The sequence below is a fragment of the Pseudophryne corroboree genome (assembly GCF_028390025.1).
Source record: "Pseudophryne corroboree isolate aPseCor3 chromosome 3 unlocalized genomic scaffold, aPseCor3.hap2 SUPER_3_unloc_68, whole genome shotgun sequence".
NCBI classification, from domain to species: domain Eukaryota; kingdom Metazoa; phylum Chordata; class Amphibia; order Anura; family Myobatrachidae; genus Pseudophryne; species Pseudophryne corroboree.
The window spans coordinates 483927-556015 of NW_026967561.1; the positions used below are offsets into that span (position 1 = coordinate 483927).

Here is a 72089-nt window from a genome sequence, read left to right on the forward strand (position 1 = left end):
AATAAAACATAACTTTTAATGAAGGCTTTATAATATTGTGTCTCAGACTATCATTGTGTCCACCCTCCTGAGAACACTCACAATAACAAATGTAATATTATAATAAGACTTATATATATCTCTCTCTTGTACTGGTAACTAACCATGAAGTATAATGGAGATGGAGTCACTCGCCAAGTCCTATGTCAGCACCAATGTAAAACAATGGATGGGGAACATATTGTATGAATTGGAGATTCTAGATGAACAATAACATCAGTCATATGAGCTGATGGATCAGAGAAATGTATCCTACTGTTACTCCTGGAAGCATTGGTAAGGTAGCATTCCTTTATGTGTGTGCTCATACGCTGGTAAGCCTGTACATTTACTCACCCTTATATAACGTATATTGCTACAGCAGAGTAGGTGTGGAACAAGGTACTTTACATGCAATACACCACATAATACCCTGTAATCATCATCTGCTAGGTTATAATTCATTTTTACAAACACCCCCCCCCCCATCATCAGTGTCTTACCTCTATACTCTCAATAGTAATAAGGATGATGTGTGTACGGTAAGTATGATACAGAGAATTACATATCAGGATCTATACAGCTGCCGCCATACTTCTGCTTCTCATATGTGTGCTACTGGCAGCAGTGAACATCTGAGTGAGAGTCCGGGGAAAACAGCAGAGTCTGAGAAAGAGATTGGATCTGCCTTTGCAGGGATGTACCACACCTGGCACCCCTGTTAGTATATAAAATAATAAATAAAAGGGGCGTGATCTATCCAGACGTGCTTTCTGGAGCACTCCTCACTAAGTGGCTTCTTATCTACCCTACCTGATAGCTCTCAGCCGCCACTGGGACCAAGACCCAATCTATTAAGTCCCCCACTCCTTCTGTCCAAAATCCGTTTGCGCCGCTCACTCCGGGCACCGTTCACTGCCGCAGCCTAGTGACACCGCTGAAGCCACAGGCTGTATTCTGGGGCTAAGTGCACTCAGTCTTTCCTGCACGCTCCGGACTCCTGACTTGGAGGCGCTTTTGTCTCAGACGGGTGCACAGCTCCCACTACTGCTGGGGACAGAACGGGCTGCCCACAGTCACTGGAGCCCGGCGGTGGTATTGGGAAGTGAGATGGCTGCCAGTTTGGATCCTGGTGCCTGGCCATCGCATGCTTTGCCTTCTGCCTTCAATAAGGTGTAAAATTGATATAAGCCGCTAAATAAGTGTACTGATGGCTGGACCGGGGTCATTACACTAAATTGAAGCATTTGCCTGGAGGTGAAACTACCTTCTATTTATATGGTACCACTATAATCTACTTCCTTTCAGTCTACATGCAGAGCCCAGTATCAAGTATCGTCTGAGCACAGCTCATTACACTCTGATTACAACCTCACAGTATATTATTTTGTGGATTTATTCACTGAATATATTTAGCCATTTGTGTCTCTCTGTGCTGAGTACTTCACGTCTCTGATCACGCTGACCTCTAGTGGAATTTTTTGGTCATTACTGTGTTATTTGAGTTGCATTACATCATGTTTACTTGAAATTTTGGCTCGGATTACCCCATCAGCCCGACTAAGAATTTAATTTTGAACTAAGTAATCTTGATGTAACTTCCTGACAGTGTACTACTGCTCCATTTATTTATAGATTGTTTGTATTTTCCTATCTCTGAGAGGTCCGTCTCTTTGTAGCCAGCTTACAATACCTCCAAAAAAGGTTAAAAAGGTACCAAATCGGCCCCACCTGTCCATCTCTTTGGTACCTCGAATTCAGGTGGTCCTTCTGAGACTGCTACATCATCATCTGCTACTTCTTGCCAGATGCACAGCCCAGCTGTAATGGCTGAAGACTTCTTAAGACACTCTAGATGGTCCTGCTACTCTACGCTCCCTTCAGGAAGACATGGTCTCTATTTGTGATAAAGTCATTGATTTAGAAGACAGGTCTCGGAGAAATAATATCAGAATAATGGGCGTTATGGATTATGTTACAAATGCTGAGCTTTATGATTATGCCACGGTTCTCTTTTCAGAAACTTTCACTGAAGGCTTCTGCCGCAGACCTTCTTATTGATAGGATCCATAGACTCCCAAAGTCCAAACAGGCCCCTATCCAAGCACTGAGGGACACTCTGCTCAGGGTCCACTTTTTCACATTAAAGAATTCATTCTACGGGTTGCTTTGTATTCCTCGTCCATAACTTAGTGCCTGGATAATCTGCAGCTATTTCTGGATATTTCTACTGTGACGCTGGACAAAAGGCGTCTATTCCACCCAAGGAAATGTGCAATACAAATGGGGCTTTCCTACTAAGAATATTGTGATGCGAAACGGCGCCTTCACAGTGATACCTTCACCCGAGGATGGCCCTGCTATTCTGAAAAAGTGGGAAACTCCTGTTGACAGTCCTTCATGACACTTTACCTAAACCAATCCCGGAGGAGTTGTCTTCCGTCTTTAAGTAATATGCTAAAGGAGTAAGACTGTTGCAGACACTCAGAGTTTGTTTCCTACTATAACATGTGCCAACCGGGACTAAGTTACTGGACATGGATCTATTTTTGGGCCAGATTTATTTGCTCTTGTTATGGGTATAAAACATATATTTTTATCTTTACTTGCTGTGCTATTTAATTGCTATATGGTATATGGTCTGACATTCTTTCCACTGTTACGTTTCATAATACCTTTCTAGAATGTTTGGGTGTTCAGGCAAAGCATGACTGATCGTCTAACATCCTGTTGCCCTTATAAAGGTGTTGGTAGAACCTAAATTGGATATCAGGCCATGTTCCTGGCCTTTACCTTCTTTGGATACATTGGTTACATTGAGATATGATATTTCTTTGTACAGTTGTTACTATGATGATTAGATTTTGCCCTCTCGTATGGCTACTTGGGGTAGTCGGTGGGTTTTCCTTTTAGGCCAGACTGCCACCCTTTTCTACTTTTCTGTCACGGTTCCCTAGTGACGGAATCTCTAGCTCCTTTATGGACGCTATTTCTGTTTGTCTCCCATATTTGTTCCCTATTTTATTTTTCCTGCGATTTGATAGTTTGAAGTATGCACACGCCCTACAGACTCTATTGAACTTTACACAGATGATCCTAGATGTTTCATACCATGATCTGATCTCTCTCTATCACGGTGACGTTTCTAAGTCTTAATGTAAAAGGTCTCAATTCTCCCTGTAAGAGACACCTTACATTAAAATATTTCACTAACCAGAAAGTGGCGGTGGTAGCCATTCTGGAATCACATGTTCCATTGCACTCTCCCCCTCAGTTTACCAATAACTACCCAACATGCTATATCTCTTGTGGTGCTGGTAACACACATGACATAATGTGAGGGGGAGAGCAGGAGTATAATAGGGGCTGATGGCTCCTGATGTATGAGATGTTTGGAGGAGACTGGTCAGATCTCTGGGCTGGTAACACACAGTGACATGATGTGAGGGGGAGAGCAGGAGTATAATAGGTGCTGATGGCTCCTGATGTATGATATACACCAGAGAGTGTGGGAAGGAGACTTGTCAGATCTCTGGGCTGGTAACACACAGTGACATGTTGTGAGGGGGAGAGCAGGAGTATAATAGGGGCTGATGGCTCCTGATGTATGAGATACACCAGAGAGTGTGGTGAGGAGACTGGTCAGATCTCTGGGCTGGTAACACACAGTGACATGATGTGAGGGGGGAGAGCAGGAGTATAATAGGGGCTCATGGCTCCTGACTCCCTCACTGGGAAAATATATATTCCTCATTAGTTTGTACCGACAGAGGAGGGTGTAGGATAAGAGATTGCTGTAGTGACTGAGCAAGGAGAATATGTGACTCTTTTCTGTAATAAGTGTTTATTACTCACCTGTGCTGATATCTGTAGGGATCTCCTCCTCCTTACACTGCTGATCACCCCTCACATACGTCTCTTCTTCTCCCTCTGTATCTTCTGCCTTCAGATCAGTCACATACGTCTCTTCTTCTCCCTTTATATCTTCTGCCTTTATATCAGTCACATACGTCTCTTCTTTTCCCTCTGTATCTTCTATCTTAATGTCAGTGAGACATTCATCCTAAATAGCCCATAAAACAATATACATTAATAATAGTATATTAATAGTATAACAGTGTATAAGACACACACAACTCCTCTGCACATTATATAGTGACAGTCACTTTGTTATATTGGTGAGACCCTAAATCCCACCTACCTGATTCTCTTGTGGGGTCCTGTGATTCTCCTCTGTACAATCCTGGGAATACAGAGGACGGGGACATCTCTCTGGGGTATCTCTGTTACTGGGTCCATCTGTAGGAGACACACAGTGACTGAGTACAGTGTATATATGTGATTATCAGATGATGTGTGTATATAGGGGTCCCCATACCTGCTCTCCCCTGTACAATACATGACAGTCTACTCTTACCCAGTGATGTGAGGGGCCGGTGATTCTCCATCATCACGTACTTGTACAGACCCCTGTGTTCCTCTATATACTCCCCCTCCTGCATGGAGACATAGACAGTGACATCCTGACACCTTATAGGAACCTGACACACACAGTGATACAGTCATCACCCAGACACATCCCCCGGTGTTACTGTATAATGTCCCATTCGTCACCTCTCCAGTCATCACCCAGACACGTTCACTGGTGTTACTGTATAATGTCCCATTCCCAGCAGTCACCTCTCCAGTCATCACCCACACACATCCCCTGGTGTTACTGTATAATGCCCCATTCCCAGCAGTCACCTCTCCAGTCATCACCCAGACACGTCCCCTGGTGTTACTGTATAATGTCCCATTCCCAGCAGTCACCTCTCCAGTCATCACCCAGACACATCCCCTGGTGTTACTGTATAATATCCCATTCCCAGCAGTCACCTCTCCAGTCATCACCCAGTCACATCCCCTGGTGTTACTGTATAATGCCCCATTCCCAGCAGTCACCTCTCCAGTCATCACCCAGACACATCCCCTGGTGTTACTGTATAATGTCTCATTCCCAGCAGTCACCTCTCCAGTCATCACCCAGACACATCCCCTGGTGTTACTGTATAATGCCCCATTCCCAGCAGTCACCTCTCCAGTCATCACCCAGTCACATCCCCTGGTGTTACTGTATAATGGCCCTCATTCCGAGTTGATCGGTCGCAATGCGAATGTAGCAGAGTTACACACGCTAAGCCGCCGCCTACTGGGAGTGTATCTTAGCATCTTAAAAGTGCGACCGAAGTAATCGCAATATTGCGATCACAAACCTCGTAGCAGTTTTAGAGTAGCTTCAGACTTACTCTGCCTGTGCGATCAGTACAGTGCTTGTCGTTCCTGGTTGACGTCACAAACACACCCAGCGTTCGCCCAGGCACTCCCACCGTTTCTCCGGCCACTGCTGCGTTTTTTCCGGAAACGGTAGCGTTTTCAGCCACACGCCCCTAAAACGCAGTGTTTCCGCCCAGTAACACCCATTTCCTGTCAATCACACTACGATCGCCGAAGCGAAGAAAAAGCCGTGAGTAAAAATACTTTCTTCATAGCAAAATACCTTGGCGCAGGCGCAGTGCGAACATTGCGCATGCGTACTAAGCGGAATTTCACTGCGATGCGATGGGAAAAAAAGAGCGAACAACTCGGAATGAGGGCCAATGTTCCATTCCCAGCAGTCACCTCTCCAGTCATCACCCAGACACACCCCCTGGTGTTACTGTAAAATGCCCCATTCCCAGCAGTCACCTCTCCAGTCACCATCCAGACACGTCCCCTGGTGTTACTGTATAATGCCCCATTCCCAGCAGTCACCTCTCCAGTCATCACCCAGACACATCCCCTGGTGTTACTGTATAATGTCCCATTCCCAGCAGTCACCTCTCCAGTCATCATCCAGACACATCCCCTGGTGTTACTGTATAATGTCCCATTCCCAGCAGTCACCTCTCCATTCAGCAGCTGAATGATCTTGTTGGTGAGTTCCTGGATCTTCTGGTCACTGTGTCTCTCATGTACCAGTGAGTGAGGTGGAGGCACCGTGATGGGGCTCTGGGACCTGCTCAGTCCTCCTGTCACACGAGGATGGCTGCTGGGTGTCTCACGCTCACCAGATGTCTTCTTCACACCTCTGTGAAATGGGGGAGACATAAATATCACTGTAAATACGCCCAGATCCCCTCACCTCCACAGTCATGTCCCTGTATTATTACTACAGATAATAGGCTTTTGGTACTTACCAGATAAATCCTTTTCTTTGAATCCACAGGGGGCACTAGAGTACTCTTGGGATATGGACGGTGCGATAGCAGGGATAGGCACATTTAAAAATGTAAATGTGTAACTCTCCTTCCCTCTCCATACTCCCAAGACGCCTTAGTGTTTTTTTGTTGAGCTAAATAGGAGCGACAGAGAGGATGAACAACGGAGAATTACATATAACATTATAACATAACGGACAACTAAAAAATTGACATGACAATAGATAACAATCACATTAACATTTGAACAAGTCGGTGAAAATGTGTTACCATAAGAACTACTGAACTTACCACCAGCCAGGAGAAACTGCTCTGGGTGGGTGTCCAGTGCCCCCTGTGGGTGCAATGAAAAGGATCTATCTGGTAAGTACCAAAATCATATTTTCTTTTTCATCCACTAGGGGTCACTGGAGTACTTTTGGGACGTACCAAAGCTTCCCTCTGGGGCGGGAGAGCTGTTTGGCACCTGTAACAGTAGACGGCCAAAGCTAGAAGCTGGTGCCGCAGAATTATCAATCTGTCAGTATGAAATAGCAGATACGGTGGCTTGCATGACAAGGCACCAAATTGTGCAACACACCTTGCTGAAGCTAAGGCTAGGAGAAACACAGTTTTCCAAGTTATAAACTTAACATCCACGTGTTGCAAGGGTTCAAAACTTGACTGAATAAACATGCAAAACCAGATTCAAGACCCATGGAGCTGTAGGTGGAATGAATGGAGGCTGAACTCTAAGGACACCTTGCAGGAAATTGTGAACTGTTGGCAAAAGAGCCAAATGCCTTTGAAAGAAAACTGACAAGGCAGAGACCTGCACCGTTAGTGTCGCGAAACGTAATCCTCCATCTAACCCCGTCTGTAAAAAGAGCAAAAGATGGGATAACGTGAAAGAAGATGTCGGAAATATCCTAGCTTCACACCAACCTATATAAGCTCGCCAAATCCTGTGATAATGAGCTGCTGAAACTGGCTTCCTAGCACGTAACATGGTTGGTATAACCAACTGTGGAATGCCCTCTCGTGTTGAGAGTGGTCTCAACAGCCACCCTGTAAAACGCAGCCACGCTAAATCGGGGTAAAGGAACGACCCCTGCTGTAGTAGGTCTAGACGTAGCAGAATCAGCCAGGGATCATCTGCGAGTAGACCATGAAGATCCGAGAACCACACTCTCCGAGGCCAACGAGGCGCCACTAGTATGACGGTCGTGGACTCTCGTTTGATCCACTTTAGCAACTGAGGAAGCAGCGGAAATGGAAATAGATACACGAGGCTGTACGGCCACGCTATGGTGAGAGCATTCACTGCCACTGTCTTTGGATCTCTTGTTCTGGACACATAACTGTCTGATGATTATGGCGAGAAGCCATTAGATCCACCTTTGGGTAACTCTACCGCTGGACTAACATCTGGTACACTTCTGGATGTAAGGCCCATTCTCCTGGAGGAAAATCCTGACTACTGAGATAATCTTCTTTCCAGTTGTGCAGTCCTGGTATGAAGACCATCAACAATATCACGTGGAGATGTTCGGCCCAATTGAGGATTCGAGCAACTTCTCGCATGGCCATGCGACTTCGAGTCCCTCCTTGTTTGTTGATGTATGCGACTTCTGTCGCGTTGTCCGACTGAACCTGAACAGTCTGAAACAAGAGCAAGTGAACTGCCTGACGCAGAGCGTTGTAAATTGCCCTGAGTTCCAGGACACTGATTGACAGTAATCTTTCTCGGTCTAAACATAGACCCTGAAACTGACAATGTTGGACCACTGCTCCCCAACCTTTGAGACTTGCGTCCATCATCAGAATTATCCAATTCCAGGCTACAAACCTTTTTCCCGCAGTGAGATTGTGTATGTGGAGCCACAAGAGTAGTGATACTCTGGCCCTGGATACAAGCGCACCATCTGATGAATTTGTAGACGAGAGCCGGATCACTATGCGAGAAGATCCAGTTGAACGGGACGTGAGTGAAATCTTCCGAACTGGAGTGTTTTGAAAGATGCCCCCATCTGTCTCAACAGTCGAATGCATAAATGCACCGAGACTGTCCGTAGTTTGAGCACTAGCAGTACTAGATGATGAATAGCATGTACTTTCTGTTATGGCAGGTAAATGCGTTGATCCACCGTAATCAGAATCATTCCTAAAATTGAGTTCTTTGACACGGGACATGACTTGATTTTTTTTTTAAAGTTGACAATCCATCCGTACTGAACTAGTAGACTGTACAACAGTAAGGCATGTTTATGAAGTATTTGTTGAGACGAAGCCTTGATGAGAAGGTCATCTAAGTACGGAATGATTATCACTCCCAGGGATCTGAGATGAACTATCATCACAGACATCACCTTTGTGAATACCCGAGGCGCTTGTTGTACTGCAAACTTAAGTACGCCTGATGCGGTGGCCAAATTGGAATGTGTAAGTATGCATCCTTGAGATCCCGCAAAATCATGAATTGCTGTGGTTCTTGAATGTGTAGTAAGTAATGTACCGATTGAACCCCTTTAGGTTCCATATCTGTGTGACTGAGCCATCCGGCTTTGGTACTACAAAAAAAATTGGAATAAAACCCTTGACCTTGCTGGTGTACTGGAACCTGAACCAAAACTGCTGAATGTATGAGAGACTGATTAGCGGCCTGCAGACCTGCTCAAAAAACCGCATCGGTGGTAGACAATCAATCTCTATTTTGAAACCTTTGAAAACAAAATTGCGGATCCATCTGTCTGTGATGTCTGAAACCACGCAAAGTAAAACTTCTGAAGGTGTGCTCCCACAACTGAAGAGCCGAGATGGGCTGGAAGAACGTCATGCCACTGGCTCGTCAGCGGCCTTTGTGTCCTGACGACGGTTAGTGGTTTGTTGAAAACCACGTCCCTCTGCATGGTTGTTCCTCCAGCCCAGCATCGAAAGGACTGAGGTCTAAAAGATTTGAACGCTGGTCCAGCGCATTTCCTTTTAGGAACTGGTGCAGGCAATGGCAGGAAAACAGATTCTTCCCCTCCCCCGTTGACTGAGAATTCCATTTGTCCAATTCAGGACCAGATAACATCAGTGGAAGGCAACGCCTCTATTCCTCATTTTGACTCTGCCTCGGCCTGTCAAGAATTAAACCACAGCGTCTGTCGGGACGCAAGCCGAGAACAAACTTGTCCGACATCCAATGAAGCCGTACCTAAATACTCAACCAATTCACAAATGCGATCGGTAAGAAATATAAGCTGATCTGAGGAAAAACCTTGTTGTAGGCCTAACCTGAGCTGTTTCGCCATGCAACTACAGCCTTGTTAACCCAAACTCCAACTCAAACAGGTGTAAGCATCACCCCTGTTGCTGTATACATGGACTTTAGCATGGCCTCCAGCTTACTCTCCGAGGGGTCTTTAAGCGTAGCTGCACCTGGGACTGGAATAGTAAATTTTAGTGAAAGTTTAGAAACTGAAGACTCCACCGATGGTGATTTAGTTGTCATAGCCTGTGGGAAAAGATATTTAGACAGAAATCGTGTTGTCCCAGAAAAGTGTTTAACTGGATTTAGCCATGCTTCTATTAACTGCTTATTAAGAGATAGGAAAAACACACAGTCGCCCATAGTCTGCTAGCAATAAAACCTCATATGTTTCAGTACAACCTAGCAGCTGGCGTACCGCTCTAATGAGATCATCATAGCTCGGGCTATTAGTGACCTCACTATCTGACCCCTGACCCAATGCTGAGATATCAGACTGATTGAATCGTCAGAATGTAATTATGAGACAAACGATGACCATTCTTAGAAATTGAACTATACATGGACTTTGTAACCCAGCAAAGTTCTAGAAACATCCTGAGCCCACATTGGCTGCTCACACGGTTTTATCCGCGAATCAGACTTAGCCGCCTCCCTGTCTTTTCGTGCAGTGGACAACTCTGACTGCAAATCAGGCATTCTCACAGTTATCACAGACAAGCTGCTGTTTCTCATATTGTCATGCAGACAGACAATAATACAGTGAGACAACGTCCGCACAACTCAGTGATAATAACTGTAGTGTCTATAATACCGCGTGCACCGCACTGTCTTATAGAGGAAATCTATGATGGTCACTGTGCCACCTACTAAACACCCCTGCCCCCTCCAGTGGCCGTGTGTTGTAGGACTGACATATTGCTGTAGGAAGAAGCGGGAAGTAGGTGTGTAACCTTTGTGTGAAAATGGCGTCCCAGCATGTGCATCTGACTATAACCTATGTACCCCCAAAAGCACTTATAACCTAGGCCTAATAGCCTGTTATGTCCCTTATATCCCTGGCCACCATCCCTTATATTTAGGGGGAACCGCTGAACTAGGGACCGCCATGACCTCCCCCAATGCTTAAAGCAGTGAGCCGCGCCTAGCTTCTTCCACCCCATCCCCCCCACCCCGCATTGTATACCGTGCGCCAGCTATGAGTGACGGCACCCTGCAGCAGCCTCAGCTACCCACCGTGGTCTTTGCGCTGGTGGAAGCCGGAGAGCGGGTAGATGTGTAATGTGACGGGCGTCCAGCGGCGGCAGTGTGATCTGTCTGCTGCTGCGAGCCGCGCTGCCGGGAGCCGCTTCTCTGGAGCAGTGAGGTGTAGCCTGACAGGTGCCCAGCGGCAGCATTATTTGGCCACTGCTGGAAGCCGCTTCCCACTTGTCTAGAGGGGCAGATTGTAGAGGCCAGCAGCAGCGCTGTTTGGAGCTGCGCTGCCGGGGAGCGGGCAGGTGTGGAGCGACACAGGCGCCCAGTGGCAGTATGTGTCTGACCGCTGGTGGGAGCCGGGAAGAGGGGGAGTCTGATCCAGTAAAGCTATACCTTAGTAAGCAGCTTGTGGAAAACACGTTTCCCGCACATGGAGGGGCGGCAGCAGGAGCTGACTGCCCCACTATCACAGCAACAAACAGGCCCAATGGGGTGGCGGCATAAGCTGACCACCCGCTCCTTACCTCAGTGTAATGGGGAGGCTCCGACGTGGCTTCTCTCTAAGCTCCGTCCAGCTCCTGCAGCCATGTCTGAATCAGCTAACGCTGATGAAGGTCTATAGCGGGTCTTCTCTGTCTAAGCACCAACAAGCCTTCGCTGCACAACAGCAGCACACACTCACGGACCCACGCTTCTTAATAAGCTGGGAAGGGAGTGTGATTGATACAAAAAAAAAATATTTAGAAAAATTAAAAGTAAACCCTGGAATGACTCCAGGATGCGACCTTCCCTGGTGAAGGCACAAAAAACACTGAGGCATCTTGGGAGTATGGAGGGGGGAAGAGGGTTACACATTTAAATATTTAAATGTGCCTATCCCTGCTATCGCACTGTCCATATCCCAAGAGTACTACAGTGCCCCCTAGTGGATGAAAAATAAATAAGTGATGTCACTGTGACACTCCCAGATCCCCTAACCTCCCCAGTCATGTCCCTGTATTATTACTATAGATACAAGTGATTTCACTGTGAAGCTCCCAGATCTCCTCACCTCGCCCTCACGTCCCTGTATTATTACTATAGATATGTGATGTTACTGTGATGCTCCCAGATCACCCTCACCTCCCCAGTCATGTCCCTGTATTATTACTATAGATACAAGTGATTTCACTGTGAAGCTCCCAGATCTCCTCACCTCGCCCTCACGTCCCTGTATTATTACTATAGATATGTGATGTTACTGTGATGCTCCCAGATCACTCACCTCCCCAGTCATGTCCCTGTATTATTACTACAGATATAAGTGACGTCACTATGACACCCCCAGATCCCCTCACCTCCCCAGTCATGTCCCTGTATTATTACTATAGCTATTAGTGATGTCACTGTGAAACTCCCAGATCCCCTCACTTCCCCAGTCATGTCCCTGTATTTATTACTATAGATATTTGATGTCACTGTAACACTCCCAGACCCCCTCACCCCCCAGTCATGTCCCTGTATTATTATTATTATAATTATTATTTAAGAAATAAGTGATGTCACTATGATGCTCCCAGATCCCCTTACCTCTACAGTCATGTCCCTGTTTTATTAGTGGAGATATAAGTGATGTCACTGTGATGCTCTCAGATCCCCTCACCTTCCCAGTCATGTCCCTATATTCTTACTAGAGACATACGTGGTGTCAATGTGACGCTCCCAGATCCCCTTACCTCTCCAGTCACGTCCCTGTATTATTAGTAGAGATATGTGATGTCACTCTGATGCTCCCAGATCCCCTCACCTCCCCAGTCATGTCCCTATATTAATACTATAGATATAAGTGATGTCACTGTGACATTTCCAGATTCCCATACCTCCCCAGTCATGTCCCATTATTATTACTATAGATATAAGTGACGTCATTGTTATGCTCTCATATACCCTCACCTCTCCAGTCATGTCCCTGTATTATTTTTATAGATATGTGAAATCACTGTGACATTCCAAGATCCCCTCATTTCCCAGTCATGTCCCTTTATTATTACTATAGATGTAAGTGATGTCACTGATGTCCTCACCTTCCCAGTCATGTCCCTGTATTATTACTATAGATATTAGTGATGTCACTGTGACACTACCAGATCCCCTCACTTCCCCAGTCATGTCCCTGTAATATTACTATAGATATGTAATGTAACTGTAACACTCCCAGACCCCATCACCCCCCAGTCATGTCCCTGTATTATTATTATTATTAAACATATAAATGATGTCACTGTGATGTTCTCATATCCCCTCACCCCCCCAATCATGTCCCTGTATTATTACTATAGATATAAGTGATGTCACTGTGACTTTCCCAGACCTCCTCACCTCCCCATTCATGACCTTGTATAATTACTATAGCTATAAGTGATATCACTGTGATGTTCCCAGACCCCTTCACCCCCCAGTCATGTCCCTGAATTATTATTACAATTATAAATATAAGTAATGTCACTATGATGCTCCCAGATCCCCTCACCTCCCCAGTCATGTCCCTGTATTATTAGTATAGATATAAGTAATGTAAATCTGACGCTTCCCCATCCCCCTCACTTCCCCAGTCATGTCCCTTTATTATTGCTATAGATAAGTGATGTAACTGTGACGCTCCCAGACCACCTCACCTCCCCAGTCATGCCCCTGTATTATTACTATAGAAACATAGAATTTGACGGCAGATAAGAACCACTTGGCCCATCTAGTCTGCCCCTTTTTTTTAATCCTTTAGGTAATCTCAACCCTTTTTGAACCTTAATTCTTTGTAAGGATATCCTTATGTCTATCTCATGCATGTTTAAATTGCTCTACAGTCTTAGTCTCTACCACCTCTGATGGGAGACTATTCCACTTATCCACTACCCTTTCTGTGAAGTAATTTTTCCTTAAATTTCCCCTGAACTTTAAGGAAAAATTACTTATAGATATGAGTGATGTCACTGTGACATCATTACCACTCCCAATGTATAATAATAATAATAATAATAATAATAATAATAATAATAATACCAGGACACCACAAGCTGCTGTCCCTGTATAATAATAACCATACACAAAAACCTGCTCCCCCCGTATTATACTAATTACAACAGGACACCCCATTCTGCTCTCCCTTTACAGTAATAATAAAATGACACCACAGGCTGCTCCCTCTGCAAAATAATAATAATAATAATAATAATAATAATAGGACACAACAGGCTTTTCCCAATGTATAATAATAATAATAAAAATAAAAGGAAACCACAGGCTGCTTCTCCTGTATAATAATAATAATAATAATAACAACAACAGGACACCACAGGCCGCTCCCTTCTGTATACTAATAATAACAGGACACCACAGCCTGCTGCCCCTGTATAATAATAATAATAAGTGGACACCAATAGCTACTCCTTTATAATATTAATAATAGGACAACAAAGGCTGCTCCTCCTGTATAATAATAATAATAATAATAATAATAATAACAACAACAACAACAGGACACCACAGGCTACTCCCCCTATTGAAATAATAATAATTCTTCCTCTGTATAATATTAACAGGGCACCACAGGCTGCTCCTACTGTATAATAATAATAACTGAACACCACAGGCTGCTCCCTCTGTATAACAATAACAGGACACGACAGGCTGCTCCTCCTGTATAATAATAATAATAACAGGACACCACAGGCTGCTCCCTCTGTATAACAATAACAGGACACGACAGGCTGCTCCTCCTGTATAATAATAATATCAGGACACCACAGGCTGCTCCCTCTGTATAACAACAGGACACGACAGGCTGCTCCTCCTGTATAATTATAATAACATCAGGACACCACAGGCTGCTCCACCTGTAGAGCAGGATGCCATAGGCTGCTCCTCCTGTCTATTATGACAACACATGATGCTACCCCTGTATATTATTGCAACACAGGCTGCTCCCCCTGTATATTATGACAACACAGGCCACTCCCCCTGTATACTATGACAGCACAAGATGTTACCCCTGTATATTATGACAACACAGGCTGCTCCCCCTGTATATTATGACAACACAGGCCACTCCCCCTGTATACTATGACAACACAGGCCACTCCCCCTGTATACTATGACAACACAGGCCACTCTCCTGTATACTATGACAGCAGAGGATGCTACCTCTGTATACTATGACAACACAGGCCACTCCTCCTGTATACTATGACAACACAGGATGCTACCCCTGTATATTATGACAACACAGGCCGCTCCCCCTGTATACTATGACAGCACAGGATGCTATCCCTGTATATTATGACAACACAGGATGCTCCTCCTGTATATTATGACAACACAGGTTGCTCCTCCTGTATAATATGACAACACAGGTCGCTCCCCCTGTACAGCACAATGCCACAGGACACAACACCTGTAATGTCCCGGGTATAGAATTACGGTAAGGGTGGGTTCTGCGCCACCTGTATTACGGTAACAGCGGGGTCTGCGCCACATGTATTACTGTAATGGCGGGGTCTGCGCCACCTGTATTACGGTAACGGCGGGGTCTGCGTCACCTGTATTACGGTAACAGCGGGGTCTGCGCCACATGTATTACTGTAATGGCGGGGTCTGCGCCACCTGTATTACGGTAACGGCGGGGTCTGCGTCACCTGCATTACGGTAACGGCGGGGTCTGCACCACCTGTATTACGGTAACGGCGGGGTCTGCGCAACCTGTATTACAGTAATGGCGGGGTCTGCGCCACCTGTATTACGGTAACGGCTGTGTCTGCGCCAACTCTATTACGGTAACGGTGGGTATGCGCCACCTGTATTACGGTAACGGCGGGATCTGCGCGACATGTATTACGGTAATGGCGGGATCTGCGACACCTGTATTACGGTAACGGCGGGGTCTGCGCGACCTGTATTACGGTAACGGCGGGGTCTGCGTCACCTGTATTACGGTAACGGCGGGGTCTGCGCCCCCTGTATTACGGTAACAGCAGGGTCTGCGCCACCTGTATTACGGTAACGGCGGGGTCTGCTCCACCTGTATCACGGTAACGGCGGGGTCTGCGCCACCTGTATTACGGTAACAGCAGGGTCTGCGCCACCTGTATTACGGTAACGGCGGGGTCTGCGCCACCTGTATTACGGTAACGGCGGGGTCTGCGCCACCTGTATTACGGTAACGGCGGGGTCTGCGCCACCTGTATTACAGTAACAGGACACTAGAGTGTCAGCCATCTGTACAGGGATAATGCAGCACCAGAGGCTGCTCCAGCTGCACTATAACAAGGCACCAGAGGCTGCTCCCCCTGTAGTACAGAACCTGACACCAGAGCTGCTCAGCCTATAGAATAATAATAATAATATCATTACCTGCTGCCAGACACAGCAATGGCTGCTCTCTGCTCCTGCTGCCTTGTGGGAATGATAGAAGGAAGGCGGAGCTCAGACCAGGGGAAAATGGCCGCCGCTCCTGACGTCACTACACGGCCAGGAAACCTATTGCTGCTGCCGGACTGGTCTACAAGAAAATGGCCGCCGGCCTCCTGCACTGAGGACATGTATGTTAATATTCATTAGCAGAGAGCGGGGCTGTGGGCGGGTTGAAGGAGGGGAGAGGCCAGTAACCAATAAGCAGCCTGTGCCAATCATGCCCTACTTCCGGACTGTGCGTTCCAGCTTACTTCCGTATTGTGCGGTCCACATACAGGAAGTGAGTTTTCATCGACTGTTGCAGCCACCCAGTGTCCGTGGAGATCAGGTAATGGCGTCTTACTATACAGGGGGAGCAGCCTGTGGTGTCCTGTTATTATTATACAGGGGGAGTAGCCTGTGGTGTCCTGTTATTAATATTATACAGGGAAGCAGCCTGTGGTGTCCTGTTATTATTACTATACAGGGGGTATACAAGTGGGCTAAGGGACCTTTTCCATTTGGGGGAGGAGCTACGACAGCGGGATAGTTCCTCTACTGTCCACGCCACCAACTATTACCTTTAGTAATTTCGGGTACCCTGTTCGCCCGTAGCTCCTCCCCTGGCGACGTAGATATAGAACCAACCCTATACAGGGGGAGCAGTCTGTGGTGTCCTGTTATTATTACTATACAGGGGGAGCAGCCTGTGGTGTCCTGTTGTTATTATTATTATTATTATTATACAGGGGGAGCGGCCTAAGGTGTCCTGTTGTTGTTGTTGTTATTATTATACAGGGGGAGCAGCATGTGGTGCCCTGTTATTATTATACAGAGGGAGCGGCCTGTGGTGTCCTGTTGTTATTATTATACAGAGGGAGCAGCCTGTGGTGTCCTGTTATTATTATTATTATTATTATTATTATTATAATACAGGGGGAGCGGCCTAAGGTGTCCTGTTGTTGTTATTATTATTATTATTATACAGAGGGAGCAGCCTGTGGTGTCCTGTTATTGTTATTATACAGGGGGAGCAGCCTGTGGTGTCCTGTTGTTATTATTTTTATACATGGGGAGTGGCCTGTGGTGCCCTGTTGTTATTACTGTTATACAGAGGGAGCAGATGTTTGTGTACGGTTATTATTATACAGGAACAGCAGCTTGTGGTGTCCTGGTGTTATTATTATACATTGTGAGTGGTGGTGATGTCCTACAGTACTGGATGAATGGCCTGAGGTGTCCTGCTTTTAAAGACATCTGTTATTATTATTATTTTTATACTGGGGTGCAGCCTTTAGTGTCATTATTATAAAATGTATTAAATGTAATTGTGGGGATTGAAAATATTGCTCAGTATGAAGCAAATGTATATCACACACCTGGGAGTGTCACAGTGACATCACTTATATCTATAGTTATAATACAGGTACATGACTGGGGAGGTGAGGGGGATCTGGGAGCGTCACAGTGGCATCACTTATATCTATAGTAATAATACAGAGACATGACTGGGGAGGTGAGGGGATCTGGGAGCGTCACAGTGGCATTACTTATATCTGTAGTAATAATACAGAGACAAGACTGGGGAGGTGAGAGGATCTGCGGTTGTCACAGTGAGATCACTTATATCTATAGTAATAATATAGGGACATGACTGACGAGGTGAGGGGATCTCGGAGCGTCACAGTGACATCACATATCTTTAGTAATGTAACTCCTCCTTACCTGGGTGTACAGTGTATATGTGCAATGTGCCTCCACCCAAGCTATGTAGAGCCCAATACTCTAATCGCTTAGGAAATAACCTACCCCTGCCTATAACATTAGTATGTGATGTAAGCAGATAGGACTATGCACATTTACCTATCGTACCTTTCCTTTGTGATTTCAGGCTCTTCCACAGATACGGAGACAGTTCCACCCTTAAGTATACTAGTTTTAATATGTAAGAAGTTATAGGCCACCTTATACAGTTATATCATATAATACTCAAACCATGAACCGTTCTTCTAATATACCCCACCTATACATAATAATATACCCCACCTATACATAATAATATACCCCACCTATACATAATAATATACTCCACCTATACATAATAATATACCCCACCTATACATAATAATATACCCCACCTATACATAATAATATACCCCACCTATACATAAGGTAATGCATGCAATACAGAGCATACGATTCCATAAGAAAGTTGTGGGGCTGCGTTTGAAAAACCACCCGGGTTCTCTTACTATAATCGTGCACGGTTGGGGCCCTTTCGTGTCTGTGTATAAGAAGTACTGTGGGTTATATGGGTATACACTTGGAGCAATTGTCCTCATGATTGTTGAGCAATGCCTACTTTACGGCAATGAATAGCATGGTTTCCATGGAAGTTCTAATTGTAGCGCTCCTAGACAACCTGAAACAGGAAGGTAGTACGTGGAGCTCTCCACCCTGGAATCCCTGACACCCGTGGTCTACTCGTTACATATAGTGGGGTGATGATCTGTGTTACCTGTCCCAGTATAAGCATAGCCCCACTGTAGATCCATGGGTGTGGCTCCAGAACATACAGAAGTCCCGGTTATTGGGACCTGTCTCTGATAGGTAAGGGGTGCTTAGTCTCTGTAATGTATAATTTCCAAGTTTAGGTGACCCTGCGCCCTCTCCGAGCTGCTTTCATCATTATACACCCCGCACTCTATGACTGCTACCCTGCTGGTCATTATCTAATGGATATGGAGTCTCTAGAGGTGCTATTTATACTCCTCAGATCCACCGATGCTGCTGGTCCCTGTGCTAGGTGTGGTACTTTAATAGTTAAAGGATGATAGGGAAGTATGCAGATTAGCAGGATTTATATGGGGGCATCCTGCACTTACAGTGATAGTGTGCCCGGTCTGGACCTCCCCCCGACTCCGCCTCCACCAACAACCGGGCTCTTCCTGTCTTCCTGCGGGTTGGATGGGATGAGGTGCACAGCTCTGCCTCGGGGGGAGGGGGGGAACTGTCTGCTACTGCTGGACTCCTGGTAGCTGCTGCCCGAACTGCGATCTCCTTCCATGTACTAGCCTGCCCCGCCAGCGCTCCGCCTCCCAGCACTCTCGGTGACAACCAGGCAACGGGACTTCCCTGCTCGGCGTCCACCAGGGGAAATTAACACAGCGCTTCTCACCCACAGCGGAAGACATCCAATTCCTTTCCCTCACAGGGGCTCTCTCACTCGCAGGGAACCGCCTTCCTGTAAGCTCCCTTGTCTCAGCCGCCAGCCTTTTTCTCTCCCCTTAGTCAGCCCACCAACAAAACCGCCACTACACGCGCCCAGCCACCTCTCTCAGCACACGGGACCTCTGGAAGCTTCTCCGTGATCTCCCCCGCACTGCGCGCTTACCAGAGTCCCCTCACCTTCAGCAGGCACAGAATAATAACATGCATAAACACTATACATTATTGGATCACTAGAAAGATCCAAGTTATTATCACATATATGGTATACATCAGTTGGCAGCATCTCTATTACCTTATAGATCTACACATTCATTAATTGATTTGCCCCCTCATAGTGTCCCAAGGCCTTCAAATGACTAGAGTACTACAGTAATAATACAGGGACATGACTGGGGAGGTGAGGGGATCTGGGAGCATCACAATAACGTCACTTCTATCTATAGTAATAATGCAGGGACATAACTGGGGAGGTGAGGGCTCTGGGAGCATCACAGTGACATCACTTATATCTATAGTAATAATACAGGGACATGACTCGGGAGGTGAGGGGATCTGGGAGCGTCACAATAACGTCACTTCTATCTATAGTAATAATACAGGGACATGACTGGGGTCTGAGGAGACTTGGGAGTACAGTAACACCAGGATATGTGTCTGGGTGATGACTGGAGAGGTGACTGCTGGGAATGGGACATAATACAGTAACACCAGGGGATGTGTCTGGGTGATGACTGTATCACTGTGTGTGTCAGGTTCCTATAAGACAGAGCTGGCCAAACTAGTCCTCGAGATCTACCAACAGTTCACATTTTCCAGACCACCTAGCTGGTGCACAGGTGTAGTCATTACTAATTAAGATGTGCTGAATTCATTCCTAACTGACAATTCTACAGATCTCCAGGAGGCCTGGAAAACATGAACTGTTGGTAGATCTCGAGGACCGGTTTGGCCAGCCCTGCTATAAGGTGTCAGGATGTCACTGTCTATGTCTCCATGCAGGAGGAGGAGTATATAGAGGAACACAGGGGTCTGTATGAGGACGTGATGATGGAGAATCACCGGCCCCTCACATCACTGGGTAAGAGAAGACTGTCATGTATTGTACAGGGAAGAGCAGGTATGGGGGCCCCTATATACACAAATCATCTGATAATCACATATATACATTGTACTCAGTCACTGTGTGTCTCCTACAGATGGGCCCAGTAACAGAGATACCCCAGAGAGATGTCCCCGTCCTCTGTATTCCCAGGATTGTACAGAGGAGAATCACAGGATCCCACAGGAGGATCAGGTAGGTGGGCTATAGGTTCTCCCCAATAAACCTAAGTGACTGTCACTATATGATCTGTAGAGGATTTGTGTGTCTTATACACTGATATTATACTGTTTCACCTCAGTTTAATCAAACAGTATGCAAATGTCATTGTATTTTTTGGGTTATTTAGGTAGAACGTCTTTCTCGTATAAAGGCAGAAGATATAGAGGAAGAAGAAGAAACGTATGTGACTGATATTAAGGTAGAAGATACAGAGGGAGAAGAAGAGACGTATGTGACTTATATGAAGACAGAAGATATAGAGGGAGAAGAAGAGACGTATGTGACTGATATAAAGGCAGAAGATATAGAGGGAGAAGAAGAGACGTATGTGACTGATATAAAGGCAGAAGATATAGAGGGAGAAGAAGAGACGTATGTGACTGATATAAAGGCAGAAGATATAGAGGGAGAAGAAGAGACGTATGTGACTGATATAAAGGCAGAAAGTATAGAGGGAGAAGAAGAAACGTATGTGAGGGGTGATCAGCAGTGTAAGGAGGAGGAGATCCCTACAGATATCAGCACAGGTGAGTAATAAACACTTATTACAGATAAGAGTCACATATTCTCCTTGCTCAGTCACTACAGCAATCTCTTATACTACACCCTCCTCTGTCAGTACAAACTAATGAGGAATATGTATTTTCCCAGTGGGGGAGTCAGGAGCCATCAGCCCCTATTATACTCCTGCTCGCCCCCTCACATCATGTCACTGTGTGTTACCAGCCCAGAGATCTGACCAGTCTCCTCCCCACACTCTCTGGTGTATCTCATACATCAGGAGCCATCAGCACCTTTTATACTCCTGCTCTCCTCCTCACATCATGTCACTGTGTGTTACCAGCCCAGAGATCTGACCACTCTCCTCCCCACACTCTCTGGTGTATCTCGTACATCAGCAGCCATCAGCCCCTATTATACTCCTGCTCCTCCCTCACATCATGTCACTGTGTGTTACCAGCCCAGAGATCTGACCAGTCTCCTCCTCACACTCTCTGGTGTATCTCATACATCAGGAGCCATCAGCCCCTATTATACTTCTGCTCTCCTCCTCACATCATGTCACTGTGTGTTACCAGCTTAGAGATCTGACCAGTTTCCTCCCCACACTCTCTGGTGTATCTCATACATCAGGAGCCATCAGCCTCTATTATTCTCCTTCTCTCCCCCTCACATCATGTCACTGTGTGGTACCAGCCCAGAGATCTGACCAGTCTCCTCCCCACACTCTCTGGTGTATCTCATACATCAGGAGCCATCAGCCCCTATTATACTCCTGCTCTCCCCTCACATCATGTCACTGTGTGTTACCAGCCCAGAGATCTGACCAGTCTCCTCCCCACACTCTCTGGTGTATCTCATACATCAGGAGCCATCAGCCCCTATTATACTCCTGCTCTCCCCCTCACATCATGTCACTGTGTGTTACCAGCCCAGAGATCTGACCAGTCTCCTCCCCACACTCTCTGGTGTATCTCATACATCAGGAGCCATCAGCCCCTATTATACTCCTGCTGTCCCCCTCACATCATGTCACTGTGTGTTACCAGCCCAGAGATCTGACCAGTCTTCTCTCCAGTCTCTCTGGTGTATCTCATACATCAGGAGCCATCAGCCCCTATTATACTCCTGCTCTCCCCCTCACATCATGTCACTGTGTGCTACCAGCCCAGAGACCTGACCAGTCTCCTCCCCACACTCTCTGGTGTATCTCATACATCAGGAGCCATCAGCCCCTATTATTCTCCTGCTCTCCCCCTCACATCATGTCACTGTGTGTTACCAGCCCAGAGATCTGACCAGTCTCCTCCCCACACTCTCTGGTGTATCTCATACATCAGGAGACATCAGCCCCTATTATACTCCTGCTCTCCCCCTCACATCATGTCACTGTGTGTTACCAGCCCAGAGATCTGACCAGTCTCCTCCCCACACTCTCTGCTGTATCTCATACATCAGGAGCCATCAGCCCCTATTATACTCCTGCTCTCCCCCTCACATCATGTCACTGTGTTACCAGCCCAGAGATCTAGCCAGTCTCCTCCCCACACTCTCTGGTGTATCTCATACATCAGGACCCATCAGTCCCTATTATTCTCCTGCTCTCCCCCTCACATCATGTCACTGTGTGTTACCAGCCCAGAGATCTGACCAGTCTCCTCTCCACACTCTCTGGTGTATCTCATACATCAGGAGCCATAAGCCCTTATTATGCACCTGCTCTCCCCCTCACATCATGTCACTGTGTGTTACCAGCCCAGAGATCTGACCAGTCTCCTCCCCACACTCTCTGGTGTATCTCATACATCAGGAGCCATCAGCCCCTATTATACTCCTGCTCTCTCCCACACATCATGTCACTGTGTGTTACCAGCCCAGAGATCTGACCAGTCTCCTCCCCACACTCTCTGGTGTATCTTATACATCAGGAGCCATCAGCCCCTATTATAATCCTGCTCTCCCCCTCACATCATGTCACTGTGTGTCACCAGCCCAGAGATCTGACCAGTCTCCTCCCCACACTTTCTGGTGTATATCATACATCAGGATCCATCAGCCCCTATTATTCTCCTGCTCTCCCCCTCACATCATGTCACTGTGTGTTACCAGCCCAGAGATCTGACCAGTCTCCTCCCCACACTCTCTGGTGTATCTCATACATCAGGAGCCATCATCCCCTATTACACTCCTGCTCTCCCCTCACATCATGTCACTGTGTGTTACCAGCCCAGAGATCTGACCAGTCTCCTCCCCACACTCTCTGGTGTATCTCATACATCAGGAGCCATCAGCCCCTATTATACTCCTGCTCTCCTCCTCACATCATGTCACTGTGTGTTACCAGCCCAGAGATCTGACCAGTCTCCTCCCCACACTCTCTGGTGTATCTCGTACATCAGGAGCCATCAGCCCCTATTATACTCCTTCTCTCCCCCTCACATCATGTCACTGTGTGGTACCTATGTTTTCACCTGCACGGTTCACAGTAGTATCCACAGGATATACATTGGGATATGAGGTATCGTCAGCGGATTGGCAGTAATGATCAAAAGGTTTCGGCCTCCCAGAATGCAACAGGCCAGTCTCCTATATCCCGCCTCCTGGCTCAGGGAATTCAGTTTTCTCTGACGTCCTAGTGGATGCTGGGACTTCCGTAAGGACCATGGGGAATAGCGGCTCCGCAGGAGACTGGGCACAAAGTAAAAGCTTTAGTACTAGCTGGTGTGCACTGGCTCCTCCCCCTATGACCCTCCAAGCCTCAGTTAAGATTTTGTGCCCGGCCGAGAAGGGTGCAATCTAGGTGGCTCTCCTGAGCTGCTTTTAAGTAAAAGTATAATTAGGTTTTTTATTTTCAGTGAGTCCTGCTGGCAACAGGCTCACTGCAGCGCGGGACTAAGGGGAGAAGAAGCGAACTCACCTGCGTGCAGAGTGGATTGGGCTTCTTGGCTACTGGACATTAGCTCCAGAGGGACGATCACAGGTTCAGCCTGGATGGGTCCCGGAGCCGCGCCGCCGGCCCCCTTACAGAGCCAGAAGAGCGAAGAGGTCCGGAGAAAGCGGCGGCAGAAGACGTTCCTGTCTTCAGATAAGGTAGCGCACAGCACTGCAGCTGTGCGCCATTGCTCTCAGCACACTTCACACTCCGGTCACTGAGGGTGCAGGGCGCTGGGGGGGGAGCACCCTGAGACGCAATAAAACATGATAAAAACCTTATGTGGCTAAAGAAATGCATCACATATAGCTCTTGGGCTATATGGATGCATTTAACCCCTGCCAGTTTTCCAGAAAAAAGCGGGAGAAAAGGCCGCCGAGAAGGGGGCGGAGCCTATCTCCTCAGCACACAAGCGCCATTTTCCCTCACAGCTCCGCTGGAAGGACGGCTCCCTGACTCTCCCCTGCAGTCCTACACTATGGTAACAGGGTAAAACAAGAGAGGGGGGGCACTATTTGGCAAAATAATAATATAAGCAGCTATTTAAGGGAGTAACACTTATATAAGGTTATCCCTATACATATATAGCGCTCTGGTGTGTGCTGGCAAACTCTCCCTCTGTCTCCCCAAAGGGCTAGTGGGGTCCTCTATCAGAGCATTCCCTGTGTGTGTGCTGGGTGTCGGTACGATTGTGTCGACATGTATGAGGAGGAAAATGATGTGGAAGCAGAGCAATTGCCTGTGTTAGTGATGTCACCCCCTAGGGAGTCGACACCTGACTGGATGGTCGTATTTAAAGAGTTACGTGACAGTGTCAGCACTTTGCAAAAAACTGTTGACGACATGAGACAGCCGGCAAATCAATTAGTGCCAGTCCAGGCGTCTCAGACACCGTCAGGGGCGCTAAAACGCCCGCTACCTCAGGTGGTCGACACAGACCCAGACACGGATACTGAATCCAGTGTCGACGGTGAGGAGACAAACGTAATGTCCAGTAGGGCCACACGTTACATGATCACGGCTATGAAGGAGGCGTTGAACATTTCTGACACTACAAGTACCACAAAAAAGGGTATTATGTGGGGTGTGAAAAAACTGCCTGTGGTTTTTCCTGAGTCAGATGAATTAAATGAGGTGTGTGATAAGGCGTGGGTTTCCCCCGATAAAAAACTGCTGATTTCTAATAAATTATTGGCACTATATCCTTTCCCGCCAGAGGTTAGGGCGCGTTGGGAAACACCCCCTAGGGTAGATAAGGCGCTCACACGCTTATCAAAACAAGTGGCGTTACCGTCTCCAGATACGGCCGCCCTCAAGGAACCAGCTGATAGAAGGCTGGAAAATATCCTAAAAGGTATATACACACATACTGGTGTTATACTGCGACCAGCGATTGCCTCAGCCTGGATGTGCAGTGCTGGGGTGGCTTGGTCAGATTCCCTGACTGAAAATATTGATACCCTGGATAGGGACAGTATATTATTAACTATAGAGCATTTAAAGGATGCATTACTATATATGCGAGATGCACAGAGGGATATTTGCACCCTGGCATCAAGAGTAAGTGCGATGTCCATTTCTGCCAGAAGAGCCTTATGGACGCGACAGTGGTCAGGGGATGCGGATTCCAAACGACATATGGAAGTATTGCCGTATAAAGGGGAGGAGTTATTTGGGGTCGGTCTATCGGACCTGGTGGCCACGGCAACTGCTGGGAAATCCACCTTCTTACCCCAGGTCACTTCTCAGCAGAAGAAGACACCGTCTTTTCAAACTCAGTCCTTTCGTTCCCATAAGGGCAAGCGGGCAAAAGGCCACTCTTTTTTGCCCCGGGGCAGAGGAAGAGGGAAAAGACTGCACCAGGCAGCCCCTTCCCAGGAGCAGAAGCCCTCCCCCGCTTCTGCCAAAGCTTCAGCATGACGCTGGGGCTTTACAAGCGGACTCAGGCACGGTGGGGGCCCGTCTCAAAAATTTCAACGCGCAGTGGGCTCACTCACAAGTGGACCCCTGGATCCTGCAGGTAGTATCTCAGGGGTACAAATTGGAATTCGAGACATCTCCCCCTCGCCGGTTCCTGAAGTCTGCTCTACCAACGTCTCCCTCCGACAGGGAGGCTGTTTTGGAAGCTATTCACAAGCTGTATTCTCAGCAGGTGATAATCAAGGTACCCCTCCTACAACAGGGAAAGGGGTATTATTCCACACTGTTTGTGGTACCGAAGCCGGACGGCTCGGTGAGACCAATTTTAAATCTAAAATCCTTGAACACTTACATAAAAAGGTTCAAATTCAAGATGGAGTCACTCAGAGCAGTGATAGCGAACTTGGAAGAAGGGGACTATATGGTGTCTCTGGACATCAAAGATGCTTATCTCCATGTCCCAATCTTCCCTTCTCACCAAGGGTACCTCAGGTTTGTGGTACAGAACTGTCATTATCAGTTTCAGACGCTGCCGTTTGGATTGTCCACGGCAGCCCGGGTCTTTACCAAGGTAATGGCCGAAATGATGATTCTCCTTCGAAGAGAAGGCGTCTTAATTATCCCTTACTTGGACGATCTCCTGATAAGGGCAAGGTCAAGGGAACAGTTAGAGGTCGGAGTAGCACTATCTCAGGTAGTGCTACGTCAGCACGGGTGGATTCTAAATATCCCAAAATCACAGCTGATTCCAACAACACGTCTACTGTTCCTAGGGATGATTCTTGACACAGTCCAGAAAAAGGTGTTTCTCCCGGAGGAGAAGGCCAGGGAGTTATCCGAGCTAGTCCGGAACCTCCTAAAACCAGGCCAAGTGTCAGTGCATCAATGCACGAGAGTCCTGGGAAAAATGGTGGCTTCGTACGAAGCGATTCCATTCGGAAGATTCCATGCAAGAACTTTTCAGTGGGATCTGCTGGACAAATGGTCCGGATCGCATCTTCAGATGCATCAGCGGATAACCCTATCTCCAAGGACAAGGGTGTCTCTCCTGTGGTGGTTACAGAGTGCTCATCTTCTAGAGGGCCGCAGATTCGGCATTCAGGATTGGATGCTGGTGACCACAGATGCCAGCCTGAGAGGCTGGGGAGCAGTTACACAAGGAAGAAATTTCCAGGGCTTGTGGTCAAGCATGGAAACGTCTCTTCACATAAATATCCTGGAACTAAGGGCCATTTACAATGCCCTGAGTCAAGCAAGGCCTCTGCTTCAGGGTCAACCGGTATTGATCCAGTCGGACAACATCACGGCTGTCGCCCACGTAAACAGACAAGGCGGCACAAGAAGCAGGAGGGCAATGGCAGAAGCTGCAAGGATTCTCCGCTGGGCGGAAAATCATGTGATAGCACTGTCAGCAGTGTTCATTCCGGGAGTGGACAACTGGGAAGCAGACTTCCTCAGCAGACACGACCTCCACCCGGGGGAGTGGGGACTTCATCCAGAAGTCTTCCAAGTGATTGTAAACCGTTGGGAAGAACCAAAGGTAGACATGATGGCGTCCCGTCTCAACAAAAAACTGGACAGATATTGCGCCAGGTCAAGGGACCCTCAGGCAATAGCGGTGGACGCTCTGGTAACACCGTGGGTGTACCAGTCGGTGTACGTGTTCCCTCCTCTGCCTCTCATACCCAAAGTACTGAGAATCATAAGAAGGAGAGGAGTAAGAACTATACTCGTGGCTCCGGATTGGCCAAGAAGAACTTGGTACCCGGAACTGCAAGAGATGCTCACGGAGGAACCGTGGCCTCTACCTCTAAGAAAGGACCTGCTTCAGCAGGGACCTTGTCTGTTCCAAGACTTACCGCGGCTGCGTTTGACGGCATGGCGGTTGAACGCCGGATTCTGAAGGAAAAAGGCATTCCAGATGAAGTCATCCCTACCCTGATCAAAGCCAGGAAGGATGTAACTGCGAAACATTATCACCGCATTTGGCGGAAGTATGTTGCGTGGTGTGAGGCCAAGAAGGCCCTTACGGAGGAATTTCAACTGGGTCGGTTCCTACATTTCCTGCAAGCAGGACTGTCTATGGGCCTAAAATTGGGGTCCATTAAGGTTCAGATTTCGGCCCTGTCGATCTTCTTCCAGAAAGAACTGGCTTCAGTGCCTGAAGTTCAGACGTTTGTCAAGGGGGTACTGCATATACAGCCTCCTTTTGTGCCTCCAGTGGCACCTTGGGATCTAAATGTAGTTTTGGGGTTCCTAAAATCACATTGGTTTGAGCCACTCACCACTGTGGACTTTAAATTTCTCACATGGAAAGTGGTAATGCTGTTAGCCCTGGCTTCAGCCAGGCGTGTCTCAGAATTGGCGGCTTTATCCTATAAAAGCCCTTACCTAATTTTTCATTCAGACAGGGCAGAATTGAGGACTCGTCCTCAATTTCTCCCTAAGGTGGTTTCAGAGTTTCACATGAACCAGCCTATTGTGGTACCTGCGGCTACTAGAGACTTGGAGGACTCCAAGTTACTAGACGTAGTCAGGGCCCTGAAAATATATGTTTCCAGGACGGCTGGAGTCAGAAAATCTGACTCGCTGTTTATCCTGTATGCATCCAATAAGTTGGGTGCTCCTGCTTCGAAGCAGACGATTGCTCGTTGGATTTGTAATACAATTCAGCTTGCACATTCTGTGGCAGGCCTGCCACAGCCAAAATCTGTTAAAGCCCATTCCACAAGGAAGGTGGGCTCATCTTGGGCGGCTGCCCGAGGGGTCTCGGCTTTACAACTTTGCCGAGCAGCTACTTGGTCAGGGGCAAACATGTTTGCAAAATTTTACAAATTCGATACCCTGGCTGAGGAGGACCTGGAGTTCTCTCATTCGGTGCTGCAGAGTCATCCGCACTCTCCCGCCCGTTTGGGAGCTTTGGTATAATCCCCATGGTCCTTACGGAAGTCCCAGCATCCACTAGGACGTCAGAGAAAATAAGAATTTACTTACCGATAATTCTATTTCTCGTAGTCCGTAGTGGATGCTGGGCGCCCATCCCAAGTGCGGATTGTCTGCAATACTTGTATATAGTTATTGTTACAAAAAATCGGGTTGTTTATTGTTGTGAGCCATCTTTTTAGAGGCTCCTAAAGTTAACATACTGTTAACTGGGTTCAGATCACAGGTTGTACGGTGTGATTGGTGTGGCTGGTATGAGTCTTACCCGGGATTCAAAATCCTTCCTTATTATGTACGCTCGTCCGGGCACAGTATCCTAACTGAGGCTTGGAGGAGGGTCATAGGGGGAGGAGCCAGTGCACACCAGCTAGTCCTAAAGCTTTTACTTTGTGCCCAGTCTCCTGCGGAGCCGCTATTCCCCATGGTCCTTACGGAAGTCCCAGCATCCACTACGGACTACGAGAAATAGAATTATCGGTAAGTAAATTCTTATTTTTTTGTTGGTGCGGCAGGAGCTGGACCACAATCTTTGGACTGCTGATTTTGGAATCCCTAAGCTCGTTATTAAATTTATTTTTGTAGTCTTAACTTTTTTGAGCGAGTTTTCTAAAAAGCGTCTTACACGCCACCTTAGAATGAGTCGCTCCAACAACTTCCCGCCCGGTCACGACAACGCTTACGCACGTGTTCAGTGCTGTTTCAGCGGGCACCTGTGTAGGATGTACTAGCAAGTCCAGCTGACGTTACCAGGCTGCGGCCGGAGAATGGGAAGAAGGTCAGGCGTCAGTTCTGCTTAGTGGGGGAGATGCGAGACACAGCCGCACTGTTCTCGGGGTGGGGACTACTGAACAGTCGCTGATGCGGCTGCCACCTCGGGTGCACCAGCACTAGGCCCCAGGGATCATAGGCTCCAGGGATTAGTGTGAGGCCGTTCCCTGGGGTTGATGTCAGCAGTGGGGAGTAAGACGCTCCCCTGGTCACCCATCCCCCCGCTTCATGACCAGTTTCCTCTGAGTTTCCCCTCATGAACTGATTTCCCGCTTCCGTCTGAGACGCTGTGTATCTAAAAGGACCCGGTCGCAGTATAGGCGGCTGTGTGACTGGAGCATATGTGTTCACTGTTGCGTTCACTGAGCATTGGTGTACACTATTTGCGTCTGGATCCCCTCAGCGTACCATTGGGTACGAGGAGTTAGATAAGTGCCTGATGCATATGAGTCTGTAAACTATTACTGCTGTTTCATTCACTTTGCGACTGAATACGTTAAATATCCTATACAAGGAAATGCAGTAATATGTTTCTCCTACATACTTGAAATGTATCTGTAGTTGATTATGTGATCATATTGCATATAATACTAATTAATAACCTGTGACTAATTGCTAGTGTGATTGCTGACTTTACTATTTCTGTCAGTTTTTGGGTATATTTCAATCCTCAATGCTGGTGCAAAGCAGGGAAGTATCAGATCGTATGTCACTTTATAGCTTGTTAAAGTGATTTCAGTCACAAATTGTGTAGTTAACACCGTACAGGTGTGTGATTTGTTTACCATTGTGATCGGACGGTGCTTACGAAAGCCCTCACCGCCTTGCGTCCCGGCCCCAGTCACAGAATGGAGTTTAGGTCACACGGGACCTGGCCAAATAGGGGATTCCCGCTTACCGTCAGTAACCGCCTGTTACTGATTCCACCCACTACGCAGTGGGCGGATTCTATGCAGCCACCACCAGACTCCTATTTAGTTGGGTCTGGAACCACTGCTCTGCTCTGTATGCGTCAACACGCTGTCTTACCACCCCTGTGTGGTATTGACGAATCTCCAATAGTTGCTTGACCAAGCACGGCACGGTAGCAGGTGGAAGGCGGAGCTTGGAGATGCTGGGTGTACCCTGGAGAGCCGAAAAACGGAGCTAAGTTTCGCTTAGCCCTGCAAGTCACAAGATGAAGCAGTCGTCTTGAAGCAGAAGATGTTTTATTTACCCAGTCTTAAAAAAGACTGTTCCCTATTGCTACCGGCAACTGCAATACAGCAAGTTGTTTACAGCAGAGTGAAAATGGTCTAATCCACCTCTGAAGCTCATAGGCCTCATCTTTTTATCTCAAACCAACATACAGTTCAACAGGGGGTAGTCCCACCCTGAGTCTTTTTAACCAATTGTTTTAGCTTTCACCAAAGCCTCCTGAATAATCCAAGGCAGGCACAGGTTCAAGTTGAACCCCCGTGGGCTTCTTTTGCACAGACATTATACAATATAGCTGAGTGGATAATGCCAGCTCCTATACTAGGGATAGGTTACCCTGTTAACCCTTACAAGAAAAACAGGCTGAAAGGCCTGTGGAAAATAAATCACACAGACATGAAACAACATCCTCACAGTCTACACATGTTTCAGAAGGAGACACTTGGGAGGATGAGGATTCCTCACATTCTGGGTCTGCATACAGAGACGAGGATGAAGGTCCCAGCTCAGTGGTTATACCTGAGCTAATTAGTTCTATGAAAGCCATTCTATCCTTATAGGAGGCAGCAGAGCCTTTGTTAAAATCCAATGCTCCTGTGTTTAAACATCCCAAAACAGTCAGAACTGAATTTCTGGGGTCAGAACAGCTGACGGAGATTATGCAAGAGGCTTGGGTAACACCCACTAAGAAGTTTAGAATTCCAAAGAAATGGAATTCCCATTATCCTCTTCCAGCTGGGGACTGTTTAAAAAGGGAGGTGGCTCCCAAAATAGATACGCACGTCATTCGATTAGTGTGAAAATATACATTACTTCTGCCTTCAACATCATTAAATGATGTTACGGATAGAAAAATAGATGTTTTTTTAAAAACCATTTTCTCCTTGTCTGGGGCAATTGTGAGACCAGCCATGGCTTCAGCCTGGATGGCAAAAGCAATGGCCGCTGGGCATTGGCATCTAGAGAGCAAAAATCCCATTTTGCACATATTAAACAGGCGGCTATGTTTATGGAAGAAGCAGCCTTGGACATGGGTACTATTGCCTCTCAAGCATAAGCCTCAGCAGTAGCCGCTCACATGTCGGTTTGGCTACATACATGGAAGTCTGACTCAGAGTCCAAGGAGTTTCTAGAGTCTTTGCCCTTTACTGGAGATATTCTTTTTGGTAAAGAATTACAGTATATTGGAGTCAGAAGCAGACTCTAAGAAAGCGAAGTTTCCTTCTACTTACAAGTCTAAACCTAATTTTTCAGCTTTTCGGTTCTTTCGGACCCAAGGAAAAGCGAAAGGAAAAGTTTATGGCAAACAGTCCCAATCAGACAAGTCTGGAAAGACTAAAAAGCACTGGGCTTACCAGAAGGCCTGCCTCCAAACCAGAAGATAAGCCATCAGGCTGATGGTGCAGGCCTCCACCTGGAGGACCCCAGGGTGGGAGGCCAACTTCTTCATTTTGCACAGATCTAGCAGCAGTCCACCACAGATGCCTGGGAACAAGAAGCATTATCTCACAGTTATGCGTTTGCCTTCAAGAAGCACCCTCCACAAAGGTTTTTTTGTACCAGCCTATCTGCAGTAGAAACAAAGGCCAGGGCCTTACAAGAGGAAGTTCAGAGGTTGCTTCAATCAGGAGTGATAATTCCAGTTCCTCCTGCGCAACAAGGACAAGGTTTCTATTCCAACCTGTTTCTAGTTCAGAAGCCAAATGGGTCGTTTCGGTCTATACTCAGTCTCAAGGTGCTGAACAAGTACATTTGGGTGCCTCAATTTCATATGGAGACTTTACGTTCCATTATTTTGGCCAAGGAGCTGGAGGCTTTTATGGTATCCTTGGATATCCAGGATGCTTTCCTGCATGTTCCTATAGCACTGTCCCATCAGTGCTATCTCAGGTTTACCATCCTCGAGTAACACTTTCAGTTTCAGGCCCTACCATGTGGAATGGCCACAGCTCCAAAAGTGTTCACCAAAAATATGGTGGTAATGGCGGCTTATCTCCGTTGACAGGGGATAAGGATTTTTCCATACCTCGACGACTTATTAATTCTTGCACAATCTCAGGAATTGCTTCAGTGTCATCTGCAACAGACAATAGCTTGTTTACAGAGACACGGCTCAAAAATTGGGGAAAGTCGTCCCTGGGTCCGTCACAACAGATGATGCACTTAGGGGGCTGTATTGGATTCCAGTCTTCAGAGAGTGTTTTTACCTCTGAACAAAATATCTACAATACAGTTGAGGATTCAGGATCTGCTACAAAGTCAAAGGGTATTCATTTATGCAGCTATGTGTGTGAAGGGATCAATGGTGTCGACATTCAACATGGTGGAGTATGCTCAATTCCATTCAAGTCCTCCTAAATGTCTGATCCTTTCCAAATGAAATGGGTTACATCAGACAATAATAACTCAAACTATGATCCTTCCTCTGGAAGTACGGAAGTTATTAGCCTGGTGTCCCATCTGACCAAAGGGAGACCCTATTGGATCTCAGATTGGGAGGTGCTGATTACGGATGCAAGTTTTCAGGGCTGGGGAGCAGTGTCGTAAAAAGGTAGCTTCCAGGGGCTGTGGATCAAGGAAGAAAGTTGCCTGCCGATAAATATATTGGAACTTTGGGCCGTATATAAGGCACTCACTCAGGCAAAGGACTTCCTTCAGGGGAAACCGGTTCTAATTTGTTCGGATAATGCGTCAGCAGTAGCGTACCTCAATCATCCAGGAGGAACGCGCAGTCAAAAGGCAATGAAGGCATTAAGCCACACATTAAGAAGGGCAGAACTTCATCATCCAGCGTTGTACGCAGTATTTGTTCCAGGCGTCATAAACTGGGAAGCGGATTTTCTTAGTCGACACGCCATTCATGCAAGTGAATAGGCTTTACACCCCGAGGTCTTCCAGAGTCTGGTAGACAAGTGGGGGCTGCCTCAAGGCCTCTCGGCAGAATTTCAAAGTACCCGCATATGGGTCAAGAACAAAGGATCCCAAAGTGATCTTCATGGATGCTCTGTAAGATGGGACTTTCAGCTAGCTATGTGTTTCCACCAATCGCCCTGCTACCCGGGGTGATTCGGAAGGCCAAACAAGGAAAGGGCACCAGGATTTGAATAGCTCCGGCATGGCCCAGAAGACACTGGAACACAGATATACAGAGGCTATCAGTGGACACTCCGTGGCTACTGCATCAATGTCCAGATCTACTGTTGCAGGGTCCTTGTTGTCACAGGCATTGGGATTTTCTGTCTTTGACAGTGTGGTTCTTGAGACGTCCATCCTTAAAGCTAGAGGATTTTCTCAATAGGTAATTTAAACAATGCTTAGAACAAGGAAACCATCTTCTGCTTCTATTTATTACTGTGTGTGGCAAGAATATATCCAACTCTCTTTGTACTCTATGGATTCCACAAGAGGGGATTGTCTGCAGACAAGCAAACGCTGGCGAGGTGGCTTCAAAATACTATCTCGGAAGGTTACTCTCGTGCTGATCTCCCTATATTCCAGCTAATGTCTCATTCTACTTGTATAGTAGGTCCATCTTCGGCAGCATGCCATGGTGCCTCAGCTGAACTGATATGTAAGGCAGCCACATGGTCTTCCATCGACATATTCATTAGGCATTATGCCTTTGATACCTTTGCCTCTCATTTGGGGCGAAGGATTTTCCTGTCCAATCAGGAGCGTCCCCTCCACTAAATTTGCTTTGGGACATTCCAATGTATATCCTGTGGATACTACTGTGGACCCTGCTGGAGAAATACGTAACTATGGTAGAGTTACCATCGATAACTATTTCTCCTAAGTCCACATTATCCACATGGATTCCAACCTGACGCACCTGATTTAATGATTCTTACACCTACTAACCTCTTCCTTCTTGTACGGAAGGGTGTGCATGTGTGTTCTTCTTCTCGCCTCGTTAGGGCTCTCTATGATGCTCTTGCCTTGAGCTTTGGAAAATAACTGAATTGCCTGAACCAGGAGGTGGGGATATAGAAGACTGGCTCATTGCATTCTCGGAGGTCGAAAGCTTTTGATCGTTGGTGCCAATCCTCTGATGCTACCTCATATCCCAATGTATATCCTGTGGTTACTGTGGACTTAAGAGAAATAGAGTTATTGATGGTAAGTCTACTATAACTACGTATATTACATGCTATATTATATACACTATGGATGTGTATTATTGCATGGTGCGGCTGCTTGCTGGGGCACAGGCTCGGGGCTCCTCATGCCACGTGACACAATGCTTAGGAAATATATGGCGCAGGTCCTGTCATGTATCCACATGCTCCTGTAACAGCCGGCCTCAGGGAATTGGCTAATGAACGGCTCCTGTTACTGAGTTGGCAGCACCTGAGTCTTGCTACCGTCGCCTTAGGTATATAATACATTTATTGAGCTTGTGTACGGGAACCAGCATTCAGAGTCCTGCACATTCCCTGCTGATTACCTGTCCCCTGGCACTTGGATGATGGCCTTCTCTGGCTTCTGATCCATGGCCTTAAGGGCACACCAGTGGTTCGTAATGGAAGTATCTTCAGGAGCGTTCACGTCTAAGTAGGAGGACAAGGCCTCTTGCAAACTTCTGGTGCCTTCAGCATCCATTAATATATAATTCTACAATCTCCAAGGTGGTAAAGGAGGAGTAGCGGGAAAAGGCGACCAGGACCCTATCAGAGGGGTGTGATCAGGCCATGAAATTGTTGTCGGTAGAAAAATTCAAGCGACCAGGTTCTGGGACACACTGTGATAAATATGGAGACTGACACAGGACATATTATAAAGGATAAGCATTTATTTCTCTAAGTTACAACAATGAGAACCTGCAAATAACAAGTTATACTCAGCTACAGTAATAGGAAGAACAAATTAGAATACTCCACTCTTATCTAAATGTTTCATGATCTGTCCCAGATGATGGTCATCGATTACGTAGTTTAAATAATATAGTTCAGGCACCCTCAGGGTCCTTCTTTAATAACTCTGTCTGAATGTATTAAACTGAGGTGGGTTATGAAGTCTATATCTGCTGCAGACAGACCTAGCTTCAATCAGAACGAAGCTGCTATGTGTAAGTCTCTAGGCTTTATACCCTGCAAGGATATACGCTGACATTGTCTTACCAGATATTACATTCAGGGTCTGTGATGCTGGGTGCAGTAGTCATTCAGTATAACATAATTTATCTTATCCTGGACAACTGTCCCCTTTCACCTACTTATGAATACAATACGCCAAACATCTTACCAGACCGTTTCCATCTGAGATACTGATAACAGGAACATATATCTATTATAATCAGCCAGCCTAAAATCTGTGTATATTCTTCCCACTCACTATGTCCTTCACACTCGGTCAAAGGTCAAATTCAGCTAATAAAGGGAGCATGAGGAAGCTGAGGAACGGGCGGCATTACTGGTCTGTTCATCAGTAGTGGAGGATCTATCAAGATGAGGGTCTGGAGCAAGAGTAACATCTCCCATAAGGAGAAGTGCAATTTCTTGTAGCTATTGAATAAAAAAGATTTATGAAATTGGGGCTGTCTGGCATTAGGGGTATAGAGAGAAGTAAGGGGGACATATTTATAATGAATTTCCCAACTAGAATCCAATATCTACCATTGCAATCCACCCACTTGCTTTCCAGGTGAAAGGGGCAGGATCTATTAGAAAGGATGGCTACACCACAGGAGATAGAGCATGCTGGGTAGTTATTGGTAAACTGAGGGGGAGAGTGCAATGGATCATGTGATTCCTGAATGGCTACCACCGCCGCCTTCTGGTCAGCAAAATATTTTATTGCAAGACGTCTCTTACGGGGAGAATTAAGACCTTTTACATTAAGACTTAAAAACGTCACCGTGATAGAGAGAGATCAGATCATGGTATGAAACATCTAGGATCATCTGTGTAAAGTCCAATAGAGTCTGTAGGGCGTGTGCATACTTCAAACTATCAAATAACAGAAAAAATAAAATAGGGAACAAAAATGGGAGACAAACAGAAATAGCGTCCATAAAGAAGCTAGAGATTCCGTCACTAGGGAACCGTGACAGAAAGATAGAAAAAGGTGGTGGTCGGGCCTAAGAGGGAAACTCACCGACTACTCCAAGTAGCCATACGAGAGGCAAAATCTAGTCATCATAGTAACAACTGTACAAAGATATATCAAATCTCAATGTAACCAATGTATCCAAAGGAGGTAAAGGCCAAGAACATGGCCTGATATCCAATGTAGGTTCCACCAACACAGTTATAAGGGCAACAGGATGTTACATGAATCAGTCATGCTTTACCTGAACACCCAAACATTCTAGAAAGGTATTATGAAACGTAACAGTGGAAAGAATATCAGACCATATACCATATAGCAATTAAATAGCACATAACAAGAACAAATAAATCTGGCCCAAAAATAGATCCATGCCCAGTAACTTAGTCCCAGTTGGCACATGTTACAGTAGGAAACAAACTCTGAGTGTCTCTAACAGTCTTACTCCTTTAGCATATTACTTGAAGACAGAAAACAACGCCTCCGGGATTGGTTTAGGTAAAGTGTCATGAAGTACTGTCAACAGGAATGTCCCACTTTTTCAGAATAGCAGGACCATCCTCAGGTGAAGGTATCTCTGTGAAGGCACCATTTCTCATTACTATAACCTTAGTAGGAAAGCCCCATTTGTATTTGTATTGCACATTTCCTTGGGTGGAACAGATGCCTTTTGCCCAGCGTCGCAGGAGAAGTTTTTGGAAATAGCGCAGATTATCCAGGCACTCAGCTGTGGATCAGGAAGACAGTGGCTCATAGAATGCTTTCTTTAAGATGAAAAAGTGCACCCTGAGCAGAGTGTCCCTTGGTGCTTGGATAGGGGTCTGTTTGGACTTTGGGAGTCTATAGATCCTGTCAGTAATAAGAAGGTCCGCGGCAGAAGCCTTCGGTGGAAGTTTCTGAAAAGAGGACCATGGCATAAACTTAAAGCTCAGCATTTGTAAAAGAATCCAGAATGCCCATTATTGATATTATTTCTCTGAGACCTGTCTTCTAAATCAATGACTTTATCATGAATAGAGACCGGGTCTTCCTGAAGGGTGTCGTGCTGAAATCAGATCTTTGTGAGACGCAACAATCTCATCTTAGTCTGTACGAGTGCCAATCTCACTGATATCTGACCTCAAAGCTTGAATATTAGAGTTAAGTTCTGAGGTTATTTCAGTCCTTAAATGTAGATAACATAGAATGTATAGATCGTAGAGTAACAGGATCATCTAGAGAGTCTTAAGACGTCTTCAGCCATTACAGCTGGGCTGTGCATCTGACAAGAAGAAGCAGATGATGTTGTAGCAGTCTCAGAAGTACCACCTGAATTCGAGGTACTAAAGAGATGGACAGGCGGGGCCGATTTGGTACCTTTTAACCTTTTTTGGAGGCATGGTAAGCTGACTACAAAGAGACTGACCTCTCAGAGATAGGAAAATACAAACGATCTATAAATAAAAGGAGCAGTAGTACGCTGTCAGGAGGTTACATCAAGATGACTCAGTTCAAAATGACATTCTTAGTCGGGGTGACAGGGGTATCTGAGCCAAAATTTCAAGTAAACATGATGTAATGCAACTCAAATAACACAGTAATGAGCGAGATATTCCACTAGAGGTCAGCGTGATCACAGACGTGAAGTACTCAGCACAGAGAGACACAAATGGCAAAATATATTCAGTGAATAAATCCACAAAATAATATACTGTGAGGTTGTAATCAGAGTGTAATGAGCTGTACTCAGACGATACTTGATACTGGGCTCTGCATGTAGACTGAGAGGAAGTAGATTATAGTGGTACCATATAAATAGAAGGTAGTTTCACCTCCAGGCAAATGCTTCAATTTAGATGGGCCAAGTGGTTCTTATCTGCCAACAAATTCTAGTGTAGTGACCCCGGTCCAGCCATCAGGACACTTATTTAGCAGCTTATATCAATTTTAAACCTTATTGAAGGCAAAGCATGCAATGGGCGGGTACCAGGATTCAAAATGGCAGCCACCTCACTTCCCAATATCATTGCCGGGCTCGGTGACTGTGGGCAGACCGTTCTGTCCCCAGCAATAGTGGGAGCTGCGCACCCGTGTGAGTGGGAGAGCATTTGCTCCCACCTGAGGAAAAATTGCCTCCAAGTCAGGTGTTTGGAGCGTGCAGGAAAGACTGGGCGCACTTATCCCCAAAATTCAGCCCGTGTCTTCAGCGGCGTCACTAGGCTGCACCAGTGAACAGTGCTCGGAGTGAGCAGAGCGAGCTGCTTTAGGGCAGTAGGAGTGGGGGACTTAATAAATAGGGTCTTGGTTCCAGCAGCGGCTGAGAGCTATTAGGTAGGGTAGATAAGAAGCCACTTAGTGAGGAGAGCTCCAGAAAGCACGTCTGGATGGACTCAGGCCCCTCTTATTTAAAGGGGTGAAAGGTGTGGTACATCCCTCCAAAGGCAGATCCAATCTCTTTCTCATCAGACTCTGCTGTCTTCCCTGCACTCTCACTCAGATGTTCACTGCTGCCAGTAGCACACGTATGAGAAGCAGAAGTATGGCGGCAGCTGTATAGATTCTGATATGTAATTCTCTGTATCATACTTACCGTACACACATCATCCTTATTACTATTGAGAGAATAGAGGTAAGACACTGATGATGGGGGTGTAAAAATAGGATTTTAATTACCTACCGGTAAATCCTTTTCTCTGACGTCCTAAGTGGATGCTGGGACTCCGTGAGGACCATGGGGAATAGCGGCTCCGCAGGAGACTGGGCACAACTAAAGAAAGCTTTATGACTACCTGGAGTGCACTGGCTCCTCCCACTATGACCCTCCTCAGACCTTAGTTAGAATCTTGTGCCCGGCTGAGCTGGATGCACACTAGGGGCTCTCCTGAGCTCCTAGAAAAGAAAGTATTATTTAGGGGTTTTTTTTCAGTGAGATCTGCGGGCAACAGACTCACTGCTACGAGGGACTAAGGGGAGAAGAATCGAACCTACCTGCTTGCAGCTAGCTTGGGCTTATTAGGCTACTGGACACCGTTAGCTCCAGAGGGATCGAACACAGGGCCCGACCTCGATCGTCCGCCCCCCTTACAGAGCCAGATGCAAGAAGACGGTCCGGAAAATCGGCGGCAGAAGACTTCGGTCTTCACCAAAGTAGCGCACAGCACTGCAGCTGTGCGCCATTGCTCCTCATGCACACCTCACACTGTGGTCACTGATGGGTGCAGGGCGCTGGGGGGGGGCACCATGAGCAGCAATATTAAACACCATGGCTGGCAAATCTACACAATATATAGTCCTAGAGGCTATATATGTGTAAAATACCCCTGCCAGAGATCCATAAAAAAGCGGGAGAAGTCCGCTGAAAAAGGGGCGGGGCTATCTCCCTCAGCACACTGACGCCATTTTCTCTTCACAGTGCAGCTGGAAGACAGCTCCCCAGGCTCTCCCCTGTAGTTTTCAGGCTCAAAGGGTTAAAAAGAGAGGGGGGGCACTAAATCTAGGCGCAATATTGTGTATACAAGCAGCTATTGGGAAAATCACTCAGTTATAGTGTTAATCCCTGCATTATATAGCACTCTGGTGTGTTCTGGCATACTCTCTCTCTCTCTGTCTCCCCAAAGGACTTTGTGGGGTCCTGTCCTCAGTCAGAGCATTCCCTGTGTGTGTGCGGTGTGTCGGTACGGCTGTGTCAACATGTTTGAGGAGGAAGGTTATGTGGAGGCGGAGCAGATGCCGATAAATGTGATGTCGCCCCCTGTGGGGCCGACACCAGAGTAGATGGATAGTTGGAAGGTATTAACCGACAGTGTCAACTCCTTACATAAAAGGGTGGATGATGTAACAGCTGTGGGACAGCCGGCTTCTCAGCTCGTGCCTGCCCAGGTGTCTCAAAGGTCATCAGGGGCACAAAAACGCCGGCTACCTCAGATGGCAGACACAGATGTCGACACGGAGTCTGACTCCAGTGTCGACGAGGTTGAGACATATACACAATCCACTAGGAACATCCGTAGCATGATCTCGGCAATGAAAAATGTGTTACACTCTGACATTAACCCAAGTACCACTAAAACAAAAGGGTTTTTATGTTTGGGGAGAAAAAGCAGCCAGTGTTTTGTTTTCCAGCAGATGAGTGAATGAAGTGTGTGAAGAAGCGTGGGTTCCCCCGATAAGAAACTGGTAATTCCTAAAAAGTTACTGATGGCGTACCCTTTCCCGCCAGAGGATAGGTCACGTTGGGAGATATCCCCTAGGGTGGATAAGGCGCTCGCACGTTTGTCAAAAAAGATGGCACTGCCGTCTTAGGATACGGCCACTTTGAAGGAGCCTGCTGATAAAAAGCAGGAGGCTATCCTAAAGTCTGTATATACACACTTAGGTACTATACTGAGACCTGCAATTGCCTCAGCATGGATAGTGCTGCTGCAGCGTGGTCTGTTACCCTGTCAGGACAGGGATACTATTTTGCTAACCATAGAGCATATTAAAGACGTCGTCTTATATATGAGGGATGCACAGAGGGATATTTTCCGGCTGGCATCCAGAATTAATGTAATGTCCATTCTGCCAGGAGGGTATTAGGGACCCGGCAGTGGACAGGTGATGCTGACTTTAAAAGGCACATAGAGATTCTGCCTTATAAGGGTGAGGAATTGTTTGGGGATGGTCTCTGGGACCTCGTATCCACAGCAACTGCTGGGAAGAAATTTTTTTACCTCAGATTTCCTCACAGCCTAAGAGAGCACCATATTATCAGGTACAGTCCTTTCGGCTTCAGAAAAGCAAGCGGGTCGAAGGCGCTTCCTTTCTGCACAGAGACAAGGGAAGAGGGAAAAAGCTGCACCAGACAGCCAGTTCCCAGGATCAAAGATCTTCCCCCGCTTCCTATGAGTCCACCGCATGACGCTGGGGCTCCACAGGTGGAGCCAGGTGCGGTGGGGGCGCGTCTCGGGAACTTCAGCGACCAGTGGGCTCGCTCACAGGTGGATTCCTGGGTTCTGCAAGTAGTATCACAGGGATACAAGCTGGAGTTCGAGGCGACTCCCTCTCGCCGTTACCTCAAATCAGCCTTGCCTGCTGCCCTTGGAGAAAGGGGAGGTAGTACTGATGTCAATTCACAAGCTGTACTTCCAGCAGGTGATAATCAAGGTACCCCTCCTTCAACAAGGTCGGGGTTACTGTTCCACAATGTTTGTGGTACCGAAACCAGACGGTTCGTTGAGACCCATTCTAAAATTGATATCCTTGAGCACTTATATACGAAGGTTCAAGTTCAAAATGGAATCGCTCAGTAATTGCAAGCCTGGACGAAGGGGTTACATGGTATCACTGGACATCAAGGATGCTTACCTGCATGTCCCCATTTACCCTCCTCACCAGGAGTACCTCAAAATTGTGGTACAGGACTGTCATTACCAATTCCAGACGTTGCCGTTGGTCTGTCCCCGGCACCGAGTGTATTTACCAAGGTAATGGCCGAAATGATGATACTCCTTCGAAAAAAGGGAGTTATAGTAATCCCGTACTTGGACGATCTCCTTATAAAGGCGAGGTCCAGGGAACAGTTCTTGGTCGGAGTAGCACTATCTCGGGAAGGGCTACAACAGTACGGCTGGATTCTGAATATTCCGAAGTCGCAGCTGGTTCCTACGACGCGTCTACTGATCCTGGGTATGGTCCTGGACACAGAACAGGAAAAAGTGTTTCTCCCGGAGGAGAAGGCCAAGGCCCTAAGTCAGGCAAGACCCCTGCTTCAACATCAGCTGGTGCTGATCCAGTCAGATAACATCATGGCGGTCGCCCATGTAAACCAACAGGGTGGCACAAGAAGCAGGATGGCGATGGCAGAAGCCACAAGGATTTTCCGATGGGCGGAATATCATGTGTTAGCACTGTCAGCAGTGTTCATTCCCGGAGCGACCTCCAACCGGGAGAGTGGGGACTTCATCCAGAAGTCTTCCAAATGATTGTACACCATTGGGATAGGCCACAGGTAGACATGATGGTGTCCCACCTCAACAAAAAGCTAAATAGATATTGCGCCAGGTCAAGGGACCCTCAGGCGATAGCTGTGGAGGCTCTGGTAACACCGAGGGTGTACCAGTCGGTGTATGTGTTCCTTCCTCTGCCTCTCATACCAAGGTACTGAGAATAATAAGAAGGAGAAGAGTAAGAACCATACTCGTGGTTCCGGATTGGCCAAGAAGGGCTTTGCACCCAGAACTTCAAGAAATGATTTCAGAGGACCCATGGCCTCTGCCGCTCAGACAGGACCTGCTGCAGCAGGGGCCCTGTCTGTTCCAAGACTTACCTTGCGTTGACGGCATGGCGGTTGAACACCGGATCCTAAAGGAAAAAGGCATTCCGGGGGAAGTCATTCCTATGCTGATTAAGGCTAGAAAAGAGGTGACCGCAAAACATTATCACCGCATATGGCGAAAATATGTTGCTTGGTGTGAGGCCAGGAAGGCCCCAAGGGAGGAATTTCAGCTGGGTTGATTTCTGCACTTCCTACAGTCAGGAGTGACTATGGGCCTAAAATTGGGTTTCATTAAGGTTCAGATTTTGGCTCTGTCGATTTTCTTCCAGAAAGAACTGGCTTCACTTCCTGAAGTTCAGACTTTTGTTAAGGGAGTGCTGCATATTCAGCCCCTTTGTGCCTCCAGTGGCACCTTGGGATCTCAACGTGGTGTTGAGTTTCCTAAAGTCACATTGGTTTGAACCACTTAAGACCGTGGATTTGAAATATCTCACGTGGAAAGTGGTCATGCTGTTGGCCTTGGCTTCGGCCAGGCATGTGTCAGAATTGGCGGCTTTGTCATGTAAAAGCCCTTATCTGATTTTCCATATGGATAGGGCAGAATTGAGGACTCGTCCCCAGTTTCTCCCCAAGGTGGTATCAGCTTTTCACGTGAACCAACCTATTGTGGTGCCTGCGGGTACTAGGGACTTGGAGGACTCCAAGTTACTGGACGTAGCCAGGGCCTTGAAAATATATGTTTCCAGGACGGCTGGAGTCAGGAAAACTGACTCGCTATTTATCCTGTATGCACCCAACAAGCTGGGTGCTCCTGCTTCGAAGCAGACTATTGCTCGCTGGATATGTAGAACAATTCAGCTTGCGCATTCTGTGGCTGGACTGCCGCATCCTAAATCTGTAAAAGCCCATTCCACGAGGAAGATGGGCTCTTCTTGGGCGGCTGCCCGAGGGGTCTCGGCTTTACAACTTTGCCGAGCTGCTACTTGGTCAGGGTCTAACACTTTTGCAAAATTCTACAAATTTGATACCCTGGCTAAGGAGGACCTTGAGTTTTCTCATTCGGTGCTGCAGAGTCATCCGCACTCTCCAGCCCGTTTGGGAGCTTTGGTATAATCCCCATGGTCCTTACGGAGTCCCAGCATCCACTTAGGACGTCAGAGAAAATAAGATTTTACTCACCGGTAAATCTATTTCTCGTAGTCCGTAGTGGATGCTGGGCGCCCATCCCAAGTGCGGATTGTCTGCAATACTTGTATGTAGTTATTGTTAAACTAACGGGTTATTGTTGAGAGCCATCTGTTGAGAGGCTCCATTGTATTTCATACTGTTAACTGGGTATAGTATCACGAGTTGTACGGTGTGATTGGTGTGGCTGGTATGAGTCTTACCCGGGATTCAAAAATCCTTCCTAATTGTGTCAGCTCTTCCGGGCACAGTATCCTAACTGAGGTCTGTAGGAGGGTCATTGTGGGAGGAGCCAGTGCACACCAGGTAGTCCTAAAGCTTTCTTTAGTTGTGTTCCCAGCATCCACTACGGACTACGAGAAATAGATTTACCGGTAAATAAAATCCTATTTTCTCGTAGTCTGTAGAGAATGCTGGGGTCCATTTAGTATCATGGGGTATAGACGGGTCACTGGCACTTTAAGAGTTTAATAGTGTGGGCTAGTTTCCCTCTATGCCACTCCTACCAGACTCAGTCTAGAAACTGTGCCCGAGGAGACGGATATACTTCGAGAGAAGGAAATACACAGATAGTGGTGAAATTCACACCAGCTCACACATAACAAAAAAGCCAAACTCACCAACTTGGAACACTTCAGCAACGGCTAAACCAACAATTCTGAACCAAGTAACAAAATGCAGTAATACAAAGCACAGGACGGGGGCGCCCAACATCCTCTACGGACTACGAGAAAAGGATTAACCAGTAGGTAATTAAAATCCTATTTTCTCTTACATCCTAGAGGATGCTGGGGTCCATTTAGTACCATGGAGATGTACCAAAGCTCCCAGTACAGGAGGGAGAGTGCTGAGGTTCCTGCAGAACTGATTGACCAAACTTGAAGTCTTCAGAGGCCGAAGTATAGAACTTGTAAAACTTAGCAAATGTGTTCGACCCTGACCAAGTAGCTGCTCAGCAAAACTGAATAGCTGAGACACCCCGGGCAGCTGCCCAGGAAGAACTCACTTTACGGGTAGAGTGGGCCTGAACAGATTTTGGAATTGGCAATCCTGCCGTGGAATAAGCATGCTGGATAGTAAGCCTGATCCAGCGGGAAATTGTCTGCTTAGAAGCAGGACACCCAATCTTGTTGGGATGATAAAGTACAAATAGTGCGTCCGACTTCCTGTGACGTGTAGTTCTCTTCACATAGATTTTCAAAGCCCGCACAACATCCAAGGACTTTGAGGTAATTGAGGTGTCAGTAGCCACTGGCACCACAATAGGTTGGTTGATATGAAAAGCCGAAACAACCTTAGGGAGAAATTTCTGACGCGTTCTGAGCTCAGCTCTATCCTCATGGAAAATCAAGTAGGGGCTCTTGTGCGACAATGCCCCCCAATTCTGACAAACTTCTGGCAGAAGCCAAGGCCAACAACATAACGCCTTCCAAGTAAGAAACTTTACATCCACCTCCTGTAAATGTTCGAACCAATCTGATTGCAGGAACTGCAGCACCACATTAAGATCCCACGGTGACATAGGAGGCACAAAGGGAGGTTGGATGTGCAGAACTCCTTTCAAGAAAGTCTGAACCTCAGGGATAGCAGACAATTGTTTCTGGAAGAAAATAGACAATGCCGAAATCTGGACCTTGATGGTGCCCAAGCGTTGGCCAACATCCACACCTGCTTGCAGAAAGAGGAGGAAATGTCCCAGTTGAAACGCCACTGCAGGAAACATCTTGGATTCACACCAAGACACATACTTTTTCCAAATCCGATGGTAATGCTTAGACATTACCCCCTTCCTAGCTTGGATCAGAGTAGGAATAACCTTATTTGGAATGCCCTTCCGAGCTAAGATCTGGCGTTCAACCTCCATGTCGTCAAACGTAGCCGCGGTAAGTCTTGATAGGCAAACGGCTTCTGCAGTAGAAGGTCCTCGCGAAGAGGAAGAGGCCTCGGATCCTCCAGCAGTAATGCCAGAAGATTCGTGTACCAAGCACGCCTTGGCCAGGCCAGAGCAATGATCATCGGCGGAACTCTTGATCTTTTTATTAGTTTGAGAATCCTTGGGATGAGTGGAAGTGGAGGGAACACATACAATGACTGTAAGACACCCGGGGTGTCAAAAGGGCGTTTACCGCCACTGCCTGTCGGTCTCGTGACCTGGAACAGTACCTCCGAAGCTTCTTGTTGAGGCGAGAGGCCATCATATCTATCTGAGATACACCCCATCGGTGTGTTACCTCTGTTAATACCTCCGGGTGGATGACCCATTCTCCTGTATGTAGATCATGTCTGCTGAGGAAGTCCGCTTCCCAGTTGTCCACTCCCGTAATGAAGATCGCCGACAGCGCCAGCACGTGTCTTTCTGACCAGAGGAGGGTTCTTGTTACCTCTGACATTGCAGCCCTGCTCTTCGTTCCACCCTGCCTGTTTATGTAGGACACCGCTGTGACATTGTCCGGCTAAACCTGAATGGCTCGATATTGCAGAAGATGAGCTTCATGTAGAAGGCCATTGTATATGGCCCTTTGTTCCAGATGTTTATTGGAAGGACAGATTCCTGGCCTGACCACTTTCCTTGGAAGTTTTCCCCCTGGGTGACTACTCCCCAATTTTTGATGCTTGCATCCATGGTTAGAAGAATCCAATTCTGAATCCCAAACCTGCGGCCCTCGAGCAGGTGAGAAGTTTTCAGCCACCAGAGTACTGAAATTCTGGCTTTTGGCGACAGGCATATCCGCTGGTGCATGTGAAGATGTGATCCCGACCACTTGTCCAGGAGATCCAGCTGGAAGAACCGTGCATGGAATCTTCCGTATTGTAGAGCCTTGTAGGAGGCTACCATCTTCCCCAGAAGGCGAATGCGCTGATGAACCGTTACCCGGGGAGGTTTCAAGACATCCCGGACCATTGATTGGACCACCAACGCTTTCTCCACCGGTAGAAACAACCTCTGCACTTCCGTGTCGAGTATCATCCCCAGGAAGGGCAGTCTCCTTGTCTGTTCCAAATGTGACGTTGGAAGGTTCAGGATCCACCTATGATCCCAGAGTAGTTGAGTTGAGAGCGCAATACTCTGCAACAGCTTCTCCTTGGAAGATGCCTCTATCAGCAGTTCATCCAGATATGGAATTATGTTCACTCCCTGTTTGCGTAGGAGGAGCATTATCTCTGCCATGACCATGGTGAACACCCTCGGTGCTGTGGAGAGGCCAAATGACAACGTCTGGAACTAGTAGTGACAGTCCTGTAGTGCAAACCGTAGATAGGCCTGGTGAGGTGGCCAGATCAGAATGTGAAGGTACGCATCCTTGATATCCAGGGATACCTGGAATTCCCCCTGTTCCAGACCTGAGATCACCGCTCTCAGAGACTCCATCTTGAATTGGAAAACCCTCAAGTAGGGGTTCAACGTCTTCAGGTTCAATATAGGCCTTACCGAACCGCCCAGTTTTGGTACTACAAACAGGATTGAGTAATAACCCTTGGTTTTTAGGTGAGGTGGAACTGGAACAATGACATTTGTTTGTACCAATTTTTGAATGGCTTCCTGAAGGATAGCACTTTCTGTCAGCAAAGCTGGTAAGCATGATTTGAAGAATCTGTGAGGTGGGAGTTCCTGAAACTCCAGTCTGTACCCCTGGTTAACAATATCCTTCACCCAGGGGTCTAGGCATGATGACGCCCAGACGTGACTGAAATCTTTTAGTCTCGCTCCCACTTGCCTGATGTCCAGGCTGATAGGTCCATCGTCATGCTGAATATTTGGAGGAAGCAGAACCTGGTTTCTGTTCCAGGGAACCTGTTGGTGCAGGTTTTTGGGATCTTCCCTGACCTCCTCTAAAGAAGGTGTGAGGGGGTTTGAATTTTTTACATTTTGCAGTCCAAAAGGACTGCAGTGTAGGATACGATTTCCTAGCTAGGGCTGCTGCAGAGGGAAGAAATGTCGACTTACCCGCAGTCGCCGTGGAAATCCACGCATCCAATGCGTCCCCAAATAGTGCCTGACCTGTAAATGGCAGGTTCTCCACACTTTTCTTGGATTCTGCATCCGCAGTCCATTGGCGTAGCCAGAGTCCTCTGCGTGCCGAGACAGCCATGGAAGTAGCAGGCCAATGTCCTTCATGGCCTCCACCATGAAGCCTGCAGAATCCTGTATGTGACGTAAAAACAAGTCAGTGTCACTCCTATCCATAGTATCTAAGTCCTCTAGTAAGGTGCCTGACCACTTTACTATGGCTTTAGAAATCCACGCACAAGCAATAGTGGGCCTTAAAGCCATGCCTGTAGCAGTGTATAGTGATTTGAGCGTAGTCTCAATCTTGCGGTCAGCCAGCTCCTTTAAGGCGGTTGAACCAGGGACAGGTAAAACCACCTTTGTAGACAGCCTAGATACAGAAGCGTCTACAATAGGGGGGTTTTCCCACTTTTCTATTCTCTTCAGGGAAAGGGAAAGCAATGAGAATTTTTAGGGATCTGTAATTTTTTCTCTGGGTTTTCCCAGGATTTTTCAAACAAGGAGTTTAACTCCTTAGAAGCAGGGAAGGTAAGTTAGGACTTCTTATTTACTGTAAAATAAGATTTCTCTACTTGTTCTGGACCTTCTCAGAAATATGCAAAACATCCCTAATGGCTTCAATCATTAGCTGCACCCCTTTAGCAAGGGATGCATCCTCCCCCTGCATATCCCCCTCACCGTCCCCTGTATCAGAGTCGGTATTAGTGTCAGCTTGCATTATCTGGGCAAGTGTACTTTTTTGGGGTATGTAGGTGGGATTTTAGATGAAGTAGTGGGAGCTGAATATTTCAAACACTCCACAGATTGTCTCAAAAACTGCGTCTCTTATTATGTGACATCCATGTTGAAATCTGGGATATCATTCCCCTTAAAGAATCCACCCATGGGGGTTCGGATTCAGAAGGCCGAGACAGCACATTGCAGTCCTGAGTATATGGAATAGACTCCTCAGGAGAAGATACACACTCTGCAGCACAGGACACAGAGTCCTTAGACATGGTAATGTGGATATACACACTTACACAGACCGGAAAATGTCGGACACAGTTTCCCCCAGAGTACCTTCAGAGAGTCACAGAGTATAAGGAGCCAGCCACACAGCGCCCCTGTAGGAATTTATGATAAAAGCCCGGTGCTGACTGATCTTAATAGGGAGGGCAGCGCTCCCTGTCAGCGTCCTAGTTCCTATGATCTGCAGGGAGAAAATGGCGCTGGTGAGTGCTGGATCCGCTCTGAGAGGAAGCCCCGCCCCTTGTAATGTCGAGCGGCTTCCTGCACTAATTGTTTTTACTGGCCTGAGGATTTTAGTGCTAACAGGGGGATTAGCCCCTGTTATCTGCGTGACCAGTGTAGGGTTTATCCGTGCTGGCTCAGGACGCCCCTCAAAGCGCCTACACTGTGTGTTGCTGAGCCTTCCTGGAGCGCAGCCTGTCAGAGCTGCGCTCCCACGCTTGTGCCGCCATACCCTGCCGCTAACCGGGACGCCGGAGCTATACTTGCCACTTTTCTTTCTTCTGGCTTTGTTAGGGGGTGGCGGCCGTGTTGCAGGAGTGAGCAGTCGCCTCATGGGCTTGTGATCAGCACCCTCAGGAGCTCAGTGTCCTGTCAGCGGAGTAGAGAACCATTAACTCTTTAGGAAGTTGGTTCCTATTCCGACCCCCCCACCCCCAAGTCCCACGAAGCAGGGAGACTGTTGCCAGCAGCCTTCCTGTAACCTAACTAACTGTAGAAAATAAAAAACTAAGAAAACTCCTAGGAGCTCCTCTAGCTGTGACCGACTCCTCTGGGCACGTTTTCTAAACTGAGTCTGGTAGGAGGGGCATAGAGGGAGGGGCCAGCCCACACTATTAAACTCTTAAAGTGCCAGTGGCTCCCAAAGGACCCGTCTATACCCCATGGTATTAAATGGACCCCAGCATCCTCTAGGACGTAAGAGAAAGTAGATTTTAGCCTAGCAGATGATGATGATTACAGTGTATTATATGGTGTATTGCATGTAAAGTACCTTGTTCCACACCTACTCTGCTGTAGCAATATACCTTATATAAGGGTGAGTAACACATGTACAGGCTTACCAGCGTATGAGCACACACATAAAGGAATGCTACCTTACCAATGCTTCCAGGAGTAATGTTAGGAGACATTTCTCTGATCCATCAGCTCATATGACTGATATTATTGTTCATCTAGAATCTCCAGTTCATACAATATATTCCCCATCCATTGTTTTACATTGGTGCTGACATAGGACTTGGCGAGTGACTACATCTCCATTTATACTTCATGGTTAGTTACCAGTACAAGAGAGAGATATATCTAAGTCTTATTATAATATTACATTTGTTATTGTGAGTGTTCTCAGGAGGGTGGACACAATGATACTCTGAGACACAATATTATAAAGCCTTCATTAAAAGTTATGTTTTATTATACACACACATTTACAATTAAGTGCCCCAGAGAGTCGTCTTCTCCTATTGTTTACAAGATTAATATTGTTACAGAAAATGTCACATTCCCATAATGTATTTTATTTCCAGCAGATGGACACACAAGCAGGAATATCACAGAAGGACATCTAATGTTATCCTCGGATTGTGAAACAAAAGATAATGACAGTAGACCAGATTCTCCAGGAGATAACCCCATTACCCCAATTATACATCCAGCTCTATCAGCTGATCCCTCTGATCCTGGGAAATGTTCTCCTGATCACTCTGATATTGGTGCATCTGTTACAGCTCTGACAGTAAATACAGTGTTTCCCTGTTCTATAGATGCCAAATGTTTTACACAGAACACAAAGCCTATTAACCCACAGACCGGTAAGGCAGGTGAGAGGCCATTTCTGTGTTCTGAGTGTGGGAAATCTTTTGCATACAATTCAGTTCTTATTAGACATCAGAGAAGTCACACAGGTGAGAAGCCATTTCCATGTCCTGAGTGTGGGAAATGTTTTGCACGCAAATCAGATCTTATTATACATCACAGAAGTCACACAGATGAGAAGCCATTTCCATGTTCTGAGTGTGGGAAATGTTTCACACAGAAATCAGTTCTTGTTAGACATCAGAGAAGTCACACAGGTGAGAAGCCATTTCCATGTTTTGAGTGTGGGAAATGTTTTGCATACAAATTAGTTCTTATTAGACATCAGAGAAGTCACACAGGTGAGAAGCCGTATTCCTGTTCTGAGTGTGGGAAATGTTTTTCATCGAAACCAGATCTTGTTTGTCATCAGAGAAGTCACACAGGTGAGAAGCCATATTCCTGTTCTGAGTGTGGGAAATGTTTCGCACAGAACTCAGCTCTTGTTACACATCAGAGAAGTCACACAGGTGAGAAGCCGTATTCCTGTTCTGAGTGTGGGAAATGTTTTATACAGAAATCACATCTTATTAAACATGAGATAAGTCACACATGCGAGAAGCCATTTTCTTGCTATGAGTGTGGGAAATGTTTTATCCAGAAATCACATCTTATTAAACATGAGAGAAGTCACATAGGCGAGAAGCCATTTTCTTGCTATGAGTGTGGGAAATGTTTTACCTGGAAATCACAACTTGTTACACATCAGCGAAGTCACACAGGTGAGAGGCCATTTCCATGTTCTGAGTGTGGGAAATGTTTTGCACACAAATCAGATCTTATTAAACATGAGAGAAGTCACACAGGTGAGAAGCCATTTTTTGCTCAGAATGTGGGAAATGTTTTACACGGAAATTAGATCTTTTTACACATCAGAGAAGTCAGACGGGAAAAGCCATTTCCATGTTCTGAGTGTGCAAAATGTTTTACATAGAAATCACAACTTGTTACACTTCAGCGAAGTCACAGGTGAGAGGCCATTTCCATACTCTGAGAAATAAATCAGCACAATAGACATCACTCAGGTGAGGAACCATTTTAATCTTCTGGAGTTTTCTCATCAATGCCATGCGTTGTTCTTCAAGGTTCTTCTATTTGCTATGCTTTTTGCAATATACATGTTACCACTGGGTGAAATAATCAGATGTCATGACCTCATCTACCACTGCTGTACAGATGACCTGTCTTTTGCTACAGGTACTGAGAACCCAGTCCCAATCCTAAATGGTTGTCTAGGTGAGCTCCAGGTGTGGGTGATGCCAGTTGGCTGTGACTCAGTCCTGGTGAAACAGGTCCATATGGTAGAAGCTCACCAACAAAGGGCAGGGTGACAGCTCAGCTTTGTTACCAACCATACAAACGCTTGGGGGTTCAGAGTCACAAAATGCTGATCATGTGCGGAATCTTGGTCTCCTGGATGGTGGAGTGACACTTAGACATTAGTATCTGCCACAAACAGATCCTCATCTGAGGAACATAGCCAGACTCCAGCACTTATTTCCCTCAGAAGATCTACCTACAGTCATACATGTACTTGTATCATCATACAAAGACTACTGCAATGTCCTCTACCTGGGTCTCCCAGCAAAAGAATTGCACCCCTTGTAGCTTGTACAGAATGCAGCAGCCAGGCTGTTACCTAACCAGCCCGTTCCTGCCACATAACACCCATTCTCTGCTCCCTTCACCGGCTGCCTGTAAGATGGTGACTATTACATAATCTTACTGACTCTCCCAGCCCTACATGACCAGAGTCCCAATGTCCATGGTACCAGAAGCAGCTTCTGCCTCCTTTCTGCCCTGGTTACTTCCACCTGCAGATGAAGGACTGTTACCAGCAGTACCAAGAATCCACAAGAAGTTCTGAGATGTCAGGGGGACACAGGGTGGGTGGCACTATTGCTGTAGCGGGGGCTGCCAGAGGCACTGTCTATAGGTAATATTGTCCCCAAGCAGTGCTGAGGTGGAAGAGGGGGGGCACAGGGTGGCGAGCAGTAGGGGGAGACAGGGAGGTTGGCAGTAGTGAGGGGAGACAGGGCAGGTGGCAGTAGTGGAGGAGAGAGGGCGGGTGGCAGTAGTGGGGGAGACAGGGCAGGTGGCAGTAGTGGGGGTAGGCGGGGTGGGTGGCAGTAACGGGGGGAGGTGGGGGGAGACAGGGCGGGTGGCAGTAGTTGGGGGGAGACAGGGCAGGTGGCAGTAGTGGGGGAGACGGCAGGTGGCATTAGTGGGGGGAGACAGGGCGGGTGGCAGTAGTGGGGGAGACAGGGCAGGTGGCAGTAGTGGGGGTGGGTGGCAGTAGCGGGGGTAGGCGGGGTGGGTGGCAGTAGCGGGGGGAGACGGGGGGGGGGTGGCAGTAGTGGGGGGAGACAGGGCGGGTGGCAGTAGTTGGGGGGAGACAGGGCAGGTGGCATTAGTGGGGGGAGACAGGGTGGGTGGCAGTAGTGGGGGAGACAGGGCAGGTGGCAGTAGTGGGGGTAGGCGGGGTGGGTGGCAGTAGCGGGGGGAGACGGGGGGGTGGCAGTAGCGGGGGGAGACAGGGTGGGTGGCAGTAGTGGGGGGAGACAGGTCAGGTGGCATTAGTGGGGGGAGACAGAGCAGGTGGCAGTAGTTGGGGGGAGACAGGGCAGGTGGCAGTGGTGGGGGAGACAGGGCGGGTGGCATTAGTGGGGGGAGACAGGGCGGGTGGCAGTAGTTGGGGGGGAGACAGGGCGGTGGCAGTAGTGGGGGAAGACAGGGCAGTGGCAGTCTGGGGAGACAGGGTGGGTGGCAGTAGTGGGGGGGAGACAGGGCAGGTGGCAGTAGTGAGAGGGAAACAGGGTGGTGGCAGTAGTGGGGGAAAGAGGTTGGGGGGACAGGGTGGTGGCAGTAGGGGGGAGACAGGGTGGTGGCAGTAGTAGGGGAAAGAGGTTGGGGGGCCAGGGTGGTGGCAGTAGTGGGGGGGGGACAGGGCGGATGGTCACAGTACAGTACCAGGGGCTGCTGGAGGCAGTAAAGAGGTGTATGGGTCCCGCACAGAACCAGTTGATAATTAGACTTAATGATTATTATGCTTCCTTATTTCTAATTAATCCCTTGTATGTGTTACTGTTATTTGCTGTGTCAGCCTTTATGTGTGTTCTGTGTAATAATCCTGAAAGTAGTGCTGCTACTGATCTCATATCATTTGTAGTAACTTGGAAAAGATGAGATATGAGGTGCACTCTGGAAGGTTATAGGGGGTTAAAGAGGAACGCATATGTAATATCACGATGCCCTCCGGAAAATGGTCCTGGCCCGCCGGCATTCGCCCCTCAGGTATGTGGCCACAATGTGCGTGTCCGCACGGTCGCTGCACATGTGCATTTTGCCAACACCAGCAAACTGCTGCGGGCCACTATTGCGGCTGTGTCTGAATGATATGTATCTGTTTACTTACCTGCAATACTAACACGTAACTTGAATTGTTTCTGTGCTTTAAAGGATATTTTATCCATGTGCAGAGTAAAGTATATTTTAAGTTTAAAAATAAGAATTTACTCACCGGTAATTCTATTTCTCGTAGTCCGTAGTGGATGCTGGTAACTCAGTAAGGACCATGGGGAATAGCGGGCTCCGAAGGAGGCTGGGCACTCTAGAAAGATCTTAGACTACCTGGTGTGCACTGGCTCCTCCCACTATGACCCTCCTCCAAGCCTCAGTTACGATACTGTGCCCGGACGAGCGTACACAATATAGGAAGGATTTTGAATCCCGGGTAAGACTCATACCAGCCACACCAATCACACCGTACAACTCGTGATATGAAACCCAGTTAACAGTATGAAACAATAGAGCCTCTCAACAGATGGCTCAACAATAACCCGATTTAGTTAACAATAACTATTTACAAGTATTGCAGATAAACCGCACTTGGGATGGGCGCCCAGCATCCACTACGGACTATGAGAAATAGAATTACCGGTGAGTAAATTCCTATTTTCTCTGACGTCCTAGTGGATGCTGGGAACTCCGTAAGGACCATGGGGATTATACCAAAGCTCCCAAACGGGCGGGAGAGTGCGGATGACTCTGCAACACCGAATGAGAGAACTCCAGGTCCTCCTCAGCCAGGGTATCAAATTTATAGAATTCTGCAAATGTGTTTGCCCCTGACCAAGTAGCAGCTCGGCAAAGTTGTAAAGCCGAGACCCCTCGGGCAGCCGCCCAAGATGAGCCCACCTTCCTTGTGGAATGGGCATTGACAGATTTTGGCTGTGGCAGGCCTGAATTGTACTACAAATCCAACGAGCAATAGTCTGCTTAGAAGCAGGAACACCCAGCTTGTTGGGCACATATAGGATAAACAACGAGTCAGATTTTCTGACTCCAGCCGTTCTGGAAACATAAATTTTCAGGGCCCTGACCACGTCTAACAACTTGGAGTCCTCCAAGTCCCAAGTAGCCGCAGGCACCACAATAGGCTGATTCAGGTGAAACGCTGACACCACCTTAGGTAGAAACTGGGGACGGGTCCTCAATTCTGCCCTATCCATATGGAAAATCAGATAAGGGCTTTTACAAGACAAAGCCGCCAATTCTGATACTAACCACTTTCCACGTGATATATTTCAGATCCACGGTTTTTAGTGGTTCAAACCAATGTGATTTTAAGAAACTCAACACCACGTTGAGATCCCAAGGTGCCACAGGAGGCACAAACGGGGGCTGAATATGCAGCACTCCCTTTACAAATGTCTGAACTTCAGGTACTGAAGCTAGTTTTTTCTGAAAGAAAATCGACAGAGCCGAGATCTGTACCTTAATGGAACCCAGTTTTAGGCCCATATTCACTCCTGCTTGCAGGAAATGCAGTAATCGACCTAGTTGAAATTCCTCTGTTGGGGCCTTTGCGGCCTCACACCATGCAACATATTTTCGCCATATGCGGTGATGATTTGCTGTAACTTCTTTCCTGGCTTTAATAAGCGTAGGAAGGACTTCCTCCGGAATGCCCTTTTCCTTCAGGATCCGGTGTTCAACCGCCATGCCGTCAAACGCAGCCGCAGTAAGTCTTGGAACAGACAGGGCCCCTGCTGGAGCAGGTCTTGTCTGAGCGGCAGAGGCCACGGGTCCTCTGAGATCATCTCTTGAAGTTCTGGGTACCACGCTCTTCTTGGCCAATCCGGATCCACGAGAATTGTGTTTACTCCTCACTTTCTTATTATTCTCAATACCTTTGGTATGAGCGGCAGAGGAGGGAACACATAAACTGACTGGTACACCCACGGTGTTACCAGAGCGTCCACCGCTATCCCCTGAGGGTCTCTTGACCTGGCGCAATACCTCTCTAGTTTTTTTGTTTAGCCGGGACGCCATCATGTCCACCTGTGGACGACCCCACTGATTTGCAATCATTTGGAAGACTTCTGGATGAAGTCCCCACTCTCCCGGGTGGAGGTCGTGCCTGCTGAGAAAGTCTGCTTCCCAGTTGTCTACACCCGGAATGAACACTGCTGACAGTGCTAGTACATGATTTTCCGCCCATCGGAGAATTCTTGTGGCTTCTGCCATTGCCATCCTGCTTCTTGTGCCGCCCTGTCGATTCACATGGGCGACTGCCGTGATGTTGTCTGACTGGATCAGCACCGGCTGATGTAGGAGCAGGGATTTTGCTTGACTTAGGGCATTGTAGATGGCCCTTAGGTCCAGAATATTTATGTGAAGAGAAGTCTCCTGACTTGACCATAGTCCTTGGAAGTTTCTTCCCTTTGTGACTGCCCCCCAGCCTCTCAGGCTGGCATCCGTGGTCACCAGGACCCAGTGCTGTATGCCGAATCTGCGGCCCTCCAGAAGATGAGCACTCTGCAGCCACCATAGAAGAGACACCCTGGTTCTTGGAGACAGGGTTATCAAGCGATGCATCTGAAGATGCGATCCGGACCACTTGTCCAACAGATCCCACTGAAAAATTCTGGCATGGAACCTGCCGAATGGAATTGCTTCGTACGAAGCTACCATCTTTCCCAGGACCCGCGTGCAGTGATGCACCGATACCTGTTTTGGTTTCAGGAGGTCTCTGACTAGAGAAGACAGCTCCCTGGCTTTCTCCTCCGGGAGAAACACTTTTTTCTGGGCTGTGTCCAGAATCATCCCCAGGAACAGTAGACGTGTCGTCGGTACCAGCTGTGACTTTGGGATATTCAGAATCCAGCCGTGCTGGCGCAGCACTACCTGAGATAGTGCTACTCCCACCAACAACTGCTCCTTGGACCGTGCCTTTATTAGGAGATCGTTCAAGTACGGGATAATTAAAACTCCCTTTCTTCGAAGGAGTATCATCATTTCCGCCATAACCTTGGTAAATACCCTTGGTGCCGTGGAGAGTCCAAACGGCAACGTCTGGAATTGGTAATGGCAGTCCTGTACCACAAATCTGAGGTACTCCTGGTGAGGATGGTAAATGGGGACATGCAGGTATGCATCCTTGATGTCCAGAGATACCATGTAATCCCCCTCGTCCAGGCTTGCAATAACCGCCCTGAGCGATTCCATCTTGAACTTGAATTTTATTATATATGTGTTCAAGGATTTCAAATTTAAAATGGGTCTCACCGAACCATCTGGTTTCGGTACCACAAATAGTGTGGAATAGTAACCCCGACCTCGTTGAGGTAGGGGTACCTTGATTATCACCTGCTGGGAATACAGCTTGTGAATTGCCGCTAGCACCGCCTCCCTGTCTGAGGGAGCAATCGGCAAGGCAGATTTTAGGAACCGGTGGGGTGGAGCCGCCTCGAATTCCAGCTTGTACTCCTGAGATACTACTTGAAGGATCCAGGGATCCACTTGCGAGCGAGCCCACTGATCGCTGACATTTTTGAGGCGGGCCCCCACCGTACCTGGCTCCGCCTGTGGAGCCCCACCGTCATGCGGCGGACTTAGAAGAAGCGGGGGAGGACTTTTGCTCCTGGGAACCTGCTGTTTGTTGCAGCCTTTTTCCCCTACCTCTGCCCCTAGACAGAAAAGAGCCTCCTTTTCCCCGCTTGCTTTTCTGTGTCCGAAAGGACTGAACCTGATAAAATGGCGCCTTCTTAGGCTGTGAGGGGACATGGGGTAGAAATGCTGACTTCCCAGACGTTGCTGTGGCAACTAGGTCGGAGAGACCATCCCCAAATAATTCCTCCCCCTTATAAGGCAAAACTTCCATGTGCCTTTTGGAATCTGCATCTCCTGTCCACTGGCGAGTCCATAAGCATCTCCTAGCAGAAATGGACAATGCACTTACTTTAGATGCCAGCCGGCAGATTTCCCTCTGTGCATCTCTCATATACAAGACTGAATCTTTGATATGGTCAATTGTTAGCAGAATCGTGTCTCTGTCTAACGTGTCAATATTTTTCTGACAGTTTATCTGACCACGCAGCTGCAGCACTGCACATCCATGCTGACGCAATAGCTGGTCTAAGTATAATGCCTGAGTGTGTGTAAACAGACTTCAGGATCGCCTCCTGCTTTCTATCAGCAGGCTCCTTAAGGGCGGCCGTATCCTGTGACGGTAGTGCCACCTTTTTAGACAAACGTGTGAGCGCTTTATCCACCCTAGGGGGTGTTTCCCAGCGTAACCTATCCTCTGGCGGGAAAGGGAACGCCATTAGTAGCTTCTTAGAAATTACTAATTTTTTATCAGGGGAAAGCCACGCTTCCTCATACACCTCATTTAATTCATCTGAAGGGGGAAAAACTACGGGTATTTTTTTCTCCCCAATCATAATACCCTTTTTTGTGGTACCTGGATGTAAATCAGAAATGTTTAGCACCTCTTTCATTGCTTCAATCATGCAGTGAATGGCCCTGACTGGCATTAGATTCGACTCATCCTCGTCGACACTGGTGTCAGTATCCGTGTCGACATCTACATTTGCCACTTGAGATAGCGGGCGTTTTAGAGCCCCTGATGCCCCTTGAGACACCTGGACAGGCACGAGCTGAAGACTCGGCTGTCCCACAGTTGGCATGTCGTCAAATTTTTTATGTAAAGAGTCTATACGTGCACTCATTTCTTTCCATAAGCTCATCCACTCAGGTGTCTGCCCCCCAGGGGGTGACATCCCTTCTAAAGGCATCTGCTCCGCCTCCACATCATTATCCTCATCAAACATGTCGACACAGCCGTACCGACACACTCCACACACACAGGGAATGCTCAAACAGAGGACAGGACCCACAAAAAGCCCTTTGGGGGGACAGAGTGAGAGTATGCCAGCACACCAGAGCGCTATATATACACAGGGACTAACTGAGTTATGTCCCTAATAGCTGCTTTTCAATAAAATATATTATATATACTGCCAAATTTAATGCCCCCCCCCTCTCTTTTCCCTCTTACTGGTACTGTAGATTGCAGGGAAGAGCCAGGGAGCTTCCTTCCAGCGGAGTTGTGAGGGAAATATGGCGCCAGTGTGCTGAGGAGATAGGCTCCACCCCTTTTTTGTGGCCTATTCTCCCGCTTTTTATGGACTTCTGGCAGGGGTATTTACCTCATATATAGCCCCTGGGGCTATATATTGAGGTATTTTAGCCAGCCAAGGTGTTTTTATTGCTGCCTCAGGGCGCCCCAGCGCCCTGCACCCTCAGTGACCAGAGTGTGAAGTGTGTGAGAGGAGCAATGGCGCACAGCTGCAGTGCTGTGCGCTACCTTGGTGAAGACTGAGTCTTCATGCCGCCGATTTTCCGGACCATCTTCTTGCTTCTGGCTCGGTAAGGGGGACGGCGGCGCGGCTCCGGGACCGAACATCAAGGCTGGGCCTGCGGTCGATCCCTCTGGAGCTAATGGTGTCCAGTAGCCTAAGAAGCCCAATCCAGCTGCAAGCAGGCGAGTTCGCTTCTTCTCCCCTTAGTCCCTCGCTGCAGTAGCCTGTTGCCAGCAGGTCTCACTGAAAATAAAAAAAATCTAAGACTATTACTTTCTAAGAGCTCAGGAGAGCCCCTAGTGTGCATCCAACCTCGGCCGGGCACGAAATCTAACTGAGGCTTGGAGGAGGGTCATAGTGGGAGGAGCCAGTGCACACCAGGTAGTCTAAGATCTTTCTAGAGTGCCCAGCCTCCTTCGGAGCCTGCTATTCCCCATGGTCCTTACGGAGTTCCCAGCATCCACTAGGATGTCAGAGAAATATAGATAGACTAAAATCTCTATTAAAGATATGAAATAAAGTTGTTTAAAAACAAAAGATTTCCGTTGAGTCTTTTTATTTGTCTTTGTATTATCTTATTTCCAGATAATTGTTGCTATGGTGACAGAAACAATTTCCTGTTAACGTGTCACTTGTGTTGTTACTTTTGTGTCCACATAATATCAGTGTTGCTGTGTATAAATATCCCGTCTGGTGTATAAAGGTGGGTACACACGCTGCCATTGTGACTATGCAATTTCCCTTGAAGTATCCAGAGCCCAGAACCACCAATAGTGACTATGTACTTGCAATTTTGGCTATGTCTGATTTTGACAGCTCATTTGAATAGTGGGATGACATTATTGGGGGAGGGGGACTCTTTCTGTATGCGTTTCGGGTCTGGGGTGACTCAAGGCATGCCTTGAAAAAGTCACTCCAGACTCGAAACGCGTTGCCCAAAGGAGGTCTTTGCACAGGTGAGGTGGATGTGTGTGTGTCTCCCATGTAAGGTAAGACCTATTTTATTTCTCTATATTTGGCATTTGGAGCTTCGTTACCGGACCTCAGCTCAACAAAATCATATATTCTTCCTTGCTGGGATCTCGCACAACCCCCCTCCCCCTAAGGCTTGTATGTTTATTTTTTCAACCATTTTAAACCATTTATTAAATAAATTGTACCTTTATTGCATCACTGTACAAGTCTATTTGACGCAGAGACCTTTATATGTGGAGTTATGCTGTATTCATTGTGAGTAATGGTACGCTTGAGACGTACCTTATGATAACGATACCTTGATGTGTGTTATACTGTTCCTCACTATGTAAGTGAGGTATGCTGTTTCTAAGATCACCTGCATATCTTATTTGTGGGGTTAAGATATAAAGAAACCATTATAAGGGTTATCGCACATTATATTGTGTAAGTGAGGTACGCCACCTCTAATCTACTAAAAAAAGATCATTCACTTTCATAAGGAGTACCGCATTATAATCTCGTGTATGGAATAATCTTGAACATACAGTTGGGCAAAAAAGTATTTGGACAGCCACCATTTGTGCAAGTTGACTCACTTAAAACGATGAGCGAGGTCTGTAATTTCCATCATAGGTACACTTCAACTGTGAGAGACAGAATCTGGAAATCACATTGTATGATTATTAAACAATGTATTTGTATATTCTTGCGGAAAATAAATATTTGGACAATCAGAAAGTTTAACTCAATACTTTGTAATATAACCTCGGTTGGCAATTACAGAGGTCAAACGTTTCCTGTAGTTCTTGACCAGGTATGCACACATTGTAGCAGGTATTTTGGCCTACTCTTCCATGCTGATCTTCTCTAGATCTGTCATGTTTTGAGGCTGTCACTGGGCAAGCAACACGGACTTTCAACTCCCTCCACAGATTTTCTACTGGGTTGAGGTCTGGAGACTGGCTAGGCCACTCCAGGACCTTGAAATGCTTCTTACGGAGCCACTCAGTTGCCCAGGCAGTGTGTTTGGGGTCATTGTCATGCTGGAAGACCCAGCCACGTTCCATCTTCAATGATCTTACTTAGGGAAGGAGATTTTTCCCAAAATCTCATGATACATGGCCCCATTCATCCTCTCCTTAATACGGATCAGTCGTCCTATCCCCTTTGCAGAAAAGCAGCCCGAAAGCATGATGTTTCCACCCCCATGCTTCACAGTGGGTATGGTGTTCTTGGGATGCTATTGATCATTCTCCCTCCAAACACGGCGAGTGGAGTTTATACCAAAAAGTTTGATTTTTCTCTCATCTGACCACATTACATCCTCCCAGTCATCCTCTGGATCAGGCCTGGCCAACCTGTGGCTCTCCAGCTGTTGTAAAACTACAGTTCCCATCATGCTTTGCCACAGTTTTGCTATTAGGGGAGGCTAAAACTGTGGAAGGGCATGCTGGGATGTGTAGTTTCACAACATCTGGAGAGCCACAGGTTGGCCAGGCCTGCTCTGGATCATCCAGATGGTCACTGGTAAACTTTAGATGGGCCTGGACATGTGCTGGCTTAAGCAGGGGGACCTTTTGGGCACTGCAGGATTTCAATCCACGATGACGTAGTGTGTTACTAATGGTAACCTTTGTGACTGTGGTCCCAGCTCTCTTGAGGTCATTGACCAGGTCCCCCCGTGTAGTTCTTGGCTGATTCCTTACCACTCTCAAGATCACTGATACCCCACGAGGTGAGATCTTGCATGGAGCCCCAGGTCGAGGGAGATTGTCAGTGATCTTGTATTTCTTCCATTTTTTTATAATTGTGCCAGCAGTTGATCTCTTCTCACCAAGCTGATTGCCTATTGTCGAGTAGCTCATCCCAGCCTTGTGCAGCTCTACAATTTTATCCCTGGTGTCCTTAGACAGCTCTCTGGTCTTGGCCATGGTGGAGAGGTAGAAGTCTGACTGAGGGTGTGGACAAGTGTCTTTTATACAGATAACCAGTTCAAACAGGAGCCATTAATACAGGTAATGAGTGGAGGATAGAAGAGCTTCTTATAGAAGAAGTAACAGGTCTGTGAGAGCCAGAAATCTTGCTGCTTCGTAGGTGTCCAAATATTTATTTTCCTCAAGAAAATACAAGTAAATTGTTTAAAAAATGTACAATATGTTTTCCTGTTTATTTTCCAGATTCTGTCTCTCACAGTTGAAGTGACCTATGATGGAAATTACACACCTCTCTCATCTTTTTAGGTGGGTCAACTTGCACAATCGGTGGCTGTCCAAATACTTTTTTTGCCCCACTGTAGATACATCCACATATTTCATTGGAAGTTTCTACACATAATTTCCGTACCATTATGTCTTCTATGTACCTGTGCGTCCACTCTGACAGCACAGAAAGAGGATGTCTATTGGATCAAGGAATTCCAGTTATCATAATTAACTTAGGATAGGTGTTTAATATAATTTTCCGTATCATTTACCACACGTCCATTTATATAGGCACAGACGCGCCATCCTATTCACATTCCCCTGTTTCTATAGTTCTAATTTGGACTTGTTGGGATAAGTCCTTTTTGTGAAATGAAGAGGCAGCCACTGTACCAAATGAAGCACCAGGAAGACTCCCACCTACATTTTACAACAAGAAGATAATTGTTTGGGCCAAGAAACACAAGGAATGGACATTAGACAAGTGCAAAACTGTACTTTGATCTAATGAGTAAAAATTTGAGTCTTTTTTGTTCCAACCACCGTGACTTTGTGAGACGCAGAGAAGGTGAGCGGATTGTTTCTGCTAGAGATGTGCGGGTTCGGTTTTACTTGTATTTACTCGGTTCTCAAAGCGCCATCTTATTGGCTCACGGACATCACATGTTTGGGATAGCCAATAAAAAAAATCCGGATAAAACTGAACTGGCGTTAATTCTGGCGTTACATCCGAACCCACTCATCTCTAGTTTCTGCATGTGTGGTTCCCACTGTGAAGCATGGAGGAGGTGTGATGGTGTGAGGGTGCTTTGCTGGTGACACTGTTGGTGATTTATTCAAAATTCAAGGCACACTTAACCAGCATGGCTACCACAGTATTCTGCAGCGCCATGCCATCCCATCTGGTTTGCGCTGACTGGGACCATCATTTGTTTTTCAACAAGACAATGACCCCAAACACGCCTCCAGGCTAAATAAGGGCTACCTGACTAAGAAGGAAAGTGATGGAGTGCTGACCTCCACAATCACCTGACCTAAACCTAATTGAGATGGTTTGGGATGAGTTGGACCACAGAATGAAGGAAAAGCAGCCAATAAGTGCTCAGCACCTCTGGGAACTCCTTCAAGACTGTTGGAAAACCATTCCAGGAGACTACCTCATGAAGCTGATTGAGAGAATGCCAAGAGTGTACAAAGCTGTCATCAAAGCAAAGGGGGGCTACTTTGAGAAATCTAAAATATAAAACAGATTTTGATGCACAGTAACAGTTTTTTATTAACAACATAATTCTATATGTGCTATTTCATAGTTGTGATTTCTTCAGTATTAATCTACAATATAGAAAATACTTAAATAAAAACCATTGAATAAGAAGGTGTGTCCAAACTTTTGACTGGTACTGTACATACACTACCACTATCTACAGGCCAAACAACACACATAATTATGGCTGCAAATATTACTATACATTTACGTGCTAACAAACACACTCATGCAAACAGAAATGCCACAGTGTGCATTACTCACCGTCAAGTATTTGGTGGCGCAGCTGCACCAGCAAATGCGGCTGACGGCGGTGGAGGTCAGACCACTGCCACTCGAGTTGTGCAATGGTCCGCCGCATGTGGACCTTCACCCGTGTGCCACGTGCGGATCTCCGCGTAGGCCACACGCTTTCGGGAGTTAAACACGTATGTGCCCGTGCGGCCTATGCAGCGGTCCATGACCATGGTGAGGAGCCGCAGTTCCCGCATACTGAAGGCGGCAGCTGGCATGGTGCCAATGGCGTATTCATCACAAATGCTAATATTTATACTGTCTGCCTACTGTTGATTGGCCGTCATCTGTGATGCTGACATATATTGATAAACTTTATTGCTATTACTGCAAGTTAACAGTCTGGTACGTGTTCTCAGTTGTGAACACAATTGCCAGTCTATGCTACTGCTAGTGGAGCTTCTGCAAACAAACTTACCAAAATTCTCTGCTCTTCCTTCATCTAAACATTGCAGGATTGTTGTATTAGTGTGTTTTTGTTTTTATGTTATAAAATAAATATATCTTAAGACACATGAATGCATGATAACAAAAACATATATGTAGCATTTTAAAATAAAAACACTCAAAAAAAAAGTGTCAAACACATTACCACATTGTTAATATATATATATATATATATATATATATAGACAAGAAAAACACTACTGGTGTTGATTAAATATTTACATGCTTTTTTAATGTTTAAACCATAATTTTAATTTCTTTTTCATCCACTAGGGGTCACTGGAGTACTCTTGGGATATGGATGGGGCGTTAGTAGGGACAGGCACATTTAAATATTTAAATTAGTAACCCTCCACCCCTTCCATACTCCCAAAGGACCAGTGTGCTTTTTGTGCCTCACAGAGAATGGCACACGTGGAGGATTCTCCACAAGTCTCTTCTATTTTTGAAAGATTTTTTCTTCTTTACACTCAATCCCTTCCCAGCCTATTAAGAAGCTTGGGTCCGCAATTGTTGGTGCTGCCTGCAGCAATTGGCTTGTTGGCGCTCAGGAGAGGAGCACCGCCATAGACCAAACTCAGCTAAGCTGATTGCAGCCTGGGACTGCCAAAGGAGCTGGACAGAGCTTGTGAAGAGAAGCCCCGTCATGGGTGGTCATTCCGAGTTGTTCGCTCGTTATTTTTTTCTCGCAACGGAGCGATAAGTCGCTAATGCGCATGCGCAATGTCCGCACTGCGACTGCGCCAAGTAAATTTGCTAAGAAGTTAGGTATTTTACTCACGGCATTACGAGGTATTTTCTTCGTTCTGGTGATCGGAGTGTGATTGACAGGAAGTGGGTGTTTCTGGGGGGAAACAGGCCGTTTTATGGGTGTGTGCGGAAAAACACTACAGTTTCTGGGAAAAACGCGGGAGTGGCTGAAGAAACGGAGGAGTGTCTGGACGAACGCTGGGTGTGTTTGTGATGTCAAACCAGGAACGACAAGCACTGAACTGATCGCAGATACCGAGTAAGTGTGGAGCTACTCAGAAACTGCTAAGAAGTGTGTATTCACAATTTTGAGAATCTTTTGTTCGCAATTTTACTATGCTAAGATACACTCCCAGTAGGCGGCGGCTTAGCGTGTGCAAAGCTTCTAAAAGCAGCTTGCGAGCTAACAACTCGGAATGAGGGCCATAGTCTCCACTAATCTCAGGTAATGAGCGGGCAGGCAGCTCACGCTGCTGCCACTCCCTTGCTTTGTCTTACTGAGGGTGAGGGGCGGTCAGCTCACTCTGCTGCCCACCATGTAGGGACTATGTTTTATTTTATGTGTGTCCCCTTGCTGCCCCGCCCAGCCACAGCCTGCCCAGCAGCTGCCACTGGGCACAAAGCCGCTGCTGTTCCCCTGCCTTTGGTTCCCTGCCCACTGCCGCTCCGCCTCCCTCGCACGGTTTGCTTCTGCTAACCGCTACCCTCCAGATCTCCAGAGCTGCAAACAGTGGGTGCTGCGGCTCTGTCTTCACACAGGGGAGAGAGGGGAGGCTGACTGTGGATAGCTCTCACTGCTGCTGCGTTCCACCAGTGAAGGGGGAGATCGCGGGTGAGAGGGAGGCCCCATAACTAAGCTGCATTTTAATGCAGCAAGCAGCTCTCAGGCTATTAAGCCTGTGTTGATTATGGGGGTGCTTAGTACTATGGGGGTAGTTCCGCAACAGGCTAAGGTTACAGACAATAACCACTAATGGATAATGGTCTGAGTCAGTAAGGTACATGAACGGGAAAAACAGAGGAGAAAGACTCTATGCTGGGGCACTCTTTCGTAAAAAATGACTAGACAGTAAAATATCACTGGTCCAGTGAACAAGCCTACCTATAGGTGAGACGGTCCGTTTGGATAGTGGGATTTGTGGGACTGGGCAGCCCACACCCACCAAAGGGAACAAGTAAGCGCCCACTTGGACCACATCTTGGAAATAATGTCCTTCATTTATATGCTTATCTCCATAATCAATTGTTTTTTGTGTGGTATTCCAAATTATATGATGCTAGAGATATTTAAGCATTAATTGAGATTCTGCAGTATTTTTCAACACTTAGGAATACGTGCTAATCATATTTATGTATATCTAACCATCTTTTATACTGAGTTTTTCCTGTTTTTTCTCTAAACTTTGTTGGTTTACTGTAATGATTTACCACCAAAATATCTATTACTCTGTAACATCATGAGCAGTAAGATACTTGGTTGCCACTGACTTATATTTATAAGCTATGTATGATATAGGTGCTAATTTAAATTTTCAACTGTGAAATCAGCAGTATCTGGTTTGTCAAATATAATGACTGCCTATGGAAGAAGTAACTGGATGTTACGAAACGCATCTAGGACTCCCTGATTAAGTGATTGCTGAATAGTTCAGACCTCCGCCCGGCATTTCCAGAACACTTGGCACCTGTTACCAGCAAACCGTGGAAGCTACCTTCACTCAGTGCCGGAGAAAACAGTGGTTTCTGGAAGCCGGAGCGGCTGTGCGGCTGAACGCTCGAGCGGGGTTTAGCAACAGTGATAGCCCGCTCGTTGGAACTGTCGGGCTGCCCGTACGGAAACCTCCCATCAGTGTGATTCATCCTGCCACACGGATAGAAGCTGCCAACTCATATGCACCACACTGGTACGATTCACAGGTAACAGTCGTTGATTACATCGTGCAATCCCGGGGACGCTCGGGCTGCACTTAAAGCTCCTCGAACTGGCAAACAGGTCCCGTATTATAAGCACAAGGGACAGAGTGAGCAAAGGTACCTGTGACTCCTTACATTTGTGGTGCACAGCTTTTGGACAAAAATACCAGTGTCCTCCGGACTCTATTATTGGGTGCAATTTAACACGGAGGATCCTATTACTGACTGAACTTGTGGCATCATTTTTGCCAGTCTGGACACTTTACTATTCAGCACACTTATTTTTATGATGAGAATTGTCTCCTTTTTAATGGTTATGTAGTTGAGGGTGTTGTGACCACACCAGATCTTAAATATCACAAGAGAAAAATATTTTTATATGGTTATATGTTTGAAATAAATATTTACAATTGAGAATGGTGTGGAACAATTAATTGGCTCTATAGCGCGACCTCTTTCTTACTCAAGCCCATTACACATTATTATACACTGTAATGCCCATTACACATTATTACACACCGTAATGCCCATTACACATTATTACACACCGTAACGCCCATTACACGTTATTACACACTAATGCCTATTACACATTATTACACACCGTAATACCTATTACACATTATTAGATACCATACTGTTCATTACACATTATTACACACTGTAATGCCCATTACACATTATTACACACCTTTATGCCCATTACACATTATTACACACCGTAATGCCCATTAAACGTTATTACACACTAATGCCCATTACACATTATTACACATCCGTAATACCTATTACACATTATTAGATACCGTACTGTTCATTACACATTATTACACACCGTAATGCCCATTACACATTATAACAAACTGTAATGGCTATTTTACATTATGCTGCACACCGTAATGCCCATTACACATTATTCCACAGCGTAATGCCCATTACACATTATTACACACCTTTATGCCCATTACACATTATTACACACCGTAATGCCCATTACACGTTATTACACACTAATGCCCATTACACATTATTACACATCCGTAATACCTATTACACATTATTAGATACCGTACTGTTCATTACACATTATTACACACTGTAGTGCCCATTACACATTATTATACACCGTAATGCCCATTACACATTATTACACACTGTAATGTCCATTACACATTATTACACACTGTAATGCACATTACACAGTATTACACACCATAATGCTCATTACACATTATTACACACTGTAATGTCCATTACACATTATTACACACTGTAATGTTCATTACACATTATTACACACTGTAATGCCCATTGCACATTATTATACACCGTAATACCCATTATACATTATTACACATTGTAATGCCCATTACACATTATTACACACTGTAATGCCCATTACACATTATTACACACCGTAATGCCCATTACACATTATTATACACCGTAATGCCCATTACACATTATTACACACCGTAATGCCCATTACACATTATTATACACCGTAATGCCCATTACACATTATTATACACCGTAATGCCCTTTACACATTATTACACACAGTAATGCCCATTACACATTATTACACACCGTAATGCCCATTACACATTATTACACACTAATGCCCATTACACATTATTACACACCGTAATGCCCATTACACATTTATTACACACTGTAATGCCCATTACACATTATTACACACTGTAATGTTCATTACACATTATTACACACTGTAATGCCCATTACACATTAATACAGCAATCAATTTTCCATTAATCCTACAGTTATCCTTTATTTTAAGTGACCTACTAAATATTTCACTCATTACAATGGCCGCTTTCAATCTACGGAATGAACTAAGTCGTAAAACCTCTGCGCTTAACGATAGTGAAGACATCTTCTCCAATACGGGTATCTCCAATTCAGAAAATAAAGATTGGCTACAAGAACTCAATAAATTGAGATCATGTCTCCAGAAAAGAACACGAGCAACCTGGGATATCAAAACTCTGGAGAGTTATGCTAAGAACAAAATCACTCCCAGAGGCCTTCGACCTAAAATCTTCCCGGCTTTTCCCTTAATAACGGAGAATCTCACAGCTGAATGGGAAGGGGCACTCATGAAATGCGCACAGGATTTAATGGCAGTGTTAGTCAAACACAGTCATCTTACACTAAATGCTGTCGAAAAAGAAATTGACGACCTAGGAAAAAACCTTGAGAAATGGGAAAAAGAGACTAACTTCGAACAGACCTTTGAAAAAATCAAAAAGGAATAGGAACCATACGAGCTAAGGATTATTGACCGCAAACGGAATAAATTTGCGAGGGACATCAGAGATTTCCAAAAAGGAAACATTTTCAATTGGAAAAAATCCACGATAAGAAGAGAACGGGAACCAAGTCAAAGAAGAAACTATGAACATACCTATGAGGAGAACTCATCTTCGGAGGCAGATTCCTCTGGAGGTGAATATTTCTCGGATTCCAATAACACTGCTCGGGAACCTTACCGCTATGCAAACGCAGACACTGGCAAGAATATGGGATCTACGTCTTCTTTTTTAGGGGTTACCAGGAGCAAGAAGAGACCCCAGGGACGAGCCAGACTGGTTACCCCGATATCTCACTCGATACTACCAGAAAACAGACAGGAAAACTCCAATTTAAAGGTCATTAATCTTTCAACAAAACAGCTCACAGAAGATCATATCATGGTACTCGGAAAGGGCCTGTCCTTTTCACCAACGAAATCACTTAACAGATTCCAATGGGAAAAGGACCTTAAGCTCTTTGGCCGTAAACTCTTACTAAAGAAATTCTTTGCCAAAAAAAGAGAAAACTTAGCCTCAGAAGATAACACCATAGAAGATCAAACCATCACGGCGGAAGATCGGGAAGCCATAGCCATACTGGAAGAACTTCAATTAGAGAACCAAGACCAAACAACCAGACCTAAGTGCAAGTTGAAATCTACTTTCTTTCCAACAGAAAATATCTGCCCAGAAATAAGGGTCTTCCAGGAACTTATTTCCAAAGATCTTGACCATATACACAAGAAATCCAAAATCAAGATGAATAGGACAGATAATCTCAACAAACAACAAAGACAAGCACTCAAAGAGATCGGGTCATGGCAAGATATTGTGATAAAACCCTCGGACAAAGGGGGGAATATTGTACTATGGCCAGTACATATGTACATCAAAGAAGCGATGAGACAATTAGGAGACCGAGATTGTTATAAGTCTGTAATTTTTAATCCAACAGAAAAATATACAGCAGAATTAAAGAGAATTCTTAATAGTGCGCACAATTACGAACCAAGAATTCAAATATCTGCTACCTACCAACCCTAAGACGCCTACACTTTACCTCTTGCCCAAAGTCCATAAGAACATTATCACACCGCCTGGTAGACCGATCGTATCAGGTCAGGATGGCCTTTTGGAGAAACCTAGTACTTTCTTAGATCTTCATCTGAGGAAATATGTCCTAACACTTCCATCTTATCTAAAGGACACGATGTCTAAAGGACACGATGGACGTACTTAAGAGACTTCACGATGTCAAATTAGAAGAAAAACATCTCTTGGTAACATTGGACGTTGAATCCTTATATACCAGCATAGATCATGAAGCAGGACTACGGGCTGTGAAATATTTCCTGGATATGGAGGGACAGAACGAAATTAACGACTTTCTAATCCAACTCTTAACATTTGTCCTCACAAGAAACTATTTTACATTCCATGACCGGTTTTTCCTCCAAACAAGAGGCACCGCCATGGGGGCAGCTTGCGCCCCCACGTATGCCAATTTATATCTAGGCTGGTGGGAGAGGGAGATAGTGCACAACCCAGAAAATTAGATATATACACAATTCATTACGGTGTGGTGGAGATACATCGACGATATCTTTATGACATGGGAAGGAGACAGAACATCTCTCCTAAAATTCATTGATATACTAAATCATAACAACTTGAACTTGAAATTAACCCACCACATAAGTGAATCATCTATCACCTTCTTGGATCTCACGGTGTACAAAAATATGACTGGACAGGTGCACACAAAATTATTTCGCAAACCCACAGCCTCCAACAGTGTACTCCATCAAATTAGCGCGCATTTTCCACCGACAGTTGAAAACATCCCTAAAGGGGAATTCTTGCGCCTGAGGAGAAACTGCTCAGACACCACCATCTTCAAGGAAAAATGTGTCGACCTCTCATCCAGACTCAAAGAAAGAGGATACAGCGGGAGATCCATCAAAAAAGCCAAACAACAAACCCTATCAACTGCAAAAATTCCTTAATTTTCTCCAGCAAACAGAAAGATGG

General features: G+C 46.5%; 1 protein-coding gene across 1 annotated transcript; it reads left to right on the forward strand.

Moving 5' to 3' along the window:
- The first annotated feature begins 21001 nt into the window (after positions 1–21001).
- Positions 21002–53259, forward strand: LOC134984588 (gastrula zinc finger protein XlCGF17.1-like). The gene is made up of 2 exons (XM_063950140.1): positions 21002–21186; positions 50941–53259. Exon 2 carries the CDS (start codon positions 50979–50981, stop codon positions 52122–52124), a length of 1146 nt encoding a protein of 381 aa, XP_063806210.1. The 5' UTR covers positions 21002–21186; positions 50941–50978; the 3' UTR covers positions 52125–53259.
- The last annotated feature ends 18830 nt before the right edge of the window (positions 53260–72089 follow it).

Bases quoted from the DNA above. Each gene is read 5' to 3' on its own strand.
- LOC134984588 (XM_063950140.1), top strand. From the start codon at position 50,979: ATGTTATCCTCGGATTGTGAAACAAAAGATAATGACAGTAGACCAGAT.